The following is a 60948-nucleotide window of genomic DNA, read 5'->3' as shown; positions in this document are numbered from 1 at the left end:
GTCCAGGGCCTCCGCTTGTGCATCCCGCCCGCCGGGACCCCAGCCGGCCGCCGCCCGGACCCGCCGCGAGCTTCTTGCGTCAGCCCCGGCGGGGGTGGGGAGTTTTGGGCAGCGCAGCCCGCGCGGCCGGCCCCAGAAGGAAGGGCCCCGGCTCTCGCCCCGCCCTCGGGGAGGAGGAGGAGGAGGCGGCGGGAGGCGGAGCGGCCCCGAACCTTGCCAGTAGTCGGGTCGTGTAGCTAAGCAGCAAGTGCCCGGGATCCCGGAGGAGCCGCCGCCAGCGCCGCGAGTGCCGCCCTGTCCGCGCCGCGCCTCCGGGACAGGGTCGCCGTCGGGAAGCCTCAGTACCGGGTTGCCCTGATTCAGCATGATGGACTTGGAGCTGCCGCCGTCGGGACTACAGTCCCAGCAGGTGCTGCCCGGGGTCGCGGGACGCCCCCGGTGTCGAATGCCGGGACAGGGACGGGGGCTGGGGCGCCCGGGGCGGCCAGGGAGGGACAGCTGGCTCCAGGACTGCAGCCGCTGCGTTTGCGCCGAGTCTGGGCGAGAAGGGACTGACCGCGAGGGGCGTGGGGTCCGGACCCACATCGTGCCCGCGACCCTCGAAGGCGACTGGTTTGGGGAGACACTCGGGTGTCGGCGCCCGCTCGGGAGCGCAGAACGGGTCCCTCTGCGCCCCGATCCGCTCCCCTCCCACGGAGATGGGACGCGGGGCACCGGGAGGCCCCCCGAGTCTGTATGGCTCCAGAGGCGACTGGCCAGAAGGGGTGGACGCTGGCGGTCCGAGCCGGCGCGGACCGGCCCTTCCGGGGCCGTGCGGCTCCCCCGCCTCGGAGCCGGCAAAAATGTGCCTAGTCACGGGGCCGCTCTCGGGGGAGCTGAGGTCTCCTCCGGGCTGGAGCCGGGAGCCCCTCCTGGCCGCCTGCCTTGGACCCCGGGGGCCCAGGAGCTCCGCGGGCGCGGGTGGCGGCGCGGCGCGCCCACCCCGCGGCGCCGTCCGTGCACGCTTGTTTGCAAAGTAATCAATCGGGCAGTCCATCGGCTCACTCTTTGGCAGTCACGAGCCGCAAGCCCAGCCCCCCTGGGGGAGGAGGAAGTCACGAAATGCCCTGGGCACCCTCCTGCCTGGACGTGCGGGGGCTCGGGGAGCAGACCTGCGCTCTGCCCCGGGGAGCAGCTGGTGCTGGGGACTCGAGCCTGGGCCCTGGCGACGCGGCAGGAAGTGCGGGAAGGGGCGTCGGGGTGTGCAGCTGCGGGTGCCCCGGCTGCGGGTGCCCCGGCTGCGGGTTCCGGGCGCGGTTCGTCGCGGCGGCTCGCGCCGCGTGGTGGCCTCGGCTGTCACGGCGGCCCTCAGTTGGCCCTTTCCTGCTCCGTAGCGTGCAAACCCCGCGCGCCCGGGCCAAGGGACAAGTTGGAGCTGTTGATCCTGTTGCGCAATTGTTATTTTCCCCCGGGCGGCTTTGTCTTTGGAATAAGCGTTTCAGAATTGCAATTCCGAAATGTTTAAGGCAGGATTTTCTGTTCTGTACTCTCAGGGGTAAGAGTGGCGGGCGTAGATTAGGATTTCTGTTGCTCTCAGGCTGTTCAACTTTTTTTTTTTTAAACTTGAGCTGTTATGTCTGCCTCGGGTGCTTTATCTGGTTTTCTTTTTCTGTTTGAGAATTGGCTTCATTTTCTTAGCATGTTCTCCCCTCTTGTAATTGCGGGGGGTGGCACACTTATGTTTCATAATACATCATTAGCGAGTTTTGTAAATAGTTCTAAAACTGAAAAAAGTTTCTGTTCACACATTGTAGGAGCTTTTCAAGGAGTCGACATTTATGTTTTCATCTTTTTTGGTTGGTTGGTTGGTTGGTTATTAGGTCTTTTTTAAAAAAACTATTCTTGGCAGTATGCTAATTGATAACTACAGTAAATGTCTCTGTACTTCATGAACACCCAGTTTTAGACCGATCTCCAAGATCCAACGTGAGGGTTTGAGTAGTGTAACGTACTTAAGAGCTGCTTGTTTTGAACTTTGCCCCAGTAATGACTGGTCGTCCTCTCCTGGTTCCTTCTAGAATGAAGCAGCAGCTTATCCTTTCTGACTTCCTTCTTTTAAACTGTAATTTATAGTGAAGCTAGTTTGACCAAAGAATATAGGATGCAAATAAACTTTGGTCTCTGTCTTGGCTGTACAGTATTGCCTTCCACACAAAAGTGCGTAAAATGTGGCTGCTGTTTGTTCTCAAATGCGAATTTCTCACTGCTGTGCGACCAAAACTAGGCACCATTTCACCGTTATCGTCACACATCAGTTTGTATCTGTCAAGGTGGTGAGAAAAACAAATGGAGCGAAGTTTACCAAAGGATCCAAAAGTTTCTTTGACCTTTTCCCACAGAAACAGGCCAGCTTCTGCCTGGAGGATGTGTCGGTGAGCAGGGCAGGAGGGAGAGCCAGATTCTCTGTCCTCTCCTTGAAGCAGCATCCATTAGTCCCCGCAAGGGTGTCTCGGAGAGATAAAGGAACTTTCATAGATGAGGGATACAGTCGATCTTGAACATTAAGATTATGTTTCAAAGATGAAGAAAAATAGAACAGGCCTCTGGTCTCCTGAATGAGTGTCAAGCAGAGAACAGGTTGATTTGAGATCCGTGAGACGTTTCTTGAGAGGTTGTGAAAGCAGCATCTAGGAGGACGGATGCCTGGCTCAGGGCAGCCTTTCCGCATTGAAAGTTACTTGGGCGGGCGGATGTGTGGCCAGGCAGTGAGACCGCCCGGGATCCCTGCTTGCGCACAGGGCCTGGGTCGCCAGGCTCAGCTCCTGCTTACACACACCCAGGGAGATAGCAGCTGATGGCTGGAGCAGACACCCAGAGGAGAGGCCTAGGTTGAGTCCCCACCTCTAGGCTTTGGTGTCCTGACCAGTCCATTTAAAGGGGGTTTTGCATAAAAAAAATCCTCTCATTTTGCCTTGAACCTGAGTTAATTGCGAGTAAGCAGGTGAAATTTGCATTAAGATGGTAATAGTTGAGTTATTGAGCACTTCCCTGCAAGTGATGATAATGGGCTAATTGCTTCATGTGCATGTTTTCACAGTAACCCCAGGGAAAATGCTACCATCTCCAGCTTCCAGGTTAGGACAAAGATCCAGTTCAAACCTAAGTAATACTTACTTACATGGGCTCAGTTAGTTAAACCTCAACAACTTTTTTTTTAAAGATTTATTTTATTTGTATTGGAAAGTTAGATATACATTTACAGAGAGGAGGAGAGACAGAGAGAAAGATCTTCCATCCTATGATTCACTCCCCAATTGAGCACAATGGCCAGAGACTTCCTCTGGGTCTCCCAAGTGGTTGCAGGGTCCCAAAGCTTTGGGCCGTCCTGGACTGCTTTCCCAGGCCACAACCAGGGAGCTGGATGGGAAGTGGAGCTGCCGGGATTAGAACCGGCGTCCATATGGGATCCTGGTGCGTTCAAGGTGAGGACTTTAACAGCTAGGCCATACTGCCGGGCCCTAAACCTCAACACCTTTTAAAAAGAGGATTAATTGGGGTCAAGGACTGTTGGCAGGAAAATGCATTTCCCATGTTCCAAGAGGGAAGAAGTAGGCCCTGGTGGAATTAATGTACAGAGCTGGAAAATAACATAGTAGTTGAAAAAAACTCCAGGGATTTCAGCAGTCACCAAGCTGCAGCCTCTTGTTTCTAGGAACACAGTTAAGTCTGTTAGCTTCTTGGGCCCCTTTGCCTTGGTTTGCCTTACTAGTTGGCACAGTTTCCTGTTCCACTGGCTCTTTTTATCTTGAAGCAGGCATTCAAGTGGGCGGCAGGCCTGGTAGTTAGAATGCCCACATCCTACACTGCAAATCCTCAGGCTGATCCCTTGCTCCAGGTTCCCGGCTCCAGCTTTCTGCTAATGAGGACCCTGGGAGGCAGCAGGTGGTGGCTCTCGTGTTTGGGTTCCTGCACCTGCGTGGGAGACCTCGCATGAGCTCCATTGTTTTCGTCCCTGACTCAGCCCTGGCTGCTGAAGGCTGGTTGGCTGGTGAACCTGTGGATGGGAGATCTCTGCATCTCTGCCTTGCAAGCAAGAGAAAATAAAAAAAAAAAAATTAAAAAGTGGTAATAGTAAAATAATACACACACATTTGGTGTGTAAACATGGTAAAGCACATTTGGTAGTGAAACATGGTAAAGAACATTGCCAGGGTTAAAAGCGCTTGAAAGTGGAGAGAATGGAGTGGGTGGGTGTGATCTGAAGATGGGCAGCTAGCAGAAACCTGTCAGCTCAAACTTCACACTAATCCCCTGTTTGGGCACTTGTGAATGGAGGCCAGAAAGGCTTAAGTCCTTCTCATTGAAGCTTACCTGTGGCTTTGGGAATAGTATCTTTCAAACTCACACAGCACCTTATTTCCTAGTCCTGGTTGTTGAACAAATGTTTTTGGAAGGTTGTACTATTTGTCTGAATTAAGTATGCTGCAGGAGTTTTCAGAATCTGATAGGTAATTTGTCTAGGTTTATGTAAACCCCAGGGTTTAAGTACATGGCCCAGCCACTTCTGAAAGGTGATAAGTCCATTGAGTACCAGGGTATAGGAGATCAAGTTTACTGCCTAATGATGATTAACCTGTTTGTCCTTGACTATGGCAATGAGACTGAATATTTATCTTACATTTTCTATAAGATGGAGAATAGAGCTTTCATTTTGATAATCTGATTTCCAGGAGTTATCGAGATTTTATTGCCACTTGCTTTTAAATAAGTGCCAACAAATATTTGTTCAGCCGGCTTCAGGGTTGGCATTGTAGTATAGTGGGCTAAGCTTTCACCTGTGAGGCCGGTATCCCACGTGGGCCCTGGCTCAAGTCCCAACTGCTTCACTTCTGATTCCTACTAATGCACTTGGGAAAGCAGCAGAGGGAGGCTCAAGTGCCTGAGTGGAGTTCCTGGTTGCTAAGTTCAGTCTGACGTAACCCCAGCTGTTAGATCCACTGGGGAGTGAAACCAGCAGACCATTGATCTCTCTGTCCTCCTTCGTCCCCGCACCTTGGTTTCCCTGCCTTTCACATAAATAATAAATCTTTAAAGCGGGGGGTGAGGTGGAAGTGTTTCAAGATACTGGCTAAGGCTTCTTTAGTCGATAATGATATGTTTCCTGGAAACCAAAGGAAAATATATGTTCAAATATGTAATTATTACATTCCCAGGTTGTGGTGGAGAAATATGAGTGGAATTCTTCCACTAATCCTTCTAGACAAAACAAAGCTGTTGAAACGCTGCCTGTTGAAAGTTGAAGTTTTCTTGCTCTAGCCCCTGCCACAATAAACACTTCCCGACTGTCAGTGAGAAGAATTTTAAGAACTCTAAGCGTGGGAAGCACTTGTAACCATTTTCACAGAATCTGCACTGTAATACCTGAGTGTCAACACAGCCTTCTGATGGAGACACATTGTGGATGTGAGCATATGAGTTTCTTTTTCCCAAACTGTGGCCTCAAGACAACTCCTGGATGTAGGTGGGATTTGGGACACCAAGTCCACCTTTCCAGGGCCCTGTTGGAAATTGATTCTTGATACTCATTACTGTATCAACCTGTACTTCTTGGCTGTGCCAAGTCCTCCTTTCTTCTCCGTAAGCTTGGCAGTTGAGACTTTGGGTCATATGGCAGCAGCAGCATGCATGCCAACAGGATCCAAACTATTACATCCTTACATTGGAGGGGAAAAAATGGGAAAGAAATCGGGCGCATCATATCTCTTTGGCTTTATTGCCTCTGTCCGAGTGTATAGCTACTGTCTTCTGTATTGCTTCAGCGAATCCCTTTAACAGCCATTAAAACAGCCTCCCTCCTCACCAAGGGCTGCCAGAAGAACCTGCCAGCCAGCTCCAGTCGCCCTGTCCATTGCCCGTTTGACGGGGTGCTGTGCTAGTCATCAACATTAGGAAATTCTGTGAACATCTCCCTCCCGTGGCTTTATGTTCAAGAATGCAGTATCTTCTTATTTTGCTCATTCTTAGGAGTTTTGTGTCGAGTGATGTACATGTAGAGTGTCTAAAGTACCTCAAAGTACCTTTCCTGGCAAAAATGTGACTTATGGTCAGAGTGGGTTAGTACCCCCCCCCCATTCAGTGTGAAAGAAATGACATGAACTTGGGAGTATCGTTGACTGGATAGATATAGGGGGCATCCACTGAGGGCTAGGGGATTTTGCCTGACAGTTTTCTGCTATAGCACAAGGTTATGATGTTGTACCTGGATGCAGAATCCAACCTGCTGCCAGCCAAAAGAATTAGACTAGAGGGAAAAGAAGATAGTCCTTTTTGGCCTGCCATGAATGGGACAGGCCAAGAGGCTGGCTGTGATGTCGGGGTTCCTGAGCAACGACTGAGCACCTGTGCTTTTAATTGGTTTGTTTTGCAGTCCTGGAGCCACGGAGCCTTCTATCTCTAGAAAGTAGTGAAGAACCATGGATTTTTTCACTGGGGAAAAAAAAAAACCAACTTTTTAAAAAACCATCAAAATCCTGGAAATAAAGCCACCAAAAATAAAAACTATCATAAAAAAGCCCAAGTTTTTGTTCCTGGTAATTTTCAATGAAACATGTTGAAATGTGTGTTGAGAGGTTGGCATTTGGTGTGTCATGAGTAAGATGCTTCTTGAGACACCCACATCCCCGAGTGAGTGCTTGGGTTCGGGTCTCAGCTCAGCTTCCAATTCTGGCTTCCTACTAATCCGCACTCTGAGAGGCAGCTGATAGTGGCTCAAGTGTTGGGGTCCCTGCCACCCATGTGAGAGACCACACAGTGGAGTTCCTGGCTCCTGGCCTCAGCCTGACCCAGCCCTAGCTATTGTGACTGTTTGAGGAGTGAACCAGCAGATAAAAGAACTCTCTCTTTTTATATATATAACTAGGCATAGATATAGATATGGATATAGATGTGGATATAGCCATATCTTTCAAATAAATTATAAAGTTCAAAAAAGATATGTTGATATACCAGCAACCAAGGATGATCAGGACTGGTGCGGCCCGAGCTGGTGATGTCCTCCTACTGTCCATGTGGTGATGCTTTCCTGCTGTTCCCACACTGAGGCCAGGACCCAGAATGAGATTCATTCTTAATGGTCCAGAGACACAGCTTTAAACTAAACTGGCAACTTCGTCATGAGGCTGCATATTTGGGGGAGTCTTTGGAATGGTGATTTCTAAGCTGTGACCCTTGGGCAGGAGGATGGGGCCAGGATCGGGGAAAGGCATATTGGGAAATAGTGGGAGGGACTTTGCATCTCTCCCTATTGAACCTGATAAATTACTGCCTCTCCTCTCCAGAGAGATGTGGGTGGTGGTGACTCTGCTGGGGAGAGACTGTTGTCTCCTTCCATCTTGTTCCTGCAGGATTCTGGGACTCTGGGAGCATGTGGCTCTTCTGTCCCTCATGTTTGCTGGGTTCCCTGATAAGTCCAAAGTTCATTTGTGGTGTAACACTTCAGTGTTTGTGTGTGTGTGTGTAAGCGTGCGTGCACATGCAAAATAAAATATGAGTGGGAGCTAAGAGGTGCCAGTGTTGTGGAACAGAGGGTTAAGCTGCTCAATGCTGGCATCCTGTATTGGATCACCTGCTCCAGGCCTGCCTGCTGTGCTTCTTCTGATCTGTCTCCATGCTAATGCCGCCTGCAAAAGCAGCAGAGAATACCCCTGCTACATGTGTAAGAGACCTGGGTGGAGTTCCAGGTTCCCAGCTTCAGTCTGACTCAGCCCTGGCCATAGTACCCATTTAGAGGAGCGAACCAGCAGATGGAAAGATCTCTCTCTCTCTCTCTCCCTCCTTCTCAAGCACACACAGATTTCCAAATAAGCACATCTTGCGGCGGGAGGTGGGGCGGGGAGGAGAACAAGGAGAGTTGAAACCAACTTTCATCGCAGTCCCTGATTGTAGCTCACTCGCTCTGCTGTGGTGCCACAGGATGACTGAATGTAGTTAGTCATCCCTGGCTATACACAGGGCACTGGTTTCCAGAAATCCTGGCAGACACTGGAATGTGAGAATGCTCCTTATGTGGCAGAAGATGGTGGGTATTTGCCCATGATCTAATGTCAGGATTGATTGAACATAAAACTAGAAGATGCTTAACGGAGAAATGGTTTTATTAAACTACACCGCAGCCATCATCCATACTTTGAGGATGACACACCTTGTCTAAGCACATCAGACTTTCATATCCCCAAAGCCAGGGTGTCAAAGCTCTTGCTACAAAGGCCAGAATAGGCAAGCTTTTGTTCATCACTATCTGGAAGGAAACTAACAGTTTCTAGGGTTAGTTTTTCTATGTTAATTAAAGCAAAAGGGGAGAGCAACATAGCCAGCCTGAACAAAGGGAGAGCAGAGGAGAAAGCTTTGGGGTTAGGGGGGCCTTCCTTAATTTACGACCCTCTGGAGACATTTGGAGAGAGAGCATTGGGACTTAGTTGCTCCCAGATAAACCATCACACCAGGTGTTCCTGGCTTGTGATAAGCCTCTAGTCTGCTGACTCAGCTCCTTCAACCTAGACATACCTGCTCAGATGCTCACTCCATTTCTAGGTTTCTTATAGTACCTGATATAATGTAAATGTCCAGTAAATGGTTTCTAAACCATGCTGTTAGAAAATAATGATGGCGAAAAGGTCTACTTGTTCAGCACACATGAGACTTTTTTCAAGTTTTCACCTTGTGGTTGGCTGGATACAACAAGAAAGAACTTGGGAGTGTGGAGGGCTGGCTGACTGTATGGGTGGAACTGGTAGTTTCCTGGGGAAGAAATAGGGGGTAATAATGGGAAGTAGCATTTATCAAAATCTGCCAGTACTGTCCTTGCCCCTAATATGTTCACCTACTTGATCTTGTCTGTGAATTCTATGGAGTCACGATGTTATGAAAAAGAAACCTATGAAAAGGTTAAGTCTTTCGTCCAGTGCTACAGGATAGCAGGTGGCAGAGTGGGGAATTTCTTCTTAAAAATTTTTTTGAAAGGCAGTTAGGGAGATGGCTGGGATGACTGAAGCTGTGCAGGCTGAAGCTAGGTACCTGGAGCTTCGTCAGGGTCTTGCACGTGCGATATCCCCGAGCTGAGCTGATCTGAAGCCAGGAGCTTCCTCCAGGTCTCCTACGTGGACGCAGGGTTCCAAGGTCCTTTGCCATCCTCCACTGCTTTCCCAGGTCACGAGCAGGGAGCTGGATGGGAAGTGGGGATGCTGGGATTAGAACTGGCACCCATATGGGATCCCAGCACTACCAAAGTGAGGATTTGACCGTTGAGCAATTGCGCCTGGCCCTTCTTAAGGAAAGGAGGGTTGGAAGAAGAGATCAGAGAGAGGCATGTTACCTGATGTGGTAATGCTTGCTACTGATAGCTACTGTTTCTCAAGCCAACAGCTGCGAGGCGTGGGTCCTAGGAAGATAAACATGCCTGTGGTTTTAATTGTGAAGGAGACAATGTAGGAGTCATATGCCTTCTCTCCTAGCTGGCCACTGTTTGAAGGAAACAGGAAGAGAAGCTACTGTATGTTGGTAGCTTAGTGCTGTGGGAAAAATGTCTAGGATTTGAGAGCACAATCATCTACTTCTTGGTGTGTTTCTGACCTCAGCCTGAGGGAAATAGTGTCTTCTAAGAAAATACACCACAAGGTTACATCGCTTGCTTGGATTGTACATCGCTTGCTTGGATTGTTATCAAGATTACAACATTTTTTAGTGGATACTTCAAGATAGTCTCATATCAGTCCTTAAGAAAAATGAATTGATTGACTCAAACGAATGTGTATTAACAGTTCTTAAGACATAATACTTTATTTCTAGTAGAGTCCTCCAGACCCTATAATTTTCAAGTATTGGTTCTGGCAGTTGGGTCATTCATGATGTTAAGCATGACATCTGCGTTACTTATGTAGTTTACCTTCTTTAACCCCTTGTAGTCTGGGGTATATGAGGAAAATACTGAATTCTGGGCCTAAGTAATGTACATAATAATGATGATACGTATATGTAATCATTTGACAGATGTTGGGGAAAATCCCAGGTATGGGGTTGTTCTATCGTTCTAGAACAATGGAGCAAATGTCCTTCAGTAACATCTGTTTTTGAAATTGCCTCTTTTACATAGTCAATCGTTTTAGTAGTTTATGTACCTGGATTACAAGAAGTGTTTTCTATCATAATTAGCATAAGTGTTAGTATCTTTTATCTCCTTTACTTTGAGTGTGAGTTCCTCTAGGGTGTGTTTGTATTTTAGTGATGCATTTTTGTAGCTCTCAGGTCCAGCGGCATGTCTGGTGCTTACTTAAGAATTATTCAAGGGCTCGACATGGTAAACTAGCTGCTAAAGCCTTCACCTTGCATGCACCGGGATCCCATGTGGACACCGGGTCATACCCCAGCTGCCCTGCTTCCCATCCAGCTCCCTGCTTGTGGCCTGGGAAAGCAGCCGAGGACAGCCCAAAGCCTTGGGACCCTGCACCCACATGGGAGACCCAGAAGAAGCTCCTGACTTTGGATTGGCTCAGCTCTGGCCATTTGTGGCCACTTGGGAAGTGAATCATCGGGTGGAAGATCTTCCTCTCTGTCTCTCCTCTCTGTATATCTGACTTTAAATAAAAATAAACAAAGCTATTAAAAAATAAAAAAAGAATTGTTCAAGAAATGTGAGACTGGGTCTCTCAAGTGCCTTCTAGGATCCTGAAATGAATGCAGTCTAGACTGATACATGAAAGAGCCTGGCAGTGCACCTGGGGAAATGTCACTTCCAATTGAGGTGCTCAGAGAGGAGAGCCTGGAGGAAGTGGCTTTGCTGGGTTTTTTGTTTTGTTTTTTTTGGTTTTTTTGGGGGGGAGTGGTGTTAGTGATTCGTTTTCTGAAATGGAGAGTGAACCTAGAAAGTGCTGCTGTCCCTGGATTACTTTCCAGATGCCTGCAACAGTGAGGGCCCGGACTGGACTAGGCAGAAGCCAGCAGCCTGGAATTCTATACAGGTCCCGCACATAGTGGCTGAGAGCCAACCACTTGGCCCATCACCAGCCGTCTTTCAGGTTACGCCGTAGCAGGAAGCTTGAACTGGGAGTGGAGCCAAGACTCAAACTGTCTCAGTGTCTTAACGTCTGGGTCAGTTACCTGAGGAGACATTTTAACCAGAATTTTTTGAAGTGTAGATTTTATTTGGCTTAGGTTTCAGTTGGAAGCCCCATGAATGGTGCTGGCAGAGAACTGAAAAGGTTACTACTACCTTTAGGAGGTGGTTTCACGTTTGTACAAGGCTGTCTGGGGCCACGTGGAAGGTTTTGGGAAGAGCAAGGCACCCCAGCTGAGTGAGGATGGGAAGTCTTGGAGAATGAGGAGATGGACAGGTTGGAGGTGGGGCTGGTGCCATGGTGTCTGAGCGTGAGCACTTGTAGTGGTTGTTGGACCATCAGCATGAGTTCAGAGGAGCTGTCGCTGGAACTAATGGCTGGCCGTTGAGGAAGCATGTCTTGATGTTTCTCCTTGGAGAGCGTTGTGCTGCTCCTGTGTCCTGACAGCACTTTCTGGAAGGATCCTGGTCTTTCCCCCAGGGAGAGTTACTTTCTTTTCGCTCCTTCTCTTATCACTTTAGTCATCGCAGCAGTCTTGCCCCTGACTCGCTGTCACCATGATGAGCAGTGTTCACCCGGACAGATGGGCGTTTGGCCTTGGGCTTAAGATGCCCTGGTACCTGTGTTCAGTCCCTACGCCTACTCCTGACTGCAGCTTCCTGCTAATGCAGATGCTGGTCGCACAATGCATTGATTGGGTGGCTATCACTCATGAGGGCAAGTTGGGCTGGATGCCCTGTCAAACCTGGTGAAGTACAGTGCACTCTCCCTTGGTCTAGGTGAAGAATGGACCTGGAGCTGTTATGTTTACTGGCCCTATAATGGGACGAACTTCCATTTAATCTCTTCATAGTGGATCATAGAACTGTCTTATTGTCCTTGGAATTCAGTAAAGAACTGGGTTCAACAATCTAGCACCCAGTACACATTCAAGAAACAATAGCCATGATTGTTAGCATCATTCTAATCTTTTCCAAAATTAATTTTTATCTATTTTCTGTTTTTATTTGAAAGAGAAAAAGAGAGGCAGATACACTTTCCATCCTCTGGTTTGCTCCCTAAATGTTCACAACAAGACCCAGGGGTGGGCCAAGCTGAAGCCAGGAGTCCAGAACCCAGTCCACTCATGAGTAAGCAGGGACTTGAGCAATGGAGCCATCACCCAGGGTCCTGCATCAGCAGGAAACGAGTTAGGAACAGAACCGGGACTCAAACCCAGGTCCTCTGCTTTGGGATGAGGCCATCGCATGGGATTTCTCAGCCATTGTGCCAACACCCACCCCTGTATTCCTATCTTGTGAGAGATGCTTGGCTGTGTGAAAATCTGAAATTTCTCTCCTTGAAATCCAGCCACGGGACCGCATAAACATCCCTGCCGGAGTTCAGCTCTTAGCTGTCAACATCTCATCGTCCCACAATCTTCCCTGCATGTGTCCTGGCCTGACGTGAAGGCCTGGTTGTCATGGGCATTGAAACCCCTGAGAGTAAGCCAGCCCATGGTGAAGCTCACCACACATCTGTGTTCCCCTGCTGCGTGCCCTGTGCCCTGCAGGGTTGGTAAAGCCTCACACAGAACTCCTTCCCAGACGCGCTTTGCTCCTGCCAGATGTTCTTCCCCTGGTGTATTCTGGGAGCAGGAGTGTGTGGGGACCAGAGGAGCAGTTGTGGAAGGCTAACCGCAAGCACAGACAGAGCGGATTCCAGCGGCTTGGTCACCTCTGCCCTCATTGGTCCCCACCCTTCTTAAAGCCTTAACAATGTTTCTTTGCAATGACTACCCTAAATAACTTTGGCCTTAAACAAAGAGTAATGAAGAGAAGGGTGGTGGGAGAGAAAAAGCCAAAATTGGAGAAGATGACGCAGCTGAGAATGGTTTACATTGACTGCCCTTTGTTGTTGCCATGCAAACATCTGCCACAGAAATGGGTTATGACCTCACCCTCTATTTTTTACGCGGTGGTTGGACTTGGAGGCCTAGGCAGCGGATTGCGTCTCACAGCTGCTTGGTGTCTGCAACAAGGGTCCACTTTATTAATAGTGCTGGTTCCTTGGTCGGGGCTTGTCTTTTCTTTCTTGTTTGTTTGTATGGAGTATTTACAATTTAATTAATTAATTAATTAATTTTGTCATATAAAAAACAAATTAACAGACCCTGGGATGACTGGCTGTTGTGGCCACTTGGGAAGTGAACCAGTGAAAGAAAGATATTTCTTTCTCTCCTTCTCTCTGTATATCTACTTTTAGAATGAAAATGGATAATTTTTTTTTAAAAGAGTCCAAATTACTACTTGGCAATTGGCAATAAAAATAGGTACAGAATGTTTTCTTTTTATTAAAATATTTATTTATTTTTACTGGAAAGCAGAGAGGAGAGACAGAGAAGAAGGTATTCCGTCTGTTGATTCTCTCCCCAAGCGGCCACAAAGGCCAGCGATCCGAAGCCAGGAGCCTGGAGTCTCTTCCGGGTCTCCCATGTGGGTGCAGGGTCCCATGGCTTTGGTTCCCATCCACTACTGCTTTCTCAGGCCACAAGCATGGAGCTGGATGGGAAGCAGGGCAGCTGGGGCACGAACCAGTGCTCATATGGGATCCTGGCACGTGCAGGCAAGAACTTTAGTGACTAGGTCACTGCGCTGGGCAATGTGTGTATGTGTGTGTGTGTGTGTGTGTGTGTGTGTGTGTGTGTGTGTGTATTTCTCAGTGTATGTAACTGGAAACAGCAGTTGAGATATACTTAGCAAATTTAGTGTTGATTCATACCTTTCTTTGGAACAGGTAGAATTCTGCCAGCATCAAATGGCCTTTATTTCTATCCATCCTTCAGATGACTTTTGCAATAGTGGTAATTGTGTGATGGCGCCTGGACCATTACCTTGCTTACTGACGTCAGGATGGGCACTTAGCCATCTTGAATCCTTTTGGTTTAGGCTCATGAGAAGCTCTTTCAAAGTCCATGAGGTGGCTTTTCTGAAATAATAATCACTATTGCATCAAACAACCTCATGTAATTTGAAGGTTTCATTTTCCTGGGGTATTCGGTTTTTCCTTAGGAAGGAGCAGAGTTTAGTTGGAAGGAATTCGCCTCTAAACAGTGTGGAGGGTTCTTCGCTGGGCCCCTGCTATAATGTATTGTCCCACCATCTCACTGGCCACCAGTGTCACTTTAGAGCACTTGAAGTGTGGCTGGCACAGGGAGGGAACTGATCAAGCATATACCCTCACTGTCTTGGGAGGACTACATTTCTTGTTATTGTATTGGGTAAGATTTGTTATTCTCTATGTTGAATCTGTTCATCGCTTCTAGTACTTAACTGATTATTATTTTTTTTTTGGATTTTGGTTATGTGTTAAGATAATGTTCAAATTATTGGATGAAATAAAAGACATTAACATTGTTTTATCTACTAAAAAACAGTAAAATCACATTGGTGGCATGCATTGTGTTTCTATCAAACAGTGCTGCTTTAGTTGCATATACAAGTCCCGAAGTAGGCCCTTCAAAAACGGCCAGTGTTAATCGTCAGATTCGTGTTGAGGACTTCCTAGAATCCGTCATCAGAGAAGGCAATCACTGGGCTCAGCTTGCCCACTCCCACCCTTCGGTGGATGAAGAAGCTGGGCGAAGGTTGCTATAGCATGGTGTGGCCTGATCACAGGTGGGGCCTGGTAGCGGCCGTTTACCGCCTGTGCCTTTGGACCCTGGACTTACTTGGCGCTGGAAATGTAGCGGACATCAGAGCTTCTACAGCTCCAGATGGCAGAAAACACCTTCTTAAAAAGAAACTTTTGTCCTGGGTCTGCCAGCGTACAGAATGATCACATGGGTGGTAGAGCTTCGTCCCGTGAGCAGTGTAGCCAGCGGGGCCCAGTAGTAAGGGGCAAATTCCCCCACCCTACATGAGCATTTATTTTGGACAACTCCATACGGCTTTCCTTTTTAAGCCCAGCAAGTTCTTTCTCAGAGATCTTTGGCTCGGCCTATAGATTTTAACAGGAAAAACCTGCGCCTTCGTGTCTAATTGTGTAGTTGAGGTTGTTTGAGATCTCTTCAAAATTTAGGACTGTTTCATGGTATTGTTCTCTTAGGAATAAAAAATGATCTAAAGAAGCCATCAACAACCATAGTCAATGCACTTAACCCAAACCAGAATTTGACTGACTTTTTGAGGAAGGGGCAGGGGAACCCTTACAATTCCCCTGCTGGCACTGTGGCTCTCTGACACGCCCCTCAGATCTGAAGGGGCAATGCCAGGGTTGCTGCTGGCAAGGTGCCCAACCTTTGATATTTAACCTTGTTCTTCTGGGTTTCCTCATCTCACCTTCACACGGAGCAGCAGTGTGGGAATGAATGACACATGATGATGCAAGTTGAAGTGGTGTGTGTCCTTAAAGCGCTGCAGGTGTAAGGACTGACTGCTCCAACAGCTTAATCCAGGAAGTGTCAGACTTGGAGGACTTGGCCCTGAATCCATTGCTTTGGGCTTTCTCATGGGTCCACACACTAATTTCCTTTTTTTTTTTTTTAAAGATGTATTTATTTTTTATTGGAAAGTCAGATTTACTGAGAGAAGGGGAGACAGAAAGATCTTCCATTTGCTAGTTCACTCCCCAAGTCGCTGAAATAGCCAGAGCTGAGCTGATCTGAAGCCAGGAGCCAGGATCTTCTTCTAGGTTTCCCACATGAGTGTAAGGTCCTAAGGTTTTGGGCCATCCTCTATTGCGTTCTGAGGCCACAAGCAGGAAGCTAGAAGGGAAGTGATACAGCCAGGACACAAACCGGCACCCATATGGGATCCCAGCACATACAAGGTGAGGACTTTAGCCACTAGGCTACCGCTCTGCCCTCCACATGCTAATTTCAAGTTACTTCTGCACTTGGATATGTAACAGTGGAAATGATCCGCCTGCAGGGGTTTAGAAGCCAGAGACTCTTATGCCTTTTGTATTAAGCAAAGGTAGAATCCTAGAAAGTTATGTAGTTACCCAGAAATTGTGGGTGGGAGAAGGAAGGTTTTCATGACAATGCGGGTCAGACATCAGCTGGAGAGTTTTTTGTTTTTTCCTTTCTTTTTTTTTAATTGGCCCAGGCCTGGCTGTGTGGCCATCTGGGGTGTGAGCCAGCGGATGGAGGTTTGTTTTTCCGTCTGTATGTAACTATCAAATAAATAAATCTTGGAGTGTGGTGGGGGGAGTTTATCATGTCCATTAGGCTGGGGTGGTCGATTTTGCCTGTTGAAGTGTCCCCCCTGTGAGGACTCTGTGTGACCTCCATCTTATCTGTGAGTTGATGGCCTCTATGTTCCTTGCCCTGAAAATGTGCTGCCATCCCCCAAAGGCACAGGCCAATGGCTTTTTTTGGAAAATGGCTGAGCATAGATTCCTGGTTAAAGAAATACTCTGTGGGCTGGCACCATGACTCAACAGGCTGACCCTCTACTTTCAAACACCAGAATCCCATGTGGGTGCTGGTTCATGTCCTGGGTGCTCCACTTCCAACTCCCTGCTTGTGGTCTGGGAAAGCAGTAGAGGATGGCCCAAGGCTTTGGGACCCTGCACTCACCTGGGAGACTCAGAAGAGGTTCCTGGCTTTGGGTGCACCCAGCTCCGGATATTGCAGCCATTTGGGGAGTGAACCAGCAGATGGAAGATGTTTCTCTGTCCATCTCTCTGAATATTTTGCCTTTCTGATAGAAATAAATAAATCTTGAAAGAAAGAAAATGCTCTGTGTTGGTTGACCTTTTCAGGTGGTGATATTTATTTTATTTATTTATTTTTAAAAGATTTATTTATTTTTATTGCAAAGTCAAATATACAGAGAAGAGGAGAGACCGCAACAGCCAGTGCTGCGCCTGTCCGAAGCCAGGAGCCCGGAACTTCTTCCAGGTCTCCCTCATAGGTGCAGGGTCCCAAGGCCTTGGGCTGTCCTTGACTGCTTTCCCAGGCCATAGCAGGGAGCTGGATGGGAAGTGGGGCACTCGGGATTAGAACTGACACCCATACGGGATCCTGGCACGTTCAAAACGAGGACTTTAGCCGCCAGGCCCTATTTATTTATTTACTTATTTGCCCCAATTTTATCACTCAAAGATAGGACGGGACTGCTTGTGAAATGGTAGCAACCCAACACTTGGATCTGCTTGCCTGCTGCAGGGTAAGTCTGCCACTGACATCCAGGTGGTGGAAGATAGTAGTTTATTTGCAAAGAGCATCTCAAGGAGCTCAAGGAGTGTTGCTGGGCCCCCAGGCTCCTGGAGGAGTTAAGGAAAAGATGAGAGAGTTTATAGTTTGAAGCTGTGGTTGAAAAGTGTGAGTTCAGCTCGCTTGCTGGTCTCTGGTTGATCCACTGTATTCATCTTAATCCTCTCATTGGCCAGTGATATCTTATTTTGGAGGGGGATAGCCTGTAACTTCAGCCTGGGATCTATGTGCAGGTGGCAGTTATCTTTTGCCCAGGGGCTGGGCTCTCAAAGACGCCCAAGGTAAGAAGATGTAACTTCAGGGAAGTATATGTAGAGAACGCAAATGATCCTGGGAACCTCATGATCCGGGACTTTGTGTGGAGACTTTACCACTCAGTTTAAGGAGTTTCTTTTACAGGTTGACTTGCATTCATGGGGGCAAGGTCAGGAAGCATGAAGCTAAGGAAAGGAGCCTGAGCGAGCGGAGGACTACAGCCTGACAGTATCTAGTACCTGCAACAGAGGCATAGTACAGGCTTTCGCCTTGTCTCTGGAGTATCAGCTGTCCTGTGCAAACACTTAACATGCATTTGAGGAGCACCAAGTGCCAGTATCTGGATGGTGTGGGGGCAGGAGGACACTGGGAGGTTGGTTACTTTGGGAAAGGACACGTGTGAGATTACTATTGCAGCTTTTACATTTGAATCCTGTTACTTGGGTTATCTATTGACAGGAAGACATTGCCATGCCCTAAGAGTTTACAGTCTAGTCAAATCATTGTAACAGAACCTCGATAGACACTTGTATGACCTTAATATGGGGTAATATTGGCTTTATGGGAAGATTGATTTCCCTGCTAACCTTTCCTTATGCAATTGGCTTGGCCCGATTGGCCTCTTTAGTCATCCGGATTAGGCAGGCCCAGAGGGCACAGTTACAAGTCTTAGCTTTCGGCCTCGGAGACAGTGTGAGGCTAAGACAGTACCCACGTTTTCTACTGTGACGTGAATACTGCAGGGCACATGGGAAAACACCTCCTAGACTCCGAATCACAAGGTCCAGGCCAGCGCTGCTCCCTGTGCGGACAACTGGATCCTCCAAACCTCTCTGTGCTTGTCCAGGAAAGAAATTCACAATACCCGAGCCTCCTTCCTAATTGTTCCTGGGGTGAGGCACCAAGGAGACTGCCAGCCTTGAACAATCCTGTGAACCACAAATTGTGCAGACACCAGTTGTGATGGAAGCTGTTGTGTACCTGCAAGGCCGGCAGGCTAGAGCAAAGGGTGCTAGAGGGAAAAAAATCAAAGGAATCAACCACACACACACACACACACACACACACACACACACACACACACACACACAGCATGGACGAGTTGAAATTAGAGAAAGAGACCTTTGCTAGTTTTAGAATCGTTTGATGTCTGATCTTGTGCAAGTTATGCTCTTAGACCTGTTTGCCTATTTGCAAAAAAGAGAGGGGCTGTCTGGGTGATTCCTGCGACCCATTCCAGTCGCAGCATTCCGTGACAGTGTGACATTAAAAGTCATTCCCAGCCCGGTTGAGTCACAATGACCCAAAAGTGCAGATGCGAGGAGGAAGTCCCTTTGTGTGTGTCAATGAGAACTTTCCTTTGTGCTGGAGGTTCTGGGCCAAGAAGGTGAGATGTATGGCCACCAGCGGGAGGTCAGGAATACCCAGCAACATTGGGGAGCTTTTGTTGTGTTCTTGTCACCCACATAACGTGGAAAACCAGGCTTAACTCTGACTTATTGAGTAGGATGCTCATACTGTCACATTTGGTGTATTTCATGGCAGTGGCTACCTACCTCTTGAAGCTTAATTAAAAAAAAAAAAAAACATGTTATTTATTTGAAAGTGAGCTGGATAGACAGAGAGGTCTTCTCTTTTTGTTCACTCCTCAAATGGCAGCAGTGACCTTGGGTGAGCTGTGTCAAGAAAAAGCCAGGAGCCTAGAACTCCATCCTACTGTCCCACATGGGTAGCACAGGCCTGGTTTCTTAGGCCTTCCCAGGTGCGTTAGCAGGGAAGGGGTCAAAAGTGGAGTAGCAGGGACTTCAAATGGCATTGGTGTGACAGCCGGAGGCTTCCTGTGTGTGTTTAGTGGCATTTCTGTGATCCCCGGGCTCTTACTCTTCTATGTGTCTCATCACAATTCCTACAACCAGAGACGGTCTCTTACTCATGCTTGTGTTCCTGGTGCCCGAGAGGTGGTCTGTGTGTGTGTTAGATGGGGAAATGGGCAGTCAGTCTATGCAAGTTGGATTAGTGTATGTACACTAACGTTGTTGATCTTGACTACCACCATTCTGGTCAGATGAAGTTTCAGCCTTTAGTTTATTGTTTTAAGGATTAATTCACACTTAAAAGTCCACATTAGAAAGAAGAACTATACAGGGGTCAGTGTGATGTGACTCCTTGGGTTAAACAGCTGCTTTCATTGCCAGTTTCCCAGGTCAGAGTGCAGGTTCCAGTCTGAGCTGCCCTGCTTCTTGTGCGGTTCCCTGCTAACATGCTGGGGAAAGCAGTGGACGATGACTTAGAATTTTGGACCCCTGCTACTCATGAGGGAGACTCTGGGTGGAGTTTCTGGCTCTTGGCCTCATCCTACCCCTGCTCTGATTATGACCATTTGGGGAGTACATCAGCAGATGGAAAGTTGATCTCTCTCACTTACTTTCCTCTCTTTCGAATGAATAAGTAAAAATTTTAAGACTTGGAAAGACAAATTTGCAGAGGAGAGACAAAAAGAAAGATCTTCCATCCACTGGTTTACTCCCCAAGTGAATGCAATGGCCAGAGTTAAACCCATCTGAAGTCAAGAGCCAGGAGCTTCTTTTGGGTCTCCGATGTGCATGTAAGGTCCCAAGACTTTGAGTCATTCTCTGCTGCTTTCCCAAGCCACAAGCAGGGAGCTGGATGGGAAGTAGAGATGCCAGGACATGAACTGGTACCCATATGGGATCCTGGTGCTTGCAAGGGGAGGATTAGCCAATTGAGCCTTTGTGCCAGGCCCATGAATAAGTAAATTAAAAAAAAAAAAAACAAAGGGCCAGGCATGGTGGCCTAGCGCCTAAAGTCCTCATCTTGAATGCGCCGGGATCCCATATGGGCACTGGTTTGTGTTCTGGCAAACTGCTTTCCATCCAGCTCCTTGCTTGTGGCCTGGTAAAGCAGTCAAAGATGGCCCAAGGCCTTGGGACCCTGCACCTGTGTGGGAGACCTGGAAGAGCTCCTGGCTCCTGGCTTCGGATCAGCGCAGCTCTGCCCACTGTGGTCATTTGGAGGAGTGAATCAACAAATGGAAGATCTTCCTCTCTGTCTCTCCTCTCTGCGTATCTGACTTTCCAATGAAAATAAATAAATCTTTAAAAGAAAAAAAAAACGTATTTTGGAATTCATTTTAGCAGGATTTGAAACTTTAAAAAGCTGAGTGTTTTATGTAGTTCCTATATAAGACTATTGCCTACATGATATAAATAATGTATCTAAAATTCACCAGCAGTTACACTGGCTACCAGTAACACACAGCATTAGCTGCTCAGTGCCCAAGCTTCGGGCCTGGCCACTTCAGATTCTTAGTATTTTTTAGCCTAACTCAGGGCAAAAAAAAATTTATGAAGAACTCATTTCTCTTTTACAAATGTATGTCACCAGGCGGTGGGGGCGGGGGTGGTGGTAATGAATAACTTAGGAAGCTTAGCAGCAGCAGAGCCCCTGTAGTTTGAGCGTGACCCTGGTGGCACCTCTTGTAGGGTGAGGTACTCAGAGGCAGACAGCCAGGAGGGTGTCTGCTGGGTGGCCCAGTTCCAGCTGCACGATTGATTTCCACTCGGGTTAGGTAGAGTAACTTAGGAAGGAGGATCCAGTGTTCCTGATGGTTCTGTTGGTTGTGTGTGTGTGTTCCTGAAGGAGTATTATAGCAGCAATGAGAAATCTAACCCACAAGAAGCTACAGGAGTGTCCTCCAGTAAGCGTGGCACCGCAAGCCTTCTTGTGGCACAGCAGTAATGACCTGTGGATAGGAGCCTAGCAGCAGCATTATACACAAACACACACACACCCTAGGGAGCAAGTCTGCAGGGATCCTGCTGTGACGCTGCTTGGGGAGAAGTCAGACCCACCCTCCTTTTGCACAGGCAGGATTGGCTCATGGTTTGGAAATGTACTGTCCTTTCTGCTGTCCTTGTCGGCCGGTCTTCCAGTGTGCCGCCTGAGAAGACAGCCCACGTTCTTCCTGCCTTCACTTTGCAGTTTTGCTTTATCTTTGCATCATGCCTTGCTGTGTACACACAGGGATGCAGGGGTGAGAGTTCCCGTAAGCCGGGTGGGATCGCGTTTCCCAGATTGAGTCACTGCTGAGAAACTTTGTTTACGAACAGGAAGCAGTCCATGAAGATGTCTGTACAGAATGAGCTGCCAGGCTGTGAGGAAGCTGGGCCACTTTCTAGTCGGAAGCTAAAGGGCAGGGGAACAGTTCTACAGCCACAGGGGGTGGTAAATTGGTGTTTTAAGTTGGAGATGTTACTCAAACAGTTTGTCTTGATCCAGTATGTATTTGGGGTTTTTTTTTTATGCCGTTAATAAGTATCTCCAGTTGTTGAAGATTAGAAAAATAATCCTTAGCAAGATTTTTGCTGGAAGAAAGCTCAGATTGATGGTCACCATGCCTAACCATGAAGTGTCTCTACTGATCTGTACAGCTGTCGGCAGGTGCAGTTGGCATTTCACAGAAAGAAGCCTGTCATTGTGTGTACTTGGTCCTGACGGCCATGGGAGCCTTTACTTCCTCGGCTGTGTGCTCTTCCGTGGCTTCACTCCCCTACTGCAGTTCTTGGAGCGTCACGGTCAGCCCGGTGAAAGTACTTGAGTGTGTGCAACTGCACATGGCGAGCCGTCACCTGCCTGCCTGGATTCCTCCCTGAGAAACAATGGCCGCCGCACACTTCTCTGTCTTGAAATGCCGTGTGGGAGAGAAGCCGGAAAGAAGTAAATAGCCGGCTAAATATTTATAAAATATAATAGTCATCCACAAGATGTATTTTAAAAACACATCTGCTTGGTGTCATTTTACTTTATTTAGTGAGGATTATGGCCGCAAAGCAAAGCCTTATAAATCAAACAGAGCTTTTTTACTGTTTTATGAATCCTTTAAAACTCAAGTATATCCTCAATTGTTTTTCTATCCTCTCATAGCTCTTAATTTGGTTTATACTCATCCAGATGGCAGGATATGATTCATGATGCATCCAGTTTTATTTAAAAACAATTCGGGCCAAGTTTGTTGAAAAAAAAAAATTAAGCCAGATTAGCTTGTTGGTAAGTAATATATAACCACCCGGACATAATACAAAGAATGAAATCTGTGAAAGAAAAACATAACCAGATGTAACTTAGACTATGAATGCTAGTAACTAATATTTGGATAAAGGAAAATTCTCAGGGGAATAGACTACAGTTAAAAAAAAACATGGAAATACATGATTATAAGAATAATTTGGACTGGGTGTTTGGGGCAGCAGTGAAGATGCTGCTTGGAGGGGATTAGCATTGTATTGTAGCATGTTAAGCCACCACCTGCGATGCTGGCATCCCATGAGAGCTCAATAGTGTACCAACTGCCACATTTCCATCCTAGCTCCCTGCTAATGTGCCTGGAAAAATAACAGAAGATACCTGGGCCATTGCCACTTACATGGGAGATCCGGATAGAATGGTTCTTGGCTTCAGACCTTTTGGTGAGTGAACAAGCACATGGAAGATCTCTCTCCCTCTCATATCTCATGAGATCTGGTATCTTTCAAATAAGTAGTTTGTACAATGCTGCTTGGAATCCCCATATGCCGGAAGAGAGTGCCTCAGTTCAAGTCCCAGCTCCACTCCTAACTCCAGTGTCTTGTTCATGGGCACCACTGGAGGAAACGCAAATCGTTGAGTCCTGACCATCTATGAGGGAGAGCCAGATCCTGATTTTCCTCTTCAAGCTGGCCGGACAAAAGAGTGAGCCAGCAGATGGAGACTCTGTTTATTTCAAATAAACACATTTGAATGAAAAAGGGGAATACTCCATGCTATTTTAAACTTTATACTATGAAACTAGTAGCATAGATCAGTTTTCACTTTTTTTTTTTTACTAACATTAATACGAAGGATCTTCAGAAAGTGAATAGGAAATTCCCATTATCTTACATTTCCTGAATATTGATTGAAAGACAGAGTGTCGGTGACACATAAAGAGAGATCTTCCATCTGCTGCCTCATTCCCCAAACGCCTGCACTGGCTTGGGCTAGGCCATGTTGAGGCCAGGAGCCAGGAACTCCATCAGGGTCTCCCATGTGGTGACAGGGATCCAAATATCTAGACCATTTCCCACCACTACCCCAAGCACATTAGCAAGGAATTGGATCACAAACAGAACAGCCGGGACTGAAAACTGGTAACCCAGATATGGGACATAGGCATCCCAGGTGGGGATTTAACCCACTGTGCTGTAATCCCATCCCTTCACAAAATCAGCTTCTTTCTTTTTTTTTGTAAGGTTTATCTTTATGTCAAAGGCAAATTTTACCTAGAGAAAGCAAGGCAGAGAAAAATCGTCTCTCCCTGGCTTATACCCTAAATCGCCAATCCAAAATCAGGAACCAGGATCCTCTCCAGGTCTCCCACGTGGGTACAAGTTCCCAAGGTGTTGAGTTCCTTTGCTGTTTTCCCAGGCCATAAACAGGGAGCTGGATGCGGAGTGGAGCAGCTGGGGTAGTAACCAGTGCCCAGTGAAGGATTAATCTGTTAAGCCACTGAGCTGGCTGTCACAATAGCTTCTAAAATTCTATTTTTCCATTAACCTTTTATGTAACCCTCCTATCTGCAACTTTGTAACAGTCAAGAAGGAAATCTTCCTCCATCATCCAGTTATTCTCAGGGAAAATAGAGGGGGAGGAGAGAGGGGAGGGCTAGGAGGTAAAAGCCTTCTTTAGAGTTGAGTGTGTGTAAGATACCAACCATTTTAGTTTTCACTTCAGAATCTAAAGTTTACCTAAGAGCTTTAACATAGGGCAAGTATTATGTTATCTTTTTCTTCTCAAATTTTTTGGCTCATCTGAGCTTGGTAAATGCTCGCTTGCTCAAGGTTTTAAAATTGGCTTGCAAAAGACATGTTTAGTATGGATCCTGTGTTCAAGGGCATTCTTTTTCAGCCTGATGCAAATATGTTTGTTTTCAAGTGGTGTGAGTTAATCGTCCAACTTTAGATTTCCCATAAAGCGGGTAACAGATTACCCAGATGGCAAATGATACAGCCATTTTAAACATGAATATTTCCATTCGCTAAGCCAGATGGTGATTTAATATGAATTGTCCAGCGTTTATGTTTCTTATTGTCTTTGTCAAGCAAAGTGAGCAGCATAATCTGGAACACACTCAGGAATCACTGAAGGACAAAAACAACAACAAAAGTCAGACACTAAGTGGCGGAGAGTGTGCATTTGTTCCATGTGCCATGTGAGGCTTACCACCAGTGTTTGTACTGACTTTGGGAAACCAGCGGGAAGGAAAGGCCTGTTAGATTCATGCTATAGCAGCCCTCCCGCCTGCCTTCCTCTCTTCCCACTCTCCTCATCTGACCTGTGGCCTTCCTCCTGGGGGGGACTTGCCCTTGTGGGGCAGCTGCACCCCGCACCCCTTCCCAGCTTTGGTTTTCCGCAGCAGCGGAGCAGTTTTAGTTTCTGCCTCAGGCACTTCCCCTCCCCTCTGTCCGGTGTTCTCATTTGTTCTGGGCTCCACCCAAACTTATTTCCTCTTAGATGTTGTGGGACTTTTGCAGAGATGGGTCATTTGAGGAATAAGTCATGTGCCCAGTCACAGGGCTCCCTACAGGAAATAACCACAGCCTGTTAGGTTAGCCAAGGCCAAGACCAAGCCCGTGGGCCTTGCCAGTGGCATCCAGGGTTAGCAAGCCAATGCTGTTCTTTTCAACATAGACTTCTGGAGGTTTAGCCCAGTATCAAACTTCTGCAGATTTTTGCTTGTGAGGCATATATTAAAATCTGAGTGACAATCTAACATGTTAAGGTCATGACAGGAAACCTGTTGTGGCTGCATCCCGTTCACTGCATGCAGGTTTCTCATGTGAATGGCTCGTGTCCTGGCTGTGGCAGGCGTCTAAGGAGTCAAGTAGGAGATGGCAAATCTGAGTCTCTCCTTCTGTCACTCTTTGAAATAAAGCTCTTTAAAAAAAAAATCAGAGGGGAAATGATTTTTGTTTGAAAGACAGATTACAGAGAGAGGGAGAGACAAAGATTTTCCATCTGCTGGTTCACTCCCCAAGTGGCCACAGTGCCCAGAGTTAAGCTGATCAGAAGCCAGGAGCTTACTCAGGATCTCCCATGTGGGTATAGCGGCCTAAGGACCTGAGCCATCCTGCACTGCAAAGCACTGGTTCACTCCCCAAGTGGCCATAATGATTGGAGCTGAACCCATCCACACCCAGGAGCTTCTTCTGGGTCTCCCTTGGGGTTGGGGGGAGGGCACAGGATCCCAACGTCTTCAGTCATCCTCCACTGCTTCCCCAGATCACAAACAGGGAGCTGGAAGGGAAGTGGAGCAACAAGGATTCGACCCAGTGCCCATATGGGATCCTAGTGCATGCAAGGCAAGGACTTTAGCACGGGACTATTGTGCCGGGCCCCAAAATGGAAATTTTAAGGTGGAAATAATTCTCATATTCAGTGAGGAGCCCCTGCATCTGGCTATAAAAGACTGAGTGCTATGTAGTTGCTATTTTGTTGCTCCTGGCCAAGAAACCAATCCAGATGACAGGCTTAATCCAACCGTCAGTAATTGGGCACTTAATACCACCAAGCTGTAAAGGTAAAGACTATAGTCTACAGGTTTTGTTTTTGTTTTGTGTAGACTAGAGGCTAAGCAAGCAGGGACTCCTAAGTAAAGCTGCTTGGATGTGTATTTTTGCTCAGGCACTTTCTGGCAGTTCTTCCAGATCTCAGTATTATCTGTGAAATATGGGTGTTCTGTCTGTATATGGTCTTGTTGAGCATGTGTCTGTACCTGTACTGCCTGTCACATAGGAAGCCACTGGTGGGTGTTGGTTGATACACCAGCTACTTTGAGAGAGTTGCAGAGAGCATTTCCACTTGATCTTCCCTGTAGGTGTTATAGCCATAGCTTGTTCAGGGCTAAAGTGAGAATGAACCCATGAGCACACTTTCACAGCAGGTAACAGTCCAACACAAACTTTAATTAATCAAGGGTAGTCACCAGTGCCTCCCATCTAGCTGTGCTGCCCCTCAGCAACACTTGCTACTCGTGTGTTGGGCAAAAAATAGCCCGACTGCTCACTGCAGCAGCAACCATGTCATTTTCGTCCTTGGGAGGCTGGAAGTAATAGAGCTCTTGACCTCCACTGGGCAGTCTGGCACTGCCAGCCATCAGCCAAACCGAATTACAGAGTTTAATATCTGTGCACATGGAATCCACTGGCCTAATGACCCCAGGTCCTGTATAGTTTTAACATTCTCTTCTAGTCTCAATTTTTCATTTTTCATTTTTTTTTCTAGAGATTTCAGAGTTAGAATGGGGAGAGACAAAATCTTCCATCTGCTGGTTTACTCCCCAGGTGGCCATGATGCTTTTGGCTGGGCCGGGCCAGGCCAAAGGCAGGAGCCTGGAACTTCATTGTGAATGGTAGGGGACTGGCCGCTTGGGCCATCTGGTCCAGGGAGCAGGATTGGAAGTGCTGGGACTTGAATTGGCACCCATGTGGGATGTGGCAGCTCTACCTGTTATACCACAGTGATGGCCCTTCATTTTATTTTCAGTATAGGTTACTAAAGAGACATGAATTTTGTAGCTGTTACTGATTAAGAAAACGGCTTTGACACACTGATTAGGGAAATCTGAAAAAAAATCTGGATATAGTTTCTAGACCCAGCTTGCTGATATCAATTCTCTCCCTGTGTCTTTTACTAAAGCAAAGATCCCTCTTTGTAAGGCTCTTCCAATATCATAAAACTTGGTGTCAGCAGTTCTTTCCCAGAGTGGATTTTCGTGTTTTAAGAGTTACTTAGAATTTCTCAAGGTGCCCTGGTGGGTATTTAGTACTCCTTTGCAGTAGCCCTTCTCTACCATCTTATTCGTGCCTCAGGAATAAAAACTAAAACCTGAAGGAAATTTTAAGTAAGTGAGCCATAGAGCAAAGAGTAACAAGAAATGATGGGGAGAAGATAATCCAGTGTGGGATAGACTCCTGAGTGGTGATGGTTCACACACACATACACTCTTGTAAACTTTAAAGAAAATTCCACGTGTACAGTCATGTTTTCTAAACCCTACTTTTCATAAGCCAGTGACTTGGAGTGCATGCTTTAGTTTCTATATTCTGTTAAACAAGTGTGAAATTCTTTTCAAACACATTAATGAGTAAGATTTGTAACTGCCCTTTAGTGATTTCTGCCATCTCCCGAACATTAATGGACCAAGGGGTGATTGCAATGGATAACTGTATGTTTATAGGGTTTTTTCAATGGGCAGGTTCATTCAGTGGAATTCATAGTGCTCTTCTGGAACATTGGATGTGTGCTCTCATTCAGATTCCCTTTATTATTTCCCCTCCGTCAACAACATCATAATGTAGATTAAGTGATGTGAGCCATCTTGACCATGATCTATCTCCCATTTTTTTGTTTCAAACATAGGACATGGATTTGATTGACATTCTTTGGAGGCAAGATATAGATCTTGGGGTAAGTCGAGATGTGTTTGACGTCAGTCAGCGGCAAAAGGAGTATGAGCTGGAAAAACAGAAACAACTTGAAAAAGAAAGACAAGAACAACTCCAAAAGGAGCAAGAGAAAGCCTTTTTCGCTCAGTTACAACTAGATGAAGAGACTGGCGAAATCCTCCCAATTCAGCCAGCCCAACACATCCAGTCAGAAATCAGTGGATCTGCCAACTACTCCCAGGTAGAGTATTCAGGTCTTGAGAAAGACCATGGCAGGGCTTAAGGAGACACTGACCAGGGAATTAAAGTATTTTTGCATTCTGGTTTTGCCTCTTAATATCAAAATGTCCCTGTCAGCTTCCTGATGAGTTCAATAGCTGATAAACTCTCCTTGCAGTGATTACAAGGAGAGCTTTGGAAAGGATAGAAACATCCTGTTAGGACCAAACAGCAGCAACAGAACTAGGGGCAGCAGCAGGGATTCCTTACAGTACTATGGCTGCTTGAAAATCCTACATTAATGGACTTGATCAAAATGACTGTGTGGAGTAGGTGCCATTATCCCCATCCCGTCTACGGAAGAGCAGTGAAGCTCAGCAAGGCTCATTTGCCCAGACCACTCAAGAAATTGGGGTAGCTATGATTTGATGCCAGGTAAGCTGGTTCAAGTCTGTGCACCAAAATGATTTCTTTAGATTTACTTAACCAGATCATAAACATTACGTGAACATTGGACATGAACCTTAAATAGTCAGTCTTGACCTTTGCAATGGAACACTTAAATGATTTTTCCTTCCTTTTGATCCAGGTTGCCCACATTCCCAAACCAGATGCTCTGTGCTTTGATGACTGCATGCAGCTTTTGGCAGAGACATTCCCGTTTGTAGATGACAATGAGGTATGAAACACCTGAGTAATAGCACAACTCCATAACTACATTGAGCATAAACTGGAGATATCCCTTTATTGTGTTTAAAACAATTTTTGAAATTAGGTAATTTATCAAAGAAACCTTAGCAGATGGGTCATCTTTAACAAAAAGACCCAAAACCTTTACCTCCGCATAGCCATTAGCATCAGACAACACAATGGAAGCAATTCACTTCACTATAGGTATCTAGAAATGTGTTGGATAGCCAAGTGAAGAGCAAGCTGGGTAATAAACCAAGGCTTCACATTTTCTGATACTACTGTATTTTGAGGCACTGTGCTAAATACTATCCTAACACTCTGCTTACCCATTTAGATCTTTACCTTTGGATACATGATAAAAACAAAAAAGAAGATAGTGCCTTGCAGCCTGCTCATCTATTATCGATGGCACTCATGTAGGTGAATTCTTTGTCAATTTTAGGTTTCTTCAGCTACATTTCAGTCACTTGTTCCTGATACTCACAGCCACATTGAGAGCCCTGTCTTCATTGCACCTAACCAGGCTCAATCAGCTGAAACATCTTATGCTCAGGTAGCCAGTGTTGATTTAAACAATATGGAACAGAACGTTGAACAAATTTGGGAGGAACTATTATCCATTCCAGAATTACAGGTAACTAAAATCTATTGTGATACTGGACATGTTGTTTTATATTCAGCACCTTTAAATTAGTGATTCTGGTTATTAATTATTTACATACCACCTACTTAAAGGATTAGAGAGTGCTTTTAAATTACTCATGAGCAAGCCAGCCTTGTGGCTTAACAGGTGCAACAACGGCATCTCACATGGGCACCAGTTCGTGTCCTGGCTGCTCTATTTCTGCTCCAGCTTTCTGCTGGTGGGCTGGGATAGTGGAGGATAATGTGGGTGATCTGGATGGAGTTACAAGTTCTTGGCTTCAGCCTTGCCCAGCCCTGGTCTTTGTAGCTATCTGTGGAGATAGCAGATGGAATATATCTGTCTCTTTCAAATAAATGAGTAAAAAAGTAAAATTGTTTTTCATGAGAGATGCCCACACTCACTTAAGATGTACTTTTATTAAATAGACTGGTTATCTTGAGGACAAAACATTGTAAATCAAATCTGATGCAGAAACTCTGAAAACTATATCTTATAGTATCCTTGTCTAGTGGAAATGGGAATTATGTCTGAATCACAGAATACTTTGGAGAGAATGGGGACAGTTTCCCTTCATCAACCAACAGCTATGGATTATCAGCTATTAAAAGTAATTAACTTTGATTTATGTCATACAAATTTCTTTCCCATTCAGTGCCTTAATATTGAGAATGACAAGTTGGTTGAGACTACCGCAGTTTCAAGCCCAGACGTCAAAATGACAGAAATTGACCATAATTATCATTTCTACCCATCGGTTCCCTCGCTGGAAAAAGAAGATAACTGTAGTCCACATTTTCTTAATGCTTTTGAGGATTCCTTCAGCAGCATCCTCTCCACAGATGACCCCAACCAGCTGCGAGGGAACTCCTTAAATTCAGATGCCACATTAAGCTCAGATTTCGGTGATGAATTTTATGCTGCTTTCATAGCTGAATCCAGCAGCAGCACCAGCATGTCCACCTCTGCTACCATCAGTCAGTCACTCTCTGAACTTTTAAATGGGCCCATTGATGTTTCTGATCTGTCAGTTTGTAAAGCTTTTAACCAGAACCCCCCTAAAAGCACGGTAGAATTCAATGATTCAGACTCTGGCATTTCACTCAACACGAGTCCCAGCATGGCATCACCAGAACACTCAGTGGAATCTTCCTTCTATGAAGACACACCACTTGGCTTCAGTGATTCTGAAATGGAAGAACTGGACAGTACCCATGGACATGTCAAACAGAATGGGTCTAAAACACAGCCGGTGCATTCTTCTGGGGATACAGTGCAGCCCCTGTCACCATCTGGGGGCCACAGTGCACCAGTGCATGATGCCCAATGTGAAAACACACCAAAGAAAGAAACGGCTGCAAGTCCTGGTCACAGAAAAACCCCATTCACAAAAGACAAACATTCAAGCCGCTTAGAAGCCCATCTCACGAGAGATGAACTGAGGGCAAAAGCTCTCCATATCCCATTCCCTGTAGAGAAAATCATTAACCTCCCTGTTGATGACTTCAATGAAATGATGTCCAAGGAACAATTCAATGAAGCACAACTTGCATTAATCCGAGATATACGTAGGAGAGGTAAGAATAAAGTAGCCGCTCAGAATTGTAGGAAAAGAAAACTGGAAAATATAGTAGAACTGAAGCAAGATTTAGACCACTTAAAAGATGAAAAAGAAAAATTGCTCAAAGAAAAAGGAGAAAATGACAAAAGCCTCCATCTGCTGAAGAAACAGCTCAGCACCTTGTATCTCGAAGTTTTCAGCATGTTACGGGATGAAGACGGAAAGCCCTACTCACCTAGTGAATACTCCTTGCAGCAAACAAGGGATGGCAATGTATTCCTTGTTCCCAAAACTAAGAAGCCAGATGTTAAAAACTAGATTTGGTATTATTTGGCCTTTTCTGAGTTAGTGTTTCTTTTTTGTACTGTTATACTAAAAGCTCCTACTATGATGTGAAATGCAGAAAATACTTTATAAGTAATTCTATGCAAAATTATAGCCAAAAACTATTATAGAAAATGAGACTTTTTAAAGCATTAAAATATCAATGTTGAATCAATAGTTTAACCATAATTTTTTAGGACACCATTTGGGTTAGTTTCTGTGTAAGTGTAAATACTACAAAACTTATTTATACTGTTATCTCATTTGTTACTTCATAAATTTATACGATGATAATATGACATCTGGCTTAGCAAATTTCTGCAAAACTAACCACTGTGTACTTTTTTTATAAATACTGTATGAACAAAAAATGGCATTTTTATATGAAATTATTCAGTTGTGGCAAAAAAATTTAGAGGTGGTACTAATAAAAGAATGTTATGTCTGTTAAAGTATTTCTTTGGATTTATTCACACAGTATTTTCCATAAGACCACTTAGATGTTTCAGTTCAGAACATTTTTTTTAATATTTTTTTAAAAGCACTTAATACTAAACTTCTGATACCAAGATTATAGAAAAACAATCAGATACATCTCAACCAAGGAAAAATTTTACACATCTATATGGATGCTCAATGCATAGATGTATGCATTGAACAAGGAAAAAACCAATATTCCATCCTCACACTTACACTGTAGTGCAAGATAGTAGCAATACAACATTGGTACAATGATTGGGAAAACATGGAAAAACCACATTAACTCAAAATAAGATTGTTACCAGAGCTGTATGGAACATTTAAAGGAGTGGCAAGCAAGCCGTGGTGATAGATAAGAACACTGAAGAAAGGACACAGCAAGTTCAAACACTTATTTGGGAAAACATGTGGGCACTGTGGCTGAAGATAGAGGCTGGGACATGGCAGAAGCCCTCGCTGCCTAGGGCACCACCGGCTAGTAAAGAAAAGCAATGTGGTGCTGTGGGAGTGGGCATCTGGCACAGCAGCTAACATGATCCCAGACAGACTTGCAATGTCCATTCAAATCCCAGCTAGGCTGGTTTGTTTGGTTTGTTTTTAATATGTCTTATTGGAAAGGCTGGTTCACTACCCAAGCAGTCATCAATGGATGAGTGGTCATTTGCTAGATTGAGCAGATCCAAAACGAGGAGCCAGGAGTTTTGGTTCACGCGTATTTCAAAAGTAGAATTAAATGGGCCTAACAGCACAGCTTAGTGGCTAATGTCCTCACCTTGCATGCACTGGGGTCCCCTATGGACACCACTTCACTTCCTGATTGCCTCATTCCCCATCCAGCTCCCTGCTTGTGGCTTGGGAGAGCATTAGAGAATGGCCCAAAGCCTTGGGACCCTGCATGCACCCAAAGGGGAGACCCAGAAGAAGCTCCTGGCTTCAGCTCTGGCTATTGTGATCACTTGGGGAGTGAAACAGTATATGGAAGATCTGTCTGTCCTCTGTAAAAGCCTTTCCAAAAAAAAAAAGGAACACACACAAACAAAAAACCTTAAAAATGGCCTTGTAGAACTACTGCTATGGAAAGAGAATCAAAGGTACCGGGGGGGGGGGGGGGGGCCTGTTACGGTAGATAGTTGGAGATGGGAAAATGGGCATTTCCTCTGGAAATCGGACATACCATCTACAGCATTAACGCAGGGAGACATGTAAATTATTGAGTCCTGATAGTCCACTTAGAAATATAGAGGTCCACCAGCCCTAGAAGTAACTATTTGGGCTTACTGTCAGTTCCCACAAGCAGTAGCAACTCTTTTATTCTCCTAGGATTGTTTCCATATCTGCAAAAAGTGTATTAACCAATGCACAGAAAAATGAACCGATGCACAGAAATACATCAGGTCTAGCATATGGAATGGTGTATCAACATTCTTTAACCTCTTATTCTATTTTGGTTACAAGCAAAACAAAGTTAAATCAGCTTGAAAGATTTTGATTCAGATCACTGAAAAGAGTTGAAAATGGGTAGAATATTTTGTTGTTTGTTGTAATTTCCAGGGGCCTACACTGTACCCCAGTGGATTCAGCTGATGCCAAGGATGCCGTTAACCCAGTATCAGATGTCAGCTTCAGCCTGGCTGACACACTTAAAATTCAGTTCCCTGCTAATGCAGTTAGAAAGCAGCGTAATATAGCATAGATGGTTGCACGAGTTCTAACTTCTTCTAGCTTGGGCCTATTCCAGCCTCTGCTGTTGCCTTTTGGAGAGCAACTTGTCCCTCCCTAGCATTGGTGTCAAATTAATCTTTGGTAGTTATTTAAGAATTCCCACGTTGGGCCCAGTGCAGTAACCTATTGGATGAAGTCCTTGTTTTGCATGCGGTGGGATCCCAATGTGGGTGCAGCTTTGTATCCTGGCTGCTACACTTGCCATCAAGCTCCCTGTTTGGGACCTGGGAAAGCAGTTGATGGCCCAAAGCTTTGTTACCTGTGCCTGCTTGGGAGACCTGGAGGAGACACCAGGCTTTTCAGATCAGCTCAAGCTGTTGGGAACGCTTGGGGAATGAACCAGTGGATGGTAAATCTGCCTCTCCTATCTGTAAATCTGACTTTTCAAAAACAAATTTTGAAAAAAATGGACCCCACATGGTGGCCTAGTAGCTAAAAGTCCTTGCCTTGAATATGCCAGGATCCCATATGGGCACTGGTTCTAATCCCAACAGTTCCACTTTCCATCCAGCTCCCTGCTTGTGGCCTGGGAAAGCAGTCGGAGACTGGCCAATGCATTGGGACCTTGCACCTGCATGGGAGACCTGGAGAAAGTTTCTGGCTCCTGGCTCCGGATTGGCATAGCACTGCCCATTGCGGTCACTTGGGGAGTGAATCATCACAAAGAAGATCTAACAGTTCCTCTTCTCTGTATATCTGACTTTGCAATAAAAATAAATTTAAAAAATTAAAATCCCCTTTTCAAAACTCCAAATACAATGTTCATCCTCAGGCAAAACCCCAAATAGAAATTTGGTGGCAAGAATTTGAGTATTTGGGTCTGGTGCAGTAGCTCAGTGGCTAACGTGCTCACCTTGCATGCACTGTAATTGCATATGGGTGCAGGTTCTAATCCTGGCAGCCCCACTTTCCATCCAGCTCTCTGCTTGTGGCCTGGGAAAGCAGTTGAGGAAGGCCCAAAGCATTGGGACCCTGCACCTGCGTAGGAGACCCAGAAGCTCCTGGAGTCTGGATCATCTCAGCTATGACTGTTGCGGTCACTTGGGGAGTGAACCATCAGATGGAAGATATTCCCATCTCTCCTAATAAAAATAAATTTTAGTATCAACCCTATCAGGAGTATAACATTGAAGTTGGTTTTAACATTAATTTGAAAGGCAGAGTAAGGTCTTCCGCTTAAGTTAAACTCAAGTTAACACTAATGGGCCAGGCGAAAGCCAGGTCTCCCATGGTGGGTGCAGAGGTCCATGTACTTTGGTCAGCTCCTAGTGCTTTTCTAGGACCACTAGCAGAGACCTGTATTTGAACCAGGCACCAACATGGAGTGCCTGCATTGCCGGTGGGGAATTCTATCAGCTGTACCAAACAGACCCCAATGCTAAGAATCGTTAACTGCATCACACTGATTACATTGGAACCCATCTTCTCAAACCTCTGAGCTAAAGCAGCTCATACCTCACACCCTATTCCTGTGACTAGTACTCAGAGTATGGACATCTCAAAGCTTCTTGTCACAGGTGTTTCAATTTTCATTAGATGGTACTACACTCGGAAGAAAACTACCATGTAATTCCAATTCTGTGTGGGAAAAAACCTTACAAAACTGGCATTAACCAAAATTTTCTGTGAATTTAGAAATACTTCAGGATACTCTTAAAGTCAATATGCATCACTACTAACAACTATCATGATTAATCTCCTAAGTTCTTTATCACATGTAATTCTCAGATTCAGACAGGTAGTCTCCATTTTACATAAAAGAAAATCAGGCAAAAAAGCTAATTACTTTGATAGAATTTGTCTAGGAATTTTATAAGTCACTTGTTGACATGAATAAAACAGCACTCAAAAAGTTCAGGCAACAAATTGCAATGATAGTCACAGTATCTGTGACATCAGTTCGTAGCACAATTTTAATCAGATGATTACACATCTTAACATTTATGCAAAACTTAAGTCAGACCCAATTTTTAATTTCTAAAACACTACTGATTCTACTGCTGTATTGCCACCATGCTTAATTCTGTAACTCATACATTAAAAACTGACATTCTGAAAGACGTGCTGAAACTGCTAACAAGAAGCATCAACCTTGGGAATTACAAGTAACTTGTTCAAATTCAAATTCATTTCCACCCACCTGTCTGTTGGGCAAAATCTGACTAAAAATCTCTTCGCAGACCCTAAGCATACAACTTGGCAAAACCCTTTTTCTTGGGAGCCACAGATTTACAGGTTTTAGGCTTGTTGACTTGTCTGACAGCCTGCTGCATTGCAAAGCCTGCCTTGGGCAAACAGGGCCACCCCAAGCAGGACATTGCGGCCAAAACATCCCATGCAACATGCAGTACATGAGCAGGCCATAACCTCTGCCTTTGTTCCTGTTCAGATGTTTCTATTCAAGTTTCCTTCCCTGCTTTTAACGTAGTCTTAGGAAACTCCTCCCTTTCTCCTCCTTCCCTAGAGAAAAAAGTATATATAAGGGAAAAAAAAGGCATTGGCACTTTCACCAAGTGCGTGTGTCCGTGTTTCTTGGGCCAGCAGCCCAGCATTCCCAATCCATTCTCATGGTTTGTCATGTCCTCCAGGCTGGAACACCTTTTGATGTTAAGGGCCACACACCTAACATGGAGCACAACCTGGACTGACACATATGTACCTGTATTCCACCCATCTTATTGCTCATTGAACACAACAGCTGTGCACATAAAACATTACTTAAAAACAAAACCAATCATTCACATTATCAATAAACATTAAGGGTAGAACCTCATTTCCTGATTTCTAGAACTCTTACGTGGGTCTGAACACTAGAACAGAACTTTCCACCTACCCATCCACCACTTCGTAGAGGATTCCAACAGCTAAAACGGGGCTGGATAAAGCCCCGGATAGTAGTCTGCATTCCCTACCCAGGTCTCCTATGGGGATGCCAAGGATTCATTTACTTGAACCACCATCTGTTTCTCACAATCGTTAACTTGCTGTGCCTATTCATTCTACATTCTTTAAGCCGTAATCCTTTAATATATGAACAGCATCATATAACTGGAACATAGCACACCCAACCAACTCACTGAGATGCCCATTTTCACAAATGAAACCACTCACCTTCAGAAGTCGATAAATGCATACCGTGGGCATGATAACCTATTCCCCAAAGACAGCTTTTTCAGTTTGAAGTGTATTAAACACATTCACAGTGGAGGAAATAAAGTCCACTCATTTTCTGAACTCAAAAATCCATCAAACTGTCAAGACAATTCCTTACAAATCCATGGTTAATGTGACTGGAGTTTTGTAAAAATAGATGTTAACTCCTTGCACTTGCTTCAGCAACACATATACCAAAGCTGAAAAGTTAACTCCCCCCAAAGTTCCCTTTGGCTTATTCACCAAACAGTATGCAATACACTGCTGTGGCTTCAAACCCAACCAAATTTGCAAGTTCACATCACCCCTAAAAATGATTAACCTGTTTTTATGAAAACACTTCTCCCACTCACCTTTCACCAGATCAACTGTCAATGAAACCCTTCCTATACTTCAGCAATACTTAAATATCTTCTAAGCCCACTTGCCTAAACAGCCTTACACTTTCCAGCAAAGTTCAGATTTGCCAACACTGACACAGCTCATGCCAAGACCAAGCCCTCATGAGCAACATAAATTGAGTCTCACATGCCTCTACTCCTTTTAGATTGCGCTAAATCGATTCACACCCATATATGAACACTTAAGCAACAAAACCACACACGCGCATTTCTAAAAATACTTTAATGAAAAAGTTCAAAACATTACAGTATCCTACAAATGAAATATTTGAATCCATTACAGACCACCTTCGAAATGTTTAATCCATACATTGCAAAATTTCATTTAGATGCTAATTCCTTGTGTAATCCTGACATATTCACATGCTTTTCCACTATGTATGAACTTCAAGACACTCGATGATTCAAATTGTGACATACTTTAACTCTTAAAAACCAAACCATTCATGTAATTTTCAACATATTTTATTTTACCATACACATACTCTAGGATACATGTATTGCCAGCTTTAAAGAAATGTTTTTAAAGCCACCTGGTAAGATCAACTTCCAATTAGTTGATACTCTGCCTTGGGACAGGGTACTTGTTAGAAACGACAATGGAACATGTTTTAATAAAGTAATTTTATTTCATAAACAAATGCAATGGATTAGAAAGAGCAATACCTTTGCAAAGTCCCCTATGCTGTTAGTTCACTTAAACCATCCTTTGAGCTTCACCATGGAAACATTTACCTTATTTAACACTCCCACTGCCATGTGCAGATTGAGCCTGATTCAATCACAGAACCATCCATTTTGGCGAATAAACTATGTCAAGTGTAACTTGCAGATAATGGTACTTCCATGTATAAACAGCTTTTCTCTTAAGTGTATCCCCCCCAACAACACTTTTTTAAAAAGTAACATTTTAAAAAAAGTATTAAGACTTAGGATCAGCAACTAAACTAAGTACTCTTTGGGAAAAGATCTCTTGAAAGGAGAATCGGTTGTAGGGAGACCCCCCCCACCTGCTTCCAGCTAACCAGAACAAGGACCTGAATTTGTATGAAAGTGAACTGATGTGAACAAACCACTTAACTGAAGCTTATTTTTATATTTGCACCATCTGATGGTTTGGAAGATTCATTTGGAGATTATTCCTGACATGAATATTAGCATTGTTATGTTACTCTGTAAGCCATGCTCATCACATACACTACTTTAACTTAAAAGTTGGGTTTACTTTTTCTAAAAATGGACTTCATGCTACAGATACTATTAACAATGAATTGTATGCATGAAGGGCCACGTTTAGTTATTTCTTGGCTATTGCAGGGGAACTTTTTAAATTGTCTAAGGAATATTTTACTAGACATGTGCCAAGATAGTGTAACGAAATTTGCCAATGGACCTACTAAACAGAGGGCAGTTTAAAAATTCCTAACGTAAATTTGTATGAAATAAATGGGTGTTGTTAGGTTTTACTGTGAGCTACCAACCTTACCCAGCCAGAAACCTTCGTATTTAAGATGGTAGGAAAGACATTCCTCATTTAGGCAAGTAGGGTTCTCATTCAACCTGTAAATCAAAAAGATTACTCTTACCTTGCTTTACAAAAAAGTATTCTTTAATTAGTGAAAAAATTCAAATTCAAGCCTTACCTAATGCTTATTGCCCTTCCTTGCAGGTCTAAGTGCTAGACCTAGTGACTGTAGCAACTATCTCTCATTGATGTTCCAAAGGGCGAAGAGCTCCTTCCTGCTACTTTCTTCGACATTTCAGTTGCAGTAAGATTTAACTAGCTTTTGCAAAGTTGCTCACTAGCATCATATGCCTTCACTTCTCTGTAGTTGAAGCTCTTGCTGCTGCCTTGTCATTCTTTATTTATGCTGACTTGTCCATACTCAAAAGGCTGCTGAAGTCCTGTCTTAGTGTGAGTTGCCTTTGATCCACACTGCGCTTAAATAGCACATCTTAGGTCCTTTAAAGCTGGTTAAACCGCTCTCCTCATGGCTTAACTTCTCCACTGTTCGCAACAGCTAAACTAATACAACTTATAAACAGGTCACATACACAAACTTCACCTGCTTATAGGTTGCAAACATCAACTTACTCAAAATATTTTCACTCTTAAAAACTAGTTCCAGAACACAGAAAAATTGTTAATGGTACAATTAACCTCATTATGCCATTAAAGGATACTGTCAAGGTTGTGTCAAACAGTTTCACAAACATAAAAACAGAAAATGTCAATCTCCCCCATTTTCAACCTTTATTATATGAATAAAGAACCTGAGACAATTTAGCTCGATTTTTAATAAGGTGTTTCCCAAGCATTATTTTGACCAGGTACCCAGGCTGATGAACATTGACAGTGTCCATTTATATAACCACACTTGAAATTACCAAGAATTTAACCATTTTCTAACATTAGCCTTGTTTTTCCCCACTGCTCATTCACATATGTCCATTAACACATGGAATGTTGTATTACATTTATTGGTTTGTGTGTGTTTCTGGAAAACTGCAGTATCTGTGAAGACCGATTTCCATGCTGGTATTGCATGCATCCAAATAGTAATGCACAGAGGCACAGAATTAGAGCAACGAGAGAGCATATTCAAACACTAGCACACCCCAATCCCCTTTTTATTGCTTTTTTTTTTTTTTTGCTTAGTACTGCTAAAACAAAAATCTTGGATTCAACGTTCAACTGCCAAAGGAGTGACAGCAGGGCACATAGTGAGGGTTTGAACGAAACCGTAAACACTAGCTGGCGCGGAACAGTAGACACTGGTTCATATATTATGTATCTCAGTATCTAAAATTCTTCTCAACCGAGTCTTCCATACAATCTGACACCAACATTTAGGTTGAAATGAACACAAGATGTAACAGTGTATTTGGGAACTCAAGATTTAAATTTCAATTCAGTGCTCTGAGAGAAGGTTGTACTAAGCAACTATGCTACATTTCTGCTGCATTAGGTTATTTTGGACAAATATTTCTAAACTGTACTTCGCTGGGTATAGACAGGAAAGCATGCCAGCCAGTTAAAGGTTCAATAACACATCAATTTTATTCCCACTGAGTTTGTAACCAATAAAAAAGGTAAACCAAGGAAAATAATCAGATTTAATTGGGCCTCTTATGCTTGAAAAATAAAAAAAAGTACCCAACGAATATGCTCAGATATAGCAGGCTTAGTGGTCCTATATATTTTGATGTGTTTCAGAATGGTTTTTTAAGATAAGAGTGGAAAAACACCTACTATCCCATCCCAAAATTTAAATAGAGGGCAGTAGACATTCTTTATACCCCCAACTATGGCAGCAGTTCAAATGTGACCAAGGTAAAATGTAGAATGGAAATGTTCTTAACACAACTAGGACTCGGCAAAATCTAACACACTAAAATCATATGATTACATTTTGAAAGAAAATGCACAAAACCAAAGAGGAATTCTGAGATTTTTCATTTGAAGTAATCTTAACGCTATTAAATTCACAAATATGCTAATTTAAATACCCAATCCTATTTATCTAAAACACACATTGCAAACATACAAATATCTATTCTCTCCACATGTCAGTGCCCATTCATATCATGGTTTGGAATGGGGAGAATAGATTCCCCTTAACCCGCAAGTCAGTAGGTGTTTCTTTACAGTTAACATTAGCAAAATTCATACAAAATAGTAATTAACAATGATCTTCTTTACTTGTTAACTCACAAGGAAACACCTTCAAAACTGCATTGTGTTAAAGTTTCTGTACTAAAATGTAGAAAAACTGAACTACACAAATATTGAAAAGTTAAAAATTCCTTAATTTTTTATTCCTGGTACCACTACCACAATTTACAGGGCAATATACCTGATGTAATGAAAAGAAAAAGAAAAGACAAAGCTACAACAGATAAAAGACCTCAGGAATGTACATCTAATTGACACTACATTGCATTAATCAATAGCTGCACTTTTTGCAAACTGTGGCTATGACAGTCCTGAACAAGAAGGGTTTCCTGTTTAAGCTGCAGTAACTTTTCTGACTATGGATCATCGTTCCTCCTGTGGCAGATTTTTACAGTTCCTCTAATGCATTTGGGACGACTGTCTCAAAGTAACCTGCAGCTTTCCTGACAACTCCTCGCTCTCTCTCCTGCTAAGAACTGTAGCCTGTTGAATAATACAGGATAAAAAAATTATTACACTCAGTGAACATCATCGCATTTCAACATCAACATATAAAAGGAAAAAAATTAAAAGATACCTACCCTTTTCTGCTGTATTTAGAACCTTCTGCTACCATATCCACCACTTCCACCACCAGATCCATAACCACCTGGAAACAGGAATGCGCAATTGAATATATATTATATGATTTTTTTAAATTAAAAAGGATCTAAACAATTTTAGTGAAGCAAAAAAACCTCTTACTTACCACCATAAGGACTGCCCGAGCTTCTCCCACCAAAACTGCCCCCTTTCATGGGCCCATAATTTGATTGCTGTTGTCCACTGTAATTTCCAAAATCATTGTAGTTTCCACCACCACCATAGTTGCCTGAAATCACAAAGGTTTTGTGATTTATACACACAATAATTGTTGGTGCACTTATACCACATGTAAATAATTTAATACAGCTACTCAACTCATTCCATTCCAAATTCAAGGACCCTATCAGATTGCAAACATAGGTAGAACAAAAGAGCATGATTTACAAACCTTATACATAAATGTTAGATGTCAGGATTATTACAAGAACATGGTATTCTTATCACATGCAGTATAGCAAGTATATGCTCTTTCTGTCCACCTATATTCATAACTGTTAGCCAACATAGGGAGTCTGATGAGTGCCAACTTTAAAGCAGCACAGAGCCAAACATCTTAAATTGAGACTCACATCACCATCACTAAGGTATAATTATTGCTAACAACGTATCATCTGCATCATCAGTAACATCCAAGTACTAACACCTAAAGTACTTTTAAGCTATCCAAGGCGGCACCCTATTAATAGTATTCAATTTACAGTTCCAATTTGTCCAGTTTAAAAATGGTTCTAAATCAATCTCCAAAAAAAATCACTGAAGTATAAAATGTACTGAATATTAGTAAATGCTCACTAACCACAGAAACTGACATTTCACCAATTTACTTTATAGCCAAAAAGTTAAGATTTCATTCAATCAGGCACTGTTCAGTATTACAGGATACCTTTTCAAATGTTTACAATTATAAATAAACTGACACTAAAGATTTAAACAAGTAAAAGTGGTTCTGGCATAGCAAGCTGATGCCTGTAGTACCAGCATTCCGTATGGGTGCTATTTCTAGTCCGGCTGCTCCACTTCCAATCCAGCTACACACTAACAGTGAAAGCATAGCCAATGATGGCCCTGGCCCAAAGTACTTGGGTGCCTGCACCCCCTTAAGTTCCTAGTTCCCAGCTTCAGACCGGCCCAGCTCTGGCCTTTTCAGGAGTAAGCCAGCAGATAGAAAATACGCCTTTCCCAACTCTGTCAACTAAAGTAAATATCCTTAAAAAAGTTAAAGCTATTACCTCCAAAATTTCCTCCTTCATTGTAACCATCATATCCTCCTCCTCCACCATATCCACCACCTTGGTTTCCATATCCTGGTCCACCACCACCATAGCCTCCCCTGCTACTGTAACCAGGACCACCACCATAGTTGCCACCTGAAAAAATAAGGCCATACAGAAACACTTAACATATACAGGAGCAAGGTACTTAAATATTTATGTCACTGGCAAATATGCAGAGTTATCTAATACTGTAAAGCCTGGTGACAGACTGTTAGTAGCAATAATAAAGTTAGATCAGTTTTTTACCAAAAAAAAAAAAAAAAAAAAAAACCAACAAACCTAAAACAGCAAGACTTTGAGTACAACTGCTAGCACAATTTTGTTGGCTACAAAGGACTGCTGATTTTGTCTGAAGAAAGCCTATGCTCTGACAACAGTTCAGTCTATTATCAGGACATTCAAGCACTGACTAAGAATGCAAAGCTAAAAATATCTTTCAATATAGTAAACATGGTCAAAATAGCAATTAAACTTACCATCACCTCCAAAACCATTATATCCACCATCACCTCCTCCGTAACTTCCTCTGCTGCCACCACCACCACCACCATAACCTCCTGAGGAAAAAGTAGAAACTGAAATTATACATCCAACTTAGCATTACATCTTAGGCACATATGTACTCAAAAATGATAAAAACATCCTACCTCTTCCACCAAAGTTTCCACCACGGCCAAAATTACCTCCACCACCTCCAAAGTTTCCTCCACGACCCATAAAGTTGCCAGATCCACCTCCACGGCCTTAATAAAGGCAAAGAAGAATTTGAAGAATTTGAAGCCTCACAAAACACCACTCCCTCCAACCTATTGTGAATGTGTTCGTGGTTCTACTCACCTCTCGGTGATCCAGCAGCAGACTGCATCTCTTGTTTAGAAAGGGCTTTTTTCACTTCACAACTATGACCATTAATAGTGTGGTATTTCTGAACTGAATTTTTTTTAACCAAACAAACAAAAAAGTGTTACTTCATGTGTGGGAAAACAAATATAACCATATCCTTTGTCATTACACAACACACTGAAACATTATGATGAAGGCAGTAAACTCTGGAGTTGGGGAAAAACGGAGAGCCTTAGGTTGTATATGTTCTTTCCTTGCTCCAGATGTTGGTTACACAGAAGTAGACTTTATGAAACTGAGTGTTACTCTTTGTATGCTACTGAACACAAAACTGCAAGTAATTCGTCAAAATAAACTTAGTTCTGCTTCATACAAGTCCTGATAAATTGCTACTTACCAACAATTTTATCAACTGTATCATGATCATCAAAAGTTACAAAAGCAAATCCTCTTTTTTTGCCACTCTGCCTATCTTCCATAACTTCTATGGTTTCAATCTTGCCATATTTTTCAAAGTAGTCTCTCAAATTATATTCCTCTGTATCTTCTTTAATACCACCAACAAAAATTTTCTTCACTGTTAGATGGGCACCAGGCTTTACCGAATCCTACAAACAAAGTACATTAAGTCAAAAACAAAACAAAACTGCACACTCACAATTTCACATACAACCCAGTGTGAAAATACCTCTCTAGAAACAGCTCTCTTTGGTTCCACAACACGCCCATCAACCTTGTGTGGTCGAGCACACATTGCTGCATCCACCTCTTCAACACAAGAGTAAGTCACAAAACCAAACCCCCTGGAACGTTTTGTTTGGGGATCTCTCATTACCTATAAAATAAAAAAATGTAAAGCATTGAAATTCATCTCCATGCGCACTCTATCCCCTCCTTGAGTCTTTATCACCCCAGTAACTTACCACACAATCTGTCAGTGTGCCCCATTTCTCAAAATGTTCTCTCAAGCTATCATCTGTAGTTTCAAAGCTCAGACCACCAATAAACAGTTTCCTCAACTGCTCTGGTTCCTTTGGATCATGACCCTAAAGGGGAGGAAAAAAAAAACCCGTAATTACTTCATGCAACCAACCAAGATAAACCTTAAACTAAGACTCAAACCCTGTAACACAATTTCTCCAGTAAGTTTTGACTGACTCCAACTGTCTGAGGGATTAACATGGGGACTAACATGTCACCAGAAAAACCATAGCCAGCATTTCCTCTCACTTTGAAAAGATGAAAATTCAGGAATCAAACATCTTTAAGCTACAAATCTGAGCCTGGGACATCCTTTATCTTGGTTGCACTCAAATCATTTTTTAAAAATATTCCCAAAGCAGTGCTGCATCAATCTTCATCAACGATCTTCTCAGCCTACACTCCAACAAGCATTTAACTTTCAATCACAAAGCTGAATCCCAAATTTATGTCAAGACAAAGTACAGAAACACCGATTCCCACCAATTTGACAAAATGTCCCTAAATAAGCCCGCATGACTCCAAAATACCTGTACTACGCTATTTGTACATTCTGCAAAAATTACCTACTTATATTTACATGGCAAGTAATGTCAAATACGTTCATTTTGGGGGGCAAAAAGTGTCAATAAGCACCGAAGGACACCCATCTCCAAGTTCATCGTCCCTTCCAGCCCCCCCCCCAGCAGGGCCCACAGCTTCAGCTGCTCTGGGCTAAAACCGGAAGTCTCCCACGTGGCTGGTGGCAATTCCAGGGAGCCATCTCTTGCCACATAAGCTACAGCTGCAGTAAAGGACTCGAGATGGAGGGGAATGAAATTCAGTCGTTTGAGGCACGCGAGTTCCCGTTTTAAAATCACAGAAGACTAGCAATTTAACAAGTATATTTACTGCCTTGTTGAAAGAATGGAGCAGTTACAACAAAAATTGAAATTTAAAAGAGGTCTTGAAACTATGCTATGCTTTCAGATTTCGTTAATAAGATAAACTCCCAATTAATATTCCCTCTCAGAGAAGGTGTACTTTTAATGTCTAATGTCTTCCTGTGGCCTCAAAGAATGGAGATGTTAACAGCTTAAAAGATAGAAAAAAGTCTAACAATAACCTAAGGCATTAATTCATTAGCCTCATCTTGAAGTCTGACAAACTGCACCAGATCAAAGAAATTAAATCCACGTAAAATTAAAAGCACCAAAATTTTCAACTGTGGTTATAGTCCTCACAAGACGCCAGAACACTAGAGCCAACTCCAAAAAAAAAAAAAAGGGAAACCCAAAGACTTTTTCTTGGTTTCTGTTCTCACATTTGCAAAGATTATAAAAAGTAACTCGCCCACTTCGACGAGTCCATTATTCTGAATACGATCACAAAAAAAAAAATCGTGAAGGGTTTGTTTTCTTTTAGTCGGCGCACTTAAAAAGTAAAAAACCTCCTTCAGATGGGTGCTGCGAATAAACGCGTCTCCCGGGCCTTGGGGGCGCAGCCTGGCGCCCCGAGCGAAGATGGCGAGGCCGTTGGCGCCATCTTCGGCCGGGCCGCCACCGCCGCCGCCCGCTTCCTTCGGCTCCTCGCGCGCGCGCGCGCGCCCGGGCCGGCCGCCATTGCGGGCCGCTGCGCCATTTCGCAGCGCGGCGGCGTCTCCATGTCGTGGCCGGCAGCCGCCGCCCGCCCGCCCGCCCGCTGGCCCGGATGTGCCTGCTCGCGCCCGCCCCTCCCCCACCGCCTCCTCCCAACCGCTGCCGCCCGGGGCCCGCCATGCCGCCCTCGGCCTCGCTTCCCCGGGCGCCGCGAGGCCGGCGGGGCCCGCTCCCCGCCCCGAAGCCACCCCAGCCACGCCGCCTCTCCTAGCGGGTCCCCCGACCCCGGCCCCTGCTCGGCCCAAAAAGCGAAAGCGAGGAGAGGGAGAGCCCCCCGAAGCGGCCTCCGGCGCCCGCTGCCTTCCCCTCCCCCGCCCACCGTCCGTCTGGAGCGCAGAGCGCGGGACGGCCGCCTTCGTCTCCCCGGCCTCCCCGCTCCCACCGAGCCAGGTTCCCCCGCGCCGGCCACTACCCGTCAACCCCCCGCTCTCCCCCTAATACCTCCTCCCCCCGGCGGCGGCGGCGACGGCCGGAGTCGGGCTGGGGGCGACCGGGCGGCTGTTTTACCTCCATTTTGAGACCGGACTCGCCTCTTCCAACTCGAGTTCAATATGGGACCGAGAGGAAGAGGCGGGGCCAGTCGTCACGTGATGCGCTTTCCGCGCGCCGCCGGTTTGGCGGGGGTGGGGCGAGCGGAGGAAGGGGGCGTGGTCACGCGTGGCGCCAAGCGGTATCGGGTAAGCGGATTGGCCGACAGGAAACGGAGGCGCGGGAGCGCGCGCGACTCGCCAACCTCCAATGCAGCGACGCCCTTGCCGCCGTTCGCGCCTGGGCCGCTGTCGTGACGTCAGCGCGGGCTGGGCCAATGGCCAGCGCCCACGTCGGGAGAACGCCTCGTGACCGCGCTCGGCTGGAGAGAAAGGCCTTTCCCTTTCTTCTCGGGCCGCTTTTCCACCCCATCCCCCACCGCATGCCTCACGGCCTCCATTTCCTAGTTAATTCCATAGCCGAGCGTGAAATAAAACCACACTTTCTGTCTAGTAATTTATAGATGCGAGAAAGGCCCCTAGGATCATCTCTCCGGCTTCCGAATGGCAGGGACCTCAGTTTGTGCTGCGACACCCGTTTTATAGAGCTGTGCTGAAAATCGCTGCGACGCAGTCTTGTAGGAAAGGCCTCACGTCGCAGCTGAAATACCGAAGGTTTGCCCCTGCGCTCAGAGGCAGGGCCGCTGAGGCCCGCTCAGCTCCGTGTATTTTCACATGCTCTGTCAGCTGTTGTGGCCAGAACCGAAGCTGCAGGGGACAGAGTTTTAAGGGATTGAGTAATTTATGACTTAATAAAACGCAGTTGCCAGCTAGGCTGTATATTCACTAGGAATTCTTTTAATCAGATCACCTGTTTCCAGTGGCAAATTATAATGAATGGGATGAATTAAAGAGAAAGAAGTCTAACCTTTTCTCAGCTCGGTCAAGTAATTTTAAATCGTTTACTGAACGTGGAAATGAATGTCGGATTAGATGATCTTCCAACACCATAGAAGCTGTCAATTAATGATGTATGTATCTAGATGTAGGCAAAGTTAACTGATACGAGTCTTTCTTCCAGTTAGCGGATGCCTTGCATTTTAAATTTAGAAGTCCTGTGGGCAACTGCTTTAGAATTGCTGTGGCCCTCACTTGAGAAATTAGCAACCTAATCATTTATACGCTAAATTGAAGAAGGGTTTGGGTAAACATGCCGAAAGTTATTGGCTTCACAGTTAGAAGAGGGCCAAAGAGTAACAGTTTACGGACGCCCTTTACTAATACCCCAAGAAGACTGGCGTATTCGGAAAACAGGAACAAAGTGGATAGAAACCAGTTGGTGGGCCTCACTGTAACTTGGGTGAAATAGCGTTCCACACTAGCCAGTCCTATTACTCTGATACCATTATCACAAGCAAATGTGTTTATTCTATGTGTCAGCTACAAGTTACTCTTCATAGTAGACACCAACTTAATATGTTTAAAAGGGCCTGGTACGATAGCTTAGTGGCTAAATCCTCACCTTGTATCCCTGAGGATAATATATGGGCATCAGTTCCTGCCCTGGATGTTCTACTTCCCATCCAGCTCCCTGCTTGTGGTCTGGAAAAGCAGTAGAAGATGACCCAAAGCCTTGTGACCCTGCACCCATCCATGTGGGAGATTCGCAGGAAACTTTCTGGCTCCTGGCTTCAGATCAGCTCAGCTTTAGCCATTGCGGCCACTTGAATGACCCAGCTGATGGAAGATCTTTATCTGTATCTCCTTCTCTCTGCATATCTGCCTTTCTAATAAAAAAAAATTTTTTTAATGATTTTTTTTTTTTATTGCAAAGTCAGATATACAGAGTGACCTCAACGGCCGGTGCTGCGCAAATCTGAAACCAGGAGCCAGGAACTTCCTCCAGGTCTTCCACACGGGTGCAAGGTCCCAAGGCTTTGGGCCCATCCTTGACTGCTTTCCCAGGCCACAAGCAGGGAGCTGGATGGGAAGCAGAGCTGCCAGGATTAGAATCGGTGCTAATATGGGATCCCAGTGTGTTCAAGGTGAGAATTTAGCCACTAAGCCACTGCGCGCGCGGTGGGGGGGGGGGGGATGTTTTTTATTAATAGAAAAATGTATAGCCTTAGTGTCAATCAAAAGTTTGTGTATACCAAGAATTTGTGAGTCAGCCTTCGGTGAGATAGTCCTGATAACTTAAGTTCTGGGAATGTGGGAAAAGAAACAAACCAAGTTCAGGTTTGGGAAGATGGTTTCTACACCATGGGACACCATGGGACACCATGAGACCTCCAAAAGTGCTAAATAGAGATCACTTGTTCCCTTCTCCACATATTTGTATAGTTATTTTCAAATCAGGTTTTTTTTTTTTAAAAAAGGTTTATTTGTTTTTATTGGAAAGTCAGAAATACAGAGAGAAGGAGAGACAGAGAGAAATATCTTCCATCTGCTGATGTAGCCCAAGTGGCTACAATGGCCAGAGCTGAGCTGATCTGGAGCCAGGAGCCAGGAGCCAGGAGCTTCTTCTAGGTCTCCCATATCAACCAGCTTATTTCTAAAGAATCACTTCTGTTATTCTTTGCTATTTGTGTTGTAATACATTTTTATGTTAATCTGAGAAACAGCATGGGGCTGTAATATTGCATGCTTTGAACAAGATAGTATGGCAGCCCACTTAACTCAGATTTTTTCTCTTTCACTAAAATGGGAATTTCAACCTTTGGATTCAGATTTGTTGTCCATTCTAACTAAATGTGGTCTTTAAACATGATCTGTTATATGTACTTTTGTTCAAGTTTAACCTCCAGCTCTGAAGTTGCTTGGTAGGACTTGCCTTTGAAGTTAGGCTGCTGTCAGCTCAGAAAGCCTTCTCTTTCACTTGCTGTCTTTTGTGTATTTATTTATTTACTTATTTGTTATTTATTTGCATTTTGCAGGCAGAAAAAGAGATCTCGTTAGATGCCCCCAACAGTCAGAGCCAGACCAGGCTAAAGCAGAAGCAGGGATGTATCACTTGATCCATCACTTGCTTTCTCCCTGGGATTGCATTAGCAGGAAGCCGGACCAGAATCCGAGGGCCAAATACAGAACCAGGAGCTGATACAAGATGTAGGAGATTTAACTGCTGTAGCATTTGCATCTCTTTGAAATGAGAATGTACAAGCTGAAGAGAAGGGAATGGGGACCTAGGGTCATGTGTCTGGCAAATAGACTTTACAATCTATATCAGGATGTCTCAAGTTCTTCTCACTTTGTGATTGTGATGTAGAGAAAATGACAGTGTGTAGCATACTGACGTAAAAGTGCAACATATCCGGAGGCATCGAAGTGACAGTGTAAAAAATAACATTTTCTTTAAAGTATGTGGTTTTGATTTTAAAAGCCAGAGCATTTGAGAAGATATTAAATATTGACTTTGCATAAAACTTTCAAATAAAAATGTTCCCTGCTTTTTAGTGATCAGTTAGACCTTGTTGCTGTGAATATTTATTCGATTTTATGGTTAAAATGGCTTTATACCCTTTCTAGCCCAGACTTTTTAATGATGAACTCTTCATACTCTGAATAGTCATTCTCACTGAGGCACTCTGATCACATAAGTAGGTGATAAAATATTTAAAACCATTTTATGCAGCCATTCAAAATTTACAATTGTAATTATATTTAAAAAATCTCTAACAACTCTTCCTTTTATTGACAAATGTGATTTTATGTGACAGTGCAAATGGATTTTTAAACCCAATAGTGTGTTTTTATATCAAGATCTCCACACTGAAAGTCTAGCTTTCAGAGCATGCGTACGCTGTCAACAGCTAGCCTGGACATCATTGAAAGAGCCCTGGGTGCCAAGGGATAGAAACAGCCACTACGTGACAAGGCAGATATTCCAGAACTGGAGTCGAGTTCCCCAGAAATTGCAGTGTATCCAAGCTCCTCTCTCACTCGGTGACAGACATCCTTGCAGGCCATGTTCTATGTCATGGACACCTGGATCACAAAGTTGCCCATTTGAGTCCTGGCTGCTCCACTTCCAATCCAGCTCCCTGTTCAAGCACCTGGGAAGACACAGGGGATTGACCAAGTGCTCGGGCCTGTGCAACCATGTAGGAGATCAGGGTGGAGTTTCTAGCTCCTGCTTCAGTCTAAGCCAGCCCCAAGCTGTTGTGCTCATTTGTGGAGTGAGAAATCGCTGTCTCTCTCTTTTTTTATTCCCGTCTCTGTCTTCCAAATAAATAAATAAATAAATAGATTTTTAAAAGATTTGGTTTAATTTTTTTTTTTTATTGGAAAGGCAGATAGAGGTACAGAGAGGAAAGAAAAAGATCTTCTGTCCACTGGTTCACTCCCCAAGTGGCTGCAACAGCCAGAGCTGAGCTGAAGCCAGGAGCCAGGAACCTCCTCTAGGCCTCCCACACCGGTGCAGGGTCCCAAGGCCTTGGAGTTGGATGGAAAGTGGAGCAGCTGGGATACAAATCGGCACTCATGTGGTATTCCAACAAATGCAAGGCATGGATTTAGCCACTAGGCTAACACACCAGGCCCAATAAATAATTTTTGAAGGAAAAAAAACAACTTTAAGGTAATTACGTCATGCTAGGATCCTTTTGAGCTAAGGAATCTGTAAGACTGTACAGGTCATATACCCATGAAGCTGGCTCTGATGCCCCGGGTTAGAAGACTCTTGACTGCTTAGGAGTGGTTTATCTCTTGCCATTTTGTGATTCTCTCCATTTCTTCATCAGCCACTCTTACGTGCTTTTTAAGCTTTCTAGTTTCTGCCCTCGGGTACAATAAAATCTCTCCAGGGTCACAGATGATTAGCTGTCAAGTTAATCTCCCTGTTCCCAGCGTTAATCCTCCTTAGTCCAGGGATTACCATCCTTGCTTATCCTCCCCCTTAGAGGTTTCCTTCTCTTGTATTTAATAAGGAGATCGACACACCTTCATATTGTTGTCTCTTCTTCCTTCCAGTTCCTGTTATCTTTTCCCTCTCCCCTGCCACCAGAAATTTTTATAACAGGTATAGGACCTCCAGAAAGACTTTCTGAAATGCCCCCAAGTTCTCTCAGGGCAGTCAACTAACTTACTTTCCTCCTTCCTTCCTTTCTCTCTCTCTCTCTTTCTCTCCTTCTCTCCTTCTCCTTTTCTCTCTTTCTCTCTTTCTAAGATTTATTTCATTCCTGCTGGAAAGTCAGATATATAGAGAGGAGGAGAGACAGAGAAGAAGATCTTCCATCTGATGATTCACTCCCCAAGGTACTGCAATGGCCGGTGCTGCGTTGATCTGAAACCAGGAGCCAGGAACTTCCTCCAGGTCTCCCATGCGGGTACAGGGTCCCAAGGCTTTGAGCCATCCTTGACTGCTTTCCCAGGCCACAAGCAGGGAGCTGGATGGGAAGCGAGGCCTCTGGGATTAGAGCCAGAGCACATATGGGATCCTGGAGTGTTCAAGGTGAGAATTTAGCCCCTAGGTCACAGTGCCGGGCCAGGCAGTCAAGTTTCTTAAGAAAGAGCACATGATGGGGCCCGGCGCGGTGGCGCAAGTGGTTAAGTCCTCGCCTTGCACGCCCGGGATCCCATATGGGCGACGGTTCTAATCCCGGCAGCCCCGCTTCCCTTCCAGCTCCCTGCCTGTGGCCTGGGCAAGCAGTCGAGGACGGCCCAAAGCTTTGGGACCCTGCACCTGCGTGGGAGACCCGGAAGAGGCTCCTGGCTTCGGATCGGCATAGTATCGACCCGTTGCGCTCACTTGGGGAGTGAATCATCGGACGGAAGATCTTCCTCTCTGTCTCTCCTCTCTGTATATCCGCCTTTCCAATGAAAAAAATAATAAAAATAAATCTTTAAAAAAAAAAATAAAAAAAAAAAAAAAAGAAAGAGCACATGATGGGCCTGACATGGTAACTGAGTCAGTGAAGTCCTTGCCTTGCATGTGCCAGGATCCCATACCAGCGCCAGTTCATGTCTCAGCTGTACCACTTCTCTTCTGGCTCCTTGCTTGTGGTCTGGGAAAGCAGTCTAGGATGGTCCAAAGCCTTGGGACCCTGCACCTGCATGGGAGACCTGGAGGAAGCTCTTGGCTCCTGGCTTTGGATCAACTTAGCTCTGGCTATTGCAGCCATTCCTTCTTTCAGTAAATCTGACTTTCTGATAAAAATAAATAAAAAGAGTAAGAAGCAGAAGAAGAAAAAAAGAAAGAAGGTGTGAGGCAGTGTGTAGCTTGACAGCCTTCAAGGAATTGGTACATGCCTCCAAGACACCACAGGGAGACCTAGCCAGGGGATGAAGTGAGATGATGGAATGTAGCACCCGCTCCTCCCAGCCCACACCTCAGCTGGTGATTTAGAGTGAGGAGATGTAAGGGCCATTTTGTGTGTCAGTGGATTAAACCCCTGTCGGAAGCAGGCATCCCATAGGAACATTCTCCAGCTGCTCCCTGCTAAAAGCACTTTGGGCCTCTGCCACTCATGTGGGAGATCCCAAGGGAGGTCCAGGTTCTTGTTTCAGCCTGGAGCCAAGCCCTTACCAATTACTGTGGCCATGTAAGGAGTGAACCAGTGGGTAAAGGATCGTTCTCTGGTCCTCCCTCTCTCTTGCGACACTGCCTATTCAAAACGAGGGGAATGAGGAGATAACTTGATACCACAAGCAGTCATGATTGTGTAACTGTAATTATAATGTTTCAGAAAGGTGCCAACTTAGAAGTCTTAAAGACTGCAATCTATCAGGTCTTTTACAAATGACTTGTCTGTTTTTCCCTAGTCACACCCTTTGGGACGAGTTATAGCAATTTTTCCTGCCTAGTATGGTTCCCTTCTAGTGAGCATGCTCTGGTTTTCTTATAGAACCACCCACTTCTTGGTTCATAGGTCAGGTGATAGCAGTTCTCACGGACCAGTCCTCAACCAAGGTTTTTTGGTCACCAACATTCCCACTACCCTCCATCCCCCTTACTTTGACTCCTTTTACATTGGTGAGTTTTTTGTATATTCTCATGGAGCAAATGTTTACGGTGCGGGCATTTGGGGGAATTTGTGTCACTGAGGCAAATCAGTGGAGGAATTTGACTGTGGAGAGGTTTTTTTTTTTGTAAGATTTATTTAATTAAATTTTATTAATTTAGTTTTAAAAGATTTATTTATTTTTATTGCAAAGTCAGATATACAGAGAGGAGGAGAGAAGGAGAGAAAGATGTTCTGTCCGATCATTCACTCCCTACGTGAGCGCAATGGCTGAAACTAAGCCAATCCGAAGCTGGGAGCCAGAAGCTCTTCTGGGTCTGCCACACAGGTGCAGGGTCCCAAGGCTTTGGGCCATCCTTGATTGCTTTCCCAGGCTGCAAGCAGGGAGCTGGATGGGAAGCGGGACCGCTGGGATTAGAACTGGTGCCCATATGGGATCCTGGTGTATTCAAGGCGAGGACTTCGGCTACTAGACTACCATGCTGGGCTCAATTTATTTTGTTTTTGTTGGAAAGGCAGATATACAGAAAAGAGAAGAGGCAGAGAGAAAGAGCTGTCGTCCAATGATTCACTGCCTGAGTGGTCGCAATGGCCAGAGTGGAGCCAGTCTGAAGCCAGGAGCCTTTTCTGGATCTCCCACGTGGGTGCAGGGTCCCAAGGCTTTGTGCCATCCTAGACTGCTTTCCCAGGCCACAAGCATGGAGCTGGCTGGGAAGCAGTGCTGTTGGGATCATAACTGGTACCCATATGGGATCCCCGTGCATACAAGGTGAGGATTTAGTGGCAAGGCTACCACTCCGGGCCCCAGAAATTTTTTTTACAAGTATATCTCACTATCATAATTACTTCTTGTGCTGCTCTACAGGTCTCGCCCTAGCTACACTCTGAACAGTTATGTCTATGAATGCTATAGGAGGTAGAGATTAAATTACTCTGACAGTAAATCTTGCTTGTAGAAGTAAGTGCAAGTGTTTTCATATTGTTATGAATGTGTGTAGTAGCACTCAAGAGATGTTTGATGTGGGAAATTTAAGTAAAAATCTGCAAAGGCCTGAATTCAGAAGATACTTCAGACTTTTCAGTAACCCACCAATCCCTTTTCATCCTATTTTCTTAGAGCCCCACTTAGATTTTAGAACACTTTGTTTTACTTGCTGACTTTAATTTCTTTTCATTTCCCTTTCTTTTGGCTTACCCAGCTCTCCTATTATTATTAACTTAGTCAATTTTCTGGCATATGCTATCATTTTTCCTTCCCAACAGGAACTTTAAAAAAAAATACTTCAGTTTACCTAAACAAGAGAGTTTTTCTTGATTTATTTCAATTGTTTGTGGTGACAAACATACGCATGAGTCACGTTAACCCTGTCTACTATGTAAAATCATGTGCAATTGTGACAGCCCAGACAACAGAAAGTAGACAGCAAGGCTACGTCTTCTGAAATATTTCAGGGATGTGTGTAATCTGACCTTTGCCATAACATTGGATTCTTGGAAAGTCCCCGAAGGAGAGTGGGCGGGCTTATTGCAAGGGAATATCTCTTTTGGGATGAGCTCTTTCTTTGGTTTCTGTACATGAAGAAACTGCCTGGTTCTGCTGCTCCTACTAGGTGGGATGCAGCTCTTGGTTGCTACTAGGTAGGATGTGGCTTTTACTGATTGGATAATTTAGGGTCACGGTGCTTATGCTGATTGGGTATCCTTATTGCACACCACAATAGGTGATTGGATAATTTATGTTGTGCACTGATGTGAGCTTAGCTGATTGAATGATTCCTCTCATATACCATTGCATTCTTAGTTGAGTGGATGATTGTTACTTAAAAACCCCTGGACATGGCTGATCCGGCGTGCTCCTCTCTTCCACATGGAGTTTTACAGGACAGTCCCCTGGCCAGTGAATAAAGACTCCTGAGCTTTGAAGAATCTGCTTTTGAATCATTTCTGGGATAGATTTGGTCAACTCACAACAAAATTTTAGAGGAGAAATAGTTTGGAAACTAGTATCAGGTAGGTAGGTTTGACAGGCTGAAATGTGAGGTCCATCTTCCTTCTCTCCTCTGTGATGTGAAGTGAAACCCTTCCTTGGCCAAGGTCCCTTTTTATCTCGGGTCATACACAAGCACACATACTCCATTCCACGCTCATAACAGTGTCTAGCTATGAGCTGCCAGAAAGTTACTATTGCCAGCAGATCATTAAATATAAGTAGCAGAAACTAAGTACTAAGTAAGTAACTTTTATGTGTAACTGCTCAGCTAAGCAGACAACATGTATTGGCTATTATTCTCTTAATGACTTTTTTGGCACTTAAACATTTTGTTTTATGTTGTCATAAATATAAGTGTACATATATATGCATAAATATTTGAACATTGAATATATTAATCTTATTTTATATTTTTTTAAGATTTTATCTTATTTTTATTGGAAAGGTGGTTATACAGAGAGGAGAGACAGAGAGGAAGATCTTCCGTCCGATGATTCACTCCCCAAGTGAGCGCAACGGCCGATACTATGCCGGTCTGAAGCCAGAAGCCTCTTCTGGGTCTCCCACGCGGGTGCAGGGTCCCAAAGCTTTGGGCCGTCCTCGACTGCTTTCTCAGGCCACAGGCAGGGAACTGGATGGGAAGCGGGGCTGCTGGGATTAGAACCGGCGCACATATGGGATCCCGGGGCGTGCAAGGCGAGGACCTTAATCACTGCGCCACCGCGCCGGGCCCCAAATATATTAATTTTAAAGTATTTTACTTTTGTATGGAAAGCAAAGTTACGGAGAGTAGGAGAGACACACAGAAAGAGACATCTTCCAACCACTGGTTCCTCAAATGGCCACGATGGCCAGAGCTGAGCCAATGCAAAGCTGGGAGCCAGGAACTTTTTCTGAGTCTCTCACGTGGGTGTAGGAAAGGACTTGAGCTATCCTCCATTGCTTTTCCAGGTCATAAGCAGGGAGATGGATCAGAAGTGGAGCTTCAGGGTATCTATACAGGATGCTGCCACTGTTAAGTGGAAGTCTAGCCTTCTATACCATGATGCAGGCTTCAGATTATGTCATTTTGACCATTACTACTTTAAATTTTTAAAACTGATTTGCAAAGGCACAGAAAAAGAAACAGAGTTCTTCAAAGCACTAGCTCACTTGCTAAATGCCTGCAACAGCTGGGGTTGGGCCACGTCAGAGCTAGGAGCCAAAAAGTCAATCCAGGAGGGCAACAAGGCACAAGTGCTTGAGTCATCACCTATGGCCTCCTAAACTGCGCGTTAGTAGGAAGCTGGAATCAAAAGCAGAATCAGGACTTGAATCCAGGCATTCCCAAATGGGATGTGGACATTTGAAGTGGCGTGTCAACTGCTGTATGAATGCCCACCCCATGTTATCCATCTTATGTACATATTAAATAGCACTAATTACATAATTAATTTCATAATGTTGTGCAACACTCATTACTGTCTATTTCCAAACAGAAACTTTGTACTCACTAATCAATAACTCCCTGTTCTCCCTCTTCCCATTCTTGGCAACCTCTAAACTGGCCTCTGTATGAATCTTTTTGTCATTTTTAAAAGATGCACTTTGACGGTTGAGTAGGTGGGAAAAGTCCTAAGGAATGCAAAGGAATAGAATTCAGCCGTTTCCTTTCTTTCTTTCTTTCTTTCTTTCTTTCTTTCTTTCTTTCTTTCTTTCTTTCTTTCTTTCTTTCTTTCTTTCTTTCTTTCCTTCCTTCCTTCCTTTCTTCCTTTTAAAATTTCTTTCTTTATTTATTTGGAAAGTCAGATATACAGAGAAGAGGAGAGACACAGAGGAAGATCTTCCATCCAATGGTTCAGCTCCCCAAGGGACTGCAGTGGCCGGTGCTGTGCTGATCTGATCCAAAGCCAGGAGCCAGGAACTTCCTCCAGGTCTTCCAGGTGGGTGCAGGGTCCCAAGGCTTTGGGCCATCCTCGACTGCTTTCCCAGGCCACAAGCAGGGAGCTGGATGGGAAGTGAGGTCACCAGGATTAAAACCCGCGCTCATATGAGATCCTGAAGTGTTCAAGGTGAGGACTTTAGCCACTAGGTCACGGCGCCAGGCCCCAGCTCTTTTCACTGGGTGACTAATGAGACAACATTTTGAAACAGTTCTGTGATTTTCTCAGAGCACAATCTTTGTTCCTGTTGGCAGAGGTGCTGTCCTGGTTGGTAGAAATGGGAAATTAGGATTTGAGGAGAGGATGGAAGCAGATATTTGATTTTCAACATCTGGAAGCCAAATGGCATTATGCATACCAGTGGCCTTGTAAATCTTGATAGGATTTTCCTAAATTCCCGTCCCCTGTGCTCTATCCTGGGCTGAATTACAAAGGAACCAGTTCATAAAGACAAGTTCATAGAAGCTTCTTCTGTTTATGTGTAGAAAGAGGAAGAATTGTGTTTGTTGAGATTAGTAAAGGCCCTGCATGGAGGGTGGCTTGGGATGGTTGCAACCCATCTAGGAGTGCCTGGAGTTCTGTCACCACTTTCCTTCTAGCCTCTACTGGTGCTCCTGGGAGGATTAGTAACTGATGGCTGAAGGGCTTGGGCTTCCTGCTACCCTTATGGAAGACTTGAAGGGAGTTCCTGGCCCTTGGCTTCAGCGTGACCCAGCCCTGGAGTGAGTGAACAACAGACATTGTTAAATTTGTAAAAAGATTTATTTTTATTGGAAAGGCAGATTTAGACAGAAGGAGACACAGAGAAAGATCTTCCTTCTGTTGGTTCATTCCCCAAATGACGATGGACAGAGCTCAGCCAATTCAAAGCCAGGAGCCGGGAGATTCTTCCAGGTCTCCCACATGGGTGCAGAGTCCCAAGGCCTTGAGCGGTCCTCGACTGCTTTCCCAGGCCACAAGCAGGGAGCTGGATGAGACTTCAAGATGAAGGGCAGGACTACTATGTGGAAGGTCGCACTGGAGGTTTCTAGATGCATGACGGTAAATTCAGTGTCAGGGTTTAGACTTTCAAGAGGGGATTAGGTTCTGAGAAGCACCTCAGCGAAACCAACAGAAATGTTCTGTCAGGATTTTGACTAGGATTAATCCTATCCTGTTGTTATGGGGCGTTCAGTGCAAAGGACAGAAACAGCCTTGCTTCTTGTTTCACAAGAAAGAATTTTCATGTGGACAGTTCATGAGGAAAATGAAATTTATTTGTTTATTTATAAGATTTTAAATTTATTTTTATTGCAAAGTTATATACAAACATACACACACACACACACACACACATATATATGAGGAGAGACAGAGAGGAAGATCTTCCGTCCAATGATTCACTCCCCAAGTGACCGCAATGGCCGGTGCTCTGCTGATCCAAAGCCAGGATCCAGGAACTTCCTCCAGGTTTCCCACATGGATGCAGGGTCCCAATGCTCTGGGCTATCCTGATTGCTTTCCCAGGCCACAAGCAGGGAGCTGGATGGGAAGCGGAGCTGCCGGGTGTAGAAGCGGCGTCCCTATGGGATCCTGGAGTGTTCAAGGACAGGACTTCAGACGATAGGCCTGGGCCTATTGATTTATTAAGTCAGAAACCTCCTGCTGCAGCAGTCAGGAGGGAGGGTTGCAAGAAAGACCCAAGAAAACATTTGAAGCGGTGTCAATTCAGGTAAGCTGAATGACAGCAAACAATCAATGAGAGGCAGTGATAAAACCCATCAGGAGGCTGGAAATGTCATCCTGTCTAGCTTGCTCATGATAACAAAAAGCTGTCAGATGGGTACGATCAATAATTTCTCTCTAATCCTTGTGATAAAATTGGAAATTCAGAATGGCAGGATGGTGATTTTTTCTTGCTAAAAGCATCTGCTTAGCAGAAGCAAGCATCCTATATATCTTAAGGAGACTTCCCGTTTTCTCATTCCAACAGGAACATTACCCTAACTACCTATTAGCCCATCTGACTATCATTTTCTTTAACACAAACTATGTGGCAAATGGCTTCCCCTCATTAAATCTGCTGCAAGAAGACAGGGAACTGATCCGTATCTGTTATGTTGCCTGAAGAGCCTGGAAGGAGGGCTGAGGAGAATCAGGATGGGCCTTGACCAAGTCCTGCTGTTCTAGGCCCTGCACCTGTGGCCTGCTGAGGGCTCTGGTTGTGGGGTACAGCTCTGCTGCCTGCGATTTTGGGGAGGACCCTGCTTTGCTCTGGCCTTTCATGTATGCCGCATGTCACAGGAGCTATGTGAAATGGTGACTTATGGGTTTGGGAGCCACACTGTGTTTAAGCTGGTACCTCTGGTTGCTAGCTCTAGTAATTTAGGACAAGTTGTTTAATCACTGTGTGTCGAAGGGATAATAATACTAGGAACTTCCTCATTCTACAGAGCCACAGGTGTGAACAAAATCAGAGCTATTGTCATTATAATACTTGATATCAAATGGAGATTGCTAGTATCTTGATATTTTCTCTGGTGTCCTGTCAGATTTCTAACTAGTGGTTCTGTTTTGGGCTTTTACAAAGATTTTTTTTTATAAGGTTCTTTCAAGTATCAAGTTACTTATAACATGACATTTAGTAAAAACTCAACAAAAGCTAGTCAGTGTTAATATTATTAAGACTCATAGCACAAAATGGAAAGAAATGGAACTGAAGTCCTGACATCTAGGCAGGTTGAATACAAGGAATCTACTGATATAACATGATGTGGATGGTGATAACCTGTGGCCATTTCAGAAGGTTATAGATGAGTAGATATCCCTGGTTTTCAGCTATCAGCTCATGCACTGTAAATGACCTTAAACCTACAGGAAGTGATGGACATAAAGGAGGTGAAGGTTGAGTTAATGAGTTATTTCTGCAGTTGAGCAATATTAAATCCAAAAAAATGTTATTCTGTTGTTTATATGAAAGATCTATGCTTTTTGTTGGTCCCTCACAATAAATGTGACAATAGCAACACTGCCAGTAGGAAACAAGAGTGTCGTTTAGGTGGTTCTTGGGAATAAGAAGTCTTCTTTTTTTCTCTTCTATTTTTATTTATTAGGAATAAGAAGTCTGATATAAGGAGACAAAATACAAAATAAAGTGCTGTACGAGTTAGGCAAATGGATCCTTTAATGTCCTCCTAATACACACATCACTTTTTTTTTTTTTTGAAACATACAGGAAAACAGTGTCTACTTGGTAGGATTAACTGTGTTGAATTTACTATGATAATACTGTCTGGCTTTGTTTATATTCCTGCTGCTTATTCATTGGCTTTAATAATGAACATATGCTGTTTT

General features: G+C 44.5%; 2 protein-coding genes across 4 annotated transcripts; one reads left to right on the top strand and one right to left on the bottom strand.

Annotated features, from left to right (window-relative positions):
• The first annotated feature begins 265 nt into the window (after nucleotides 1-265).
• On the top strand, nucleotides 266-31914 carry NFE2L2 (nuclear factor, erythroid 2 like 2). 2 transcript variants are annotated; one of them, XM_040971781.1, is made up of 5 exons: nucleotides 266-409; nucleotides 27997-28263; nucleotides 28831-28920; nucleotides 29377-29568; nucleotides 30233-31914. In XM_040971781.1, the coding sequence occupies exons 1-5, from the start codon at nucleotides 365-367 to the stop codon at nucleotides 31454-31456; spliced, it is 1818 nt and encodes a 605-aa protein (XP_040827715.1). In that variant the 5' UTR covers nucleotides 266-364; the 3' UTR covers nucleotides 31457-31914. The 2 variants fall into 2 exon arrangements, with proteins under 2 accessions (XP_040827715.1, XP_040827716.1); XM_040971782.1 differs by lacking the exon at nucleotides 266-409 and having other exon boundaries at nucleotides 27997-28192.
• A 5523-nt stretch (nucleotides 31915-37437) lies between these two features.
• Nucleotides 37438-46855, bottom strand: HNRNPA3 (heterogeneous nuclear ribonucleoprotein A3). Of its 2 annotated transcripts, none has more exons than XM_040971779.1 (11): nucleotides 46716-46855; nucleotides 44580-44702; nucleotides 44345-44491; nucleotides 44054-44264; nucleotides 43651-43743; nucleotides 43461-43556; nucleotides 43290-43370; nucleotides 42769-42906; nucleotides 41643-41765; nucleotides 41476-41543; nucleotides 37438-41377 (listed from the first exon to the last, which is right to left on the bottom strand). In XM_040971779.1, exons 1-10 carry the CDS (start codon nucleotides 46785-46787, stop codon nucleotides 41491-41493), a joined length of 1137 nt encoding a protein of 378 aa, XP_040827713.1. In that variant the 5' UTR covers nucleotides 46788-46855; the 3' UTR covers nucleotides 37438-41377; nucleotides 41476-41490. The 2 variants fall into 2 exon arrangements, with proteins under 2 accessions (XP_040827713.1, XP_040827714.1); XM_040971780.1 differs by having other exon boundaries at nucleotides 37438-38778.
• Between the last annotated feature and the right edge of the window lie 14093 nt (nucleotides 46856-60948).

Source organism: Ochotona curzoniae, unplaced genomic scaffold (assembly GCF_017591425.1).
Source record: "Ochotona curzoniae isolate NIBS_2020 unplaced genomic scaffold, NIBS_Ocur_1.0 contig_2210, whole genome shotgun sequence".
Taxonomy (NCBI): Eukaryota; Metazoa; Chordata; class Mammalia; order Lagomorpha; family Ochotonidae; genus Ochotona; species Ochotona curzoniae.
This window is presented reverse-complemented; position numbering and strand designations above follow the sequence as displayed.

Bases quoted from the DNA above. Each gene is read 5' to 3' on its own strand.
- NFE2L2 (XM_040971781.1), top strand. From the start codon at position 365: ATGATGGACTTGGAGCTGCCGCCGTCGGGACTACAGTCCCAGCAG. The intron at 410-27,996 runs GTGCTGCCCGGG...TTTCAAACATAG, and splicing joins CGGGACTACAGTCCCAGCAG to GACATGGATTTGATTGACAT. The intron at 29,569-30,232 runs GTAACTAAAATC...TTTCCCATTCAG, and splicing joins TATCCATTCCAGAATTACAG to TGCCTTAATATTGAGAATGA.
- HNRNPA3 (XM_040971779.1), bottom strand. From the start codon at position 46,787: ATGGAGGTAAAACAGCCGCCCGGTCGCCCCCAGCCCGACTCCGGCCGT. The intron at 42,907-43,289 runs GTAAGTTTAATT...TTATTTTTTCAG, and splicing joins TAATGGTTTTGGAGGTGATG to GTGGCAACTATGGTGGTGGT. The intron at 41,544-41,642 runs GTAAGTAAGAGG...TCCTGTTTCCAG, and splicing joins CTCGGGCAGTCCTTATGGTG to GTGGTTATGGATCTGGTGGT.